This window comes from Lissotriton vulgaris, unplaced genomic scaffold, assembly GCF_964263255.1.
Source record: "Lissotriton vulgaris unplaced genomic scaffold, aLisVul1.2 SCAFFOLD_1883, whole genome shotgun sequence".
NCBI lineage: Eukaryota > Metazoa > Chordata > Amphibia > Caudata > Salamandridae > Lissotriton > Lissotriton vulgaris.
This window is the reverse complement of record NW_028249501.1, coordinates 333796-405884: the sequence shown is the minus strand read 5'-3', so window position 1 is coordinate 405884 and position 72089 is coordinate 333796.

Here is a 72089-nt window from a genome sequence, read left to right as displayed (position 1 = left end):
CCACGGCGTAGCTCCAAGGAACTCGGTAAGCAAAAAAAAAGTTTCGTTCGTATCTAGGCAATTCTGTAAAGCCAGTAATACACTTGAAAAGTATTGCTTGCTTTACAGAATTTAATTATTGAATTCAGCAGGCCATTTCAAAATAAATCACGAGAAAAAAAGTTAAACAAAATCAGATTTTTGGCAGATAATTGGTGCATGAATTATGTGTTAGTTAGCACGTCTGATAGAATTTTTGTTTCTGTCAAGTGGCCGAGCTTTATTTATTTGAAATGTCTGAGGTTGTGAAAGACGCCTTCAGACATTACCTGCTGCCGGGCATGAGGAAAATTATCCCAGGCATGGGTCGGAATGACTTGTGCAAGTGTACTCAAGTTGTTGCATACTTAAATAATGCAGCTAGGGACCCATACTTTGTCACACTGGGGTGGCATTAATTGCTTTGGCAGGGAAGCACCAAAATGCTGTTACACAGAAAGGTGAATTTTGAACACTTTGCGTGCTGGCTCTCTGTGGACTCCGGTGCAATGTATCTCTTTCTTTTCTTTTCACTGGCTGGTGGCTTTATGTTTGTGTCAGCCTGAAATTTAAAAATGCGGAGAACAGTGAAAACCGGCTGCATGTGCATATGTCTGGCCGTAAATCCGCTTGCAGAGCAGTTGTTGACCAATGACCAAGCAGCCTTTAGGCAGGATGCTTGAATGTAAAGATGCTAGTATTTTTCGACCATCTTGCTTCAGGAACCTGTCCTTAGCATTCTGTTGACTCCAGCCTACTCTTGATTTGTTTGTGTTATTCATGTATGCTTCTAGACCTTAATGGTGGGAAATAATTGTTCTGTGTGGCTTACAGTTTTAAATCACACAAAACAAACATTGGCTGTGAAAGCATAACAAAAATGGTGCCCCATAATTGATTGATTAGCCCTGCTCTTTGCTGGATATATAGATGAAACAATGAAAACTTCTATTCTTTCTGAATTTTAAAATTATGTAACTGTGTGTGGATGTCTTTTTTGTTTGTTTGTGTGAAGTAGGTCTTCTGTAATGAATTCCATAATTTGGCACAGTATTTCATTTGGTACGACAGGAAATTGTGACCAGCCTCCCAAAAAATGCTGTGTCCCTCTAAAGTGAACCCCAAAACCCCCTCTCTCACCCGCGCAGCCTCACCACTCTCAACTTTCACCACCCACCACTGCAAATAATCTCTTCTGTCATTTGCAGGACTGTCTTTAGAAAGTCCGGTTGTGGATAACAAAGTCTGTAGGTCAGAGTATGAAAAATTAAAGCCATGCTTGGCAAACCGGTGCCAGAAACATTTGCACTGACATTCCTAGTGACTGACCAGTGTGAAGCTGAGCTTTGCATACATCTCCGCTTTCAATATAAGTGTAAACTTGCCTGCCACTCTCATCTATTTACGTAAACTGACCCAGATGCCAGAGAGCTTTTATGCTCTAGTGTTAGCAGTTAGAAATATATTTTAAAGTGAACTAGATGATAATGCAACATAATGTGAGTGTGCATAATAGTGCTTAACAATTGAAATCAGGCGATGGGAAATCGTATTTTGGATTTCCTAGAATCACATTGTGAATTACCGTAACTCACAAAAGTTTAATATCAAACAATGTTAGATTTGAGCTCAGGGCCCATTGATGCCTTAATATATAACACAATGAGCAACCCAATATACCCTTGAGGGTTTGGGCAAGGAGATGAAAGGGTAGAGATACCTTCAAGGGATTTTGATTATAGAATTTGGAAATGTTTGATGATTTTAATCTAAGACCACATGAATGGCAGTCTGTAAATATATTCAACAGTTTTTGTTAAAAAATTAATTTGATATAGTCACACTATGTGATCCAAACATAAGAAAAGAAAAGAACACGGGTGTATGTAAAAAGTTGTATTTTATACGTATTGTGAATCATAAATAGGGTACTGAAAGTATATCAACAGGAATACAAGAACTGCATATATTAGACATCCAACAACTTCATTGTAACCGTTGTGAACGCTTTTCTTCTATATTACAGTTTGATATTTTAAATCCTGGAAGAAAGAGCGTAGGTCGACGTTTTGGTCTCTATAGATAATATATTGAGACCATCTTCAGGACAAAAAGGATATACAAGAAGACCCCTGTACAGTGTGGAGCGGTTGGTTGTCCAAAAAATGAGACAGATGTCCAACAGGTCCTTAAACGAATTTCCAGACCGGACTGTCGGATAATTTTATATGATTATCGTCCTCAATGGGTAAATCACGATGCAGAATTCTGAAATAAATTTTAGCGGAATCGTCTGATTTCTCCACTTCGTACCAAAAGCCTTAGACCTGCAGAGAGTTTAAGCGTATCCAGCAGGTTTCTTTAATTCAATCAGCACTCGTAACTCCTACTAAGTTAGAAGAACGGTGGTGGGCTCCGCCAGCTTCAATAAAGTAAGCTTACTTTATTGAAGCTTGCGGAGCCCACGACCTGATGTCTAATATATGCAGTTCTTGTATTCCTGTTGATATACTTTCAGTACCCTATTTATGATTTACAATACGTATAAAATACAACTTTTACATACACCCGTGTTCTTTCTTTTCTTATGATTGGATCACATAGTGTGACTATATCAAATTCATTTTTTAACAAAAACTGTTGAATTTATTTACAGACTGCCATTCATGTGGTTCTTAGATTAAAATCATCAAAAATATCCAAATTCTATCATCAAAATCCCTTGAAGGTATCTCTACCATTGATACCTTGTCAGCCTTCATCTCAAACTAACTCCTGAGGATTTAGGAGAAAAAACGTGAATTTGCCACCTATAATAATTTTTTTTAACTCTGCTTCTCCTCTTACTTATCTGGTTTACTGTCCTTCCGAATCTCATAATTTCCTGTTGTCTATCTTCTCTGGAGTAAGTACTTTTATGTGTTGCCTTTCAAGTGCTTGCCCACACTTATTTTCTTTTTATATTTTTCTGCGTTCACAAGGCTACCAATCATCGCATTTCTCCTGCAACCATCATGAGGCAGGTTGTTGCTGTGTGAGGTAGATTGTGTCTAGCTGGTGTTTGTTTAATGTTTCTCTATTTGCAGGATGTCTGCTGCATGTTCCCCTCGGGCTGCTGCTCCCTTTAAGTCCATTGCTGTAACAAGGGCAGGGTAGCTGGGGTGTTGACCCTTCACCGAGGGGACAATTCCTGTTCCTACCTCAAAGCTTCATGGTGGCTTTTGAGATTAGCAAATGAGCACTGATTGTTTGATGCTGAGGCAAAACAAGGACATTGGAACCATGGTGTTTTCTTTCTGATCCTCTGTTTTCTCATGGAGTTTGCCGGGGAGAAATGCTCCACAATGGAAGCATGCCAGGGAGCAGTCTCTATCAGGTTCAGAGTTAGATCAGTCTGCTCCATTGAGGCACTTCAGTGGGCTTTTGATGGAGCTAGGACTTGTACGTTGCACAAGCTTGCTGAGCCTGGGCCTCATCATAAGAAGACTTAATTTGGTATGGATGATGAAGAGGTAGAGGCTAGGGTACCTGATGAAAACATGTGCAAATCACTTAAGAGCATATTTATCAAAGGGTTGTGCTGATTATGCACCATGCAACAAGGCGCAAAAGATACGCAATCCTTAAGTTTGATTTATCTAACCATGGAAGACCTCCTTGCGTGGCCCTGAGTGGCTTTATAAATCCACAGTAATCATCACCTAATGCTGTGTGGGCATTACTCTGCCCTGAGAAGGTATTCAGTGGGTGGAGCGTGGGAAATATGGGTGGAGCGTGGGTGTTCTTGCACATCCACCCATGGATTCTGAAACATTCCCAGATTTACCTATACTGATATACCTGGGAATGCGTCAGAGAAGGATGCATAAAAAGGAGAGATATCTTTATTTTTCCCTGTTGCTTCCTCTTTCTGCGTGTACTGTATTTTGCAGCACACATAGAAAGAGGAAAATGCCGCCAGGGGATTGTTTTCATGCAGGAAAGTGTCTCTTCCTACACAAAACAATCCTGCCAACAATGCACCAGGGTTCAAGGGACACTGCATTGGTGCTAGGCAGCACATTGTGAGCCAGCACTGGGAAAATACAGGAAAACCCAGTATTATGTTAAATATGGTGCATTCATGCCCTTTCCATGTCACTCAGCAAAGTGCAGCGCAGGAAGGTGACTTGCTGCACTACACTGAGTGACTTTTTAGTAAATGTGTCCCTTAATCGTTGGAGTCTCAATTCAAGGAGAATATGGGAGTCCATGCGCCAGTGATATAGGGCCCGATTCACAGAATGAACTTAAGACTCAATCCTAAACTTACTACTGTTTTGGTATTCACAGATTGCACTTACTACTTTTGGTATTCACAGAATGAACTTACTACTTTTGGCATTCACAGAATGCACTTACTACTTTTGGTATTCACAGAATGAACTTACTCATGTCGGTATTCACAGAAGTTAGGACTCCTAACTTTAGGACTCCTAAATGCCTTCTGTGAATACCGAAAGTCTTAAAATTAGGATTTTTCTCAATTTAGTAGTAGTAAAGTTAGGACTCCTAACTTTAGGACTCCTAAATGCCTTCTGTGAATACCAAAAGTAGTAAGTTCATTCTGTGAATACCAAAAGTAGTAAATGCAATCTGTGAATACCAAAACAGTAGTACGTTTAGGATTGAGTCTTAAGTTCATTCTGTGAATCGGGCCCGAAGTTCTGGAGAACTTCTATAGCCACTTTTGTTCCAATTCTTTTATGTCGGAGTCCATCCCCCTGAACAGCCAACTTCTGCAGGAGCAAAGATGCTCAGCTTAATCCCCCCTTGGTCAACCCTCAACACACGAAAGACCAAACAGGTATTGGCAATTCACTTTTTAGAGGAAAGGGGTTGGGGAGAGAGGGAAGTTAGCAAAGGTGAGGTTTTTTTTATCTATCCCTTGGTTATTGTGATGGTGGGTTCCTTCTCAGGAAGGCTGTGATGCACTCTACTGGATGAATGGTCTTTCCTGTGAGATATCCTGGATGTCTATCTATTGTGCACACAAAGAGGTAACAGAGAGTAATCAGAAATGTACAGCCTTCTCTACCTTACAACTGCTCATACACTCTTCTAACTGCTCTTACAAACTGGTATTTCGAAATGGTAATCACACTCACCCTAAGTGTGTATCCTATTGGGACATAGAATGCTTCTGAATGTCTTACTGAAAGTCTGAGGGAAGATAATAGCCCATGTCACTATAAAGACTTGTGACTGTTCTTTTCTGAATTGCCTCTTTTCTTAACAATGATGTTGCCACCATAAAAGTCATGTAACTTTCGGGAAGACTTCGGGATTGAGGTGCAGTGCACTGACCTTGTGCACGGTGGCGATTCCCTTGTTTGTAATCTCGATTGTTCTTTGTCTTTCTTTCTTTCAGGGAAGATGTGTTGTGTTCACAGTCAAAGAGGAGGAGAAGTTCACCGGGACCAGGTTCGGAGATGCAGGTAAGAGTTCTGCTGAGGCAAAAAGATCGGCACAAGATGCGAGCAGGAACTGGACACAGGCCTCTCTCTGTGCAGAGCTGAAAGCCAAGCAACGATAAGGGTGTTGGGTGCGTTACTTATATACCTCACCCCAAGATGGCGGCCAAATCTCATGTGCTCGAGATCTTGCAAGATCACAAGTCTTGCTTAAAAAGATGTAGAGTGTCTACTAAAGGGCAGTAAGTCAGCCCATAAAAGAGTAATGAAAAAGGGATTTAGACTAGTGGGGAGAAGGGAGGGCATGATGGGGCATTGAGATTTGTGATTTAGGAGTTGAGGAAGGAGTGGTGGAACATGATGAAATGGGACCTCATGGATATGGACTTATGTCTGAAGATCTAGGGGTTGTTCTGCTAACCACTACAAAATAGCTGTCTCTAACACTCAAAGTCTCCATAACATCCTAGATACATAAGGCCTGATTCAGAAAGGTAAACTTACACTTTTGTGTAAGTATAAGATTGTTTGCTATGTATGGTTCTCAATTTGAGACTATCCTCAATGATTCTGTTGCGGATTGCAAGACACTTTTATTCTTCTGTTAGGGTAAACCCAGGGACTCTTTACTGTTTTCTAAAAGATTTATGGAACACAGTCGGAAACTATAATATCAACTGAGTTTTTGTGGCAGAACCCATGGCACTGGGTCAACAGATTTTGACCAATGCCTCCTCCATCAGCCTTTTTCGTGGACTGATGGTTGATACAAATCTCACTTACCTTCATGACCAGTGGAGGGCCTTCTTCTCTCATCAGTGAGCCCTTCTGATTTTGCAGCTGGGGTTCCGCATTGAGTTCCAATCCCTGTCAGGGATTTCTTCCATCTGATTCCCCTGTCTCAGTCTTTGGTGATGCAAACTGCTCTACTAGGGATGACCCAATCCTGTTTCATTTAGAGTGCCAACAGAAATGCATGATGGAAGGAAAAAGAAAACCTGTAGACTTGTAGAGCGCGATTGCTGCCCGGAGGCGTCCAAGCGCTAGGGTAACCAGAACCTACCGAAGAGCAGATGAGGAGGAAGCTAGGGATTAGTGGGGGGAATTAAACAGGAAAGTCTTTAATTGGTTACGAAACACAGTGAGGTTGGGATTGGCTCTGAGATGTAGTGGCAGAGTGTTCCAGGTTCTGGACGCATTGTAGGCGAACGTCCTTCCGCCTGACCTGGATCTTTTTATTCTTGGCGCCACTGCTCAAAAGGTCTGGCTGGAGCGAAGACTTCGGTTGGGAATGTAGTGAGTAACTAGGTGACGTGAAATACTGGGGCCTGTGTCCCAGAATGCTTGGTGGGCTATGCACCTAGCTTTAAAAAGGACTCTCTGCCGAATCGGTAGCCAGTGAAGGCTGACCAGACCGGCCCTCACTGGTTGTCTCCGAGGGATCTTGAGCAGTAAGCCCGCTGCGCAGTTCTGCACTATCTGCAGTCTGCGCAGAGTGTAATCTGAGGCGCCTAGATAGAGCACATTGTTGAAATCTAGGCGTGAGTGTATGAGGCCTTGTATGGCCACCTGTTTGGCTTCCAGGGGGAGGAGGGGGAAGATTTTATTTAGCATCCTCATGATGCCAAAACAAGTGGCTGATAGTTTTGTGGCTTGAGCGTTAAAGGACAGAGATCTGTCTAGCCACACTCCGAGGCTCTTAATATTGTTCTTGGGGGCTGGGGGGGGCCGAGACAAGGAGGCCACAAGGAGGGGGGAGGCCAAGATCTGGGGGGCCTAAGAGCATCTGCTCTGTTTTATCCCCAATTTCGATTTACAAAAGGGGGTGGTGATGAACAGAGTGTCTTAATTGAGCAGACCACTCTTACCCAGTCCAAAGATCAGGGCTTGATCCATCACCGTTATTTATCTCACTGCCCCATCCCAGCTCAGAACCTGGCTATATGCAAATCAGTCTGTCCCTGGCCCAGTGCATCATGGGAACAGGGCAGACTAAACTACAAAGCCAATTCTTTACCAGAAAGGAGACAAGCTACCGGGGACCGGTTTCTGGCATTTCAGCCTCTTCGGCCCGGCTTGCTTGAATCCTGATGGAGCCTGATGAAGACATCCAGGTCTTCACCTCCTCTAGGCATTCTCTACGCCCACCTGACGCAGGCCGGGTAGTCTCCTGCGCCAGTGAGACCACCAGCTGCGTGTCGTCCGCATAGGAGATGATCTTAACTCCGAATGGGTGGACGACATCAGCCAGTGGCCTCATATACAGGTTGAAGAGTGCGGGGCTCAGAGAGGAGCCCTGAGGAACTCCGCACTTTAGAGGTCTGCTAGAGGAGACGGACTCAACCTCAAAGACCCTGAAGGATCTGTTCTCCAGAAAGGATTTAAACCATGTCCAGGCTTTGTCCTTGATCCCGGCGCAGGACAAACGGTCCAGTAGGGTGTCATGACTGACCGTGTCAAATGCCGCGCTTAGATCAAGGAGGATCACTGCCACTGATCCTCCTTGATCCAGGATTTTTCTAGCTTCCTCAGTGACCATGAGGAGAGCAGTCTCGGTCCCGTGTTTCGGTCTGAAGCCCGTCTGGGTGGGATCTAGTACGTGATGATTTTCCAGGAAGTTCACTAGCTGTTGATTAATATATTTTTCTAAGACCTTACTTACCCATGGGAGCAGGGAGATGGGGCGATAGTTGGCCAAGTCAGACGGGTCTAAATTGGGTTTTTTAAGCAGCGACCTGACCATGGCCTGTTTCCAGACGGTCGGTACAGTGCTGGAGGTGATGGATGCGTTTAGTACCTCCCTAATAATAGGCAAGGTGATCTGAGAGGCAGCCATTATTTTTATTTTTATTTTTATTTTTTAATTTTTGAAAACCTTTATTGTGCATAGTAAGCGTACAAATACGGGCCCACAACCATACAGGCCGGCCTCGAAAGCAGTCAGTAGCACAAAAAGTAAGAATAGATCAACCCAGCAGTCCCAAAGAAAACCCATGCGATAAGTGTCCAAGACGTGACTCAAATAAAGCGGGACCGCTAGGCACAGGAGGAATTAGGTTAATTTTTTTAAGGTTTTGGAGATAAGAAGGATCAGATGCATTCAATCCACCGAAAGCAAATGGCAGGCAACGAACCAGCGAGTTAGCAGCAAAACGAGGGAGAAAAATTAAAAGCAGCAAAGGATAATAATCATCAGGATAGTTGCACAATAAAACAGTACATGTTGGCCATCGCCCGCCCCACGGACTCAGTACACCCAAATCCACGAAAGTGACAGTATCAACAGCGGAGAGAATAGGTATCACTACCCCGAAGCACCTGACTGACCCAAAGGAAAGAAAAAAGAAAAAGGAACCAAGAAAAGACGAGAGAAATAAGGCCCATAGAAACTGAAACTTAAACAAAATCCCTACCCCCAACCCCACACCCTGCACGTATGCGGAGGCTACGGCCTACCCCCCCCCTAGCAGCGTGCCTGTCGCCCACAAACCGAACCTGAAATTTAGAACAGAAAAGGGAAGAAGAGAAGAAAAAGAAAAAACGTAATACACATAAGACCGGAGGAGGGCCAGCGGATATTCCCAAAACTACCATCACGTATCACTCCGGCCGCCCGATCCCAGACCCCGCGACCAATACAATACCCATGGTCGATATACCCGGCAGTCCATCAGTGTCCCAGCAGTACAAGTGAGAACAGTCCTGACATGATGGGAGGCACACTCAACCCTGCCCCCTGCGATGCGAAGCAGCGACATAGTCCAGCCTCATGGTAGACATCTTGAAGGAGGCGAGCGAGCCAAGTATCCAGATCCGAGTGGGGGTACGATCAGTAAAGTCCATCCGATACACAGCCATGTAGATATCAGTGGCACAAGAAGGGACAGTGTACAACAAAGATCCTCCAGAATTGACAAGCCCAGTCAATAGGAGCCGCGCCAGGATGGGGAAGCAAGTCATGCCGGGGACCTCAGGAGGGGCAGCTAGACATGGCGCCCGGCTGCGTGGCTCCAGCCACATCGCATCTCCAGAAACTTTAGTTCGCCCCAAGGATAGTACAGCCGGCACCTCAAAAATAGTAGGATCTCGCACCCTCAGTGTGTCGATAGCAGCCTGAGAGGAGGAACAACAGAAAGCAGAAGCAGAGTGTGGCAGAGTGTCCTGCTCCCGGAGGCATCCATGATCAAGCAATGGTGCCGCAGGTGAAATCACATCTAGCCGGTCTCCCAATACACGGGCAGCAGTACGTAGAGCCGCTCTCAGAGTAACTAGGGCGCCCAAAACGTCACCGATCAGCACTGGTGCATCGGGGAGAGAGGATTCAGCAGTCCTCTGCACGCAAGGCGAACAAATGCAGCACTGTCCCATAAGCCGTCCACCATCACCATTCGCAGTCAGCTGGGCACCGCGCAGACACGAGCCATGGCACAACCAGGCTTGAGGCACAGGGGAAGCACACTCCATGTGCACAAAGTATCAGCGTGATGTGGGCAGACAGCAGTGTCTTCGGTAGCAGCCCAGGGTCCGCTGTCCCAGGAAAGGAGAGCAGGCTGTAAGATGGTGCCCAGCCCAGCTCGTTGAGAGACAAAGTATCCAGCAAAGTCGTCTCCGGGTGAAGGACACGATACAATGTGTTTCCCGCATCGGCGGCGCGCGAGCCCGTGAAGCGATGAAGCAGGTTGCAGGGAGCAGGACGAGCCTTACGCCGCCGTGTCCGATCCGCCGGTAATGATGGCTGTTATCATGAGCTGGGCCGGCCCCAGTCCGAGAACAAAGACCCGGCCACAGCCGCGCAGCGCCAGGAGGAGGCGGAGACGTTCCGGTATTCTCACTGCCGGGATCGAACAAGAAAACACACCAATAGATCCGGGGTCGCCTCCCGGTTCCGCCGACGTTACTCAATAGGAGGATAGGCAACAGGATAGAACGGAAAATGGGAGAAAGGCGAGAGGGTCGGCGGAGCCAAGGAATCAGGCGGCCATCATGGTTGCCGGTTAGGCTCCTCCTCCGAGGCAGCCATTATTATGTCTGGTGGAGCAGGATCATCCGGCGATCCGGACTTAAAACTGCGCGCTCGTGGTTCAAAGGTGGTAAGGTCTAGTAGGGGAAAGTGGGACATGGTGTGTTGAGACAGAGAGTTGGATTGGGTAGATGAGTTTATTTTTTGGGGGGGAAGGCTGAATAGATAGTGTTTACTTTCTGATAAAAGAATTCATCGACATCATTGCAATGAGTGACGGATTTCTCGACCTGCAATGCAGGAGGGGGGTTCGTTAACTTTTTAACGATCTGGAAGATCTCCTTAGGTTTGGACTTGGCCTGTAGAATTTTTTCGGCGAAATAGGTGGACTGGGCTGCTTTTATTTGAACTTTGTAGTCGCCGATAGATTCTCGGTAGCGAGTTTTATTGTCTGCTGAGTCATCTAAGCGCCAGCGTCTTTCCGACCTTCTACATAGGCGTTTCTTGTCCCTGAGAGCCTGCGTGTACCAAGGGGCAGTTATTTGGGAACGCTTCAGCAGAGTCTTGCTCATTGGGAGAGTAGCGTCAAGAGTTTGAGTGATCCAGTTGGCATAGGCTTGATTTGCTAGGACAGGGTCTTTCTGATCACTGGGTTGAGAGCTGGTGAGTTTGGTAGACTAGTTGTCAACCTCGAGGCGCGGCCAGGCTCGCCTGAGCCTTGAGGTAGGGGCGGGTGACGGTGGTTTGAACGAATTCCAGCTGATGGGGACCAGAAGGTGGTCTGTCCAGGGCAAAGGGATTGGTGAGCCGACTAAGAGGTCGGGGCAGTTGCTGAAGACAGGGTCCAGCAAGTGGCCTTTGGCGTGAGTGGGGGAGGTGACACGTTGGGTGAGTTGCAGGGCCGCTAGATCGTCTGTCAGGGTGGCGGCTGTGTGGTCAGAGAGGGAGTCGAAGTGGAAATTGAGATCACCTAGCAAGGTGAAGTTAGAGGTGGTACTGACTCTATTGGCCACACTGGATGGTAATATTTCATGGAACTGCTTGGGGGGGCTGGGGGGGCAGTAGATAAGAGTACCAGAGAAGCAACTGTTGGGTGAGAGTTCGATATTAAAGCCAAGACTCTCACAGTCCGGGATGGTTTCAAAGGTGATTCGGCAGTGATATTGTTCCTTGTAGATAATAGCCAGGCCTCCTCCTCTCCCTTTAGGTCGGTCTTGCTGTGTGATTTGGAAGCCAGACGGTAGAGCATCTACTACCGCGGGATCGGAGTCGGAGGTGAGCCAGGTTTCCGTCAGGAACAGTATATCAGGAGTGTATTCCTCTAACAAAAGTGCCATTTCAGCGCTGAGCTTAGGCAGGGAGCGGCAATTTAGTCGGAACATGCGAAAGTCGTGTGTGGGCTCGGGGCTAGGTTTGTGTTTGAGGGGGAGGCGGCAAGTGGGGCAGGTTTGCGGCAGATCCTCGGCAGGATAAATATGCCGGGTGCAGACACTGGCAGAGGGCCTTAGTCCATAGAGGGTTTCTATGTTGTATCATCTGTGCTGCAGTGGCTGAGATGCAGGGGGGATGGCCCAGGGCCCGGACTCAGCGCAGACGAGCGCAGATGAGCTTGCCTTGTGCACGCCTTCGGCGCGCATTCGTCGCGCCCGCTGCGCCCGTCCGCTGCGCTTCCGGAACATGCACATATTTGTAGGGAGGGAGCAATGCAAGAGGCGTGGCCTCGAAGTGGCCTCGTCCCAGTCAGGGAGAGGGGAATGAAGTTGGCGGGAAAAAGGCGATTTTGCCCTTACCAGTGCTCGTTTTTCAGCAGGAAAGGGTGCCTGCACACTGCAGTGATGTGACAGTGAAGGTAAATGATTTTAAAAGCAAATTGAAATTTTTCAGTTTTAAAACAAAGTTATGCTCAGTTTTCCTTGCTACTCCCGGCTGTGCCTCAGGAGGGTTCAAAAGTTATCTAAGGCGCTAGTAGTCAGTGCTTCTTTTATAACTTTGAAGAGGGGGGGTGTGGCCTCAAAGTGGGCGCGTCCCAGTCAGGGAGAGGGGAATGAAGTTGGCGGGAAAACTGTGATTTTGCCCTTACCAGTGCTCGTTTTTCAGCAGGAAAGGGTGCCTGCACACTGCAGTGATGTGACAGGGAAGGTGAGTGATTTTAAAAGCAAAGAGAATTTTTTCAGTTTTAAAACAAAGTTATGCTCAGTTTTCCTTGCTACTCCTGGCTGTGCCTCAGGAGGGTTCAAAAGTTATCTAAGGCGCTAGTAGTCAGTGCTTCTTTTATAACTTTGAAGAGGGGGGCGTGGCCTCAAAGTGGGCGCATCCCAGTCAGGGAGAGGGGAATGAAGTTGGTGGGAAAACGGCGATTTTGCCCTTACCAGTGCTCGTTTTTTAGCAGGAAAGGGTGCCTGCACACTGCAGTGATGTGACAGGGAAAGTGAGTGATTTTAAAAGCAAAGTGAAATTTTTCAGTTTTAAAACAAAGTTATGCTCAGTTTTCCTTGCTACTCCCGGCTGTGTCTCAGGAGGGTTCAAAAGTTATCTAAGGCGCTAGTAGTCAGTGCTTCTTTTATAACTTTGAAGATGGGGGGGCGTGGCCTCAAAGTGGGCGCGTCCCAGTCAGGGAGAGGGGAATGAAGTTGGCGGGAAAACGGTGATTTTGCCCTTACCAGTGCTCGTTTTTCAGCAGGAAAGGGTGCCTGCACACTGCAGTGATGTGACAGGGAAGGTGAGTGATTTTAAAAGCAAAGTGAAATTTTTCAGTTTTAAAACAAAGTTATGCTCAGTTTTCCTTGCTACTCCCGGCTGTGCCTCAGGAGGGTTCAAAAGTTATCAGGAAGGAAAGGACATGTATTCTACCTTCTTTCTGTTGGAAAGCCTAGTGGTGACTACTGTCCTTTCTTAGACTTCAAACCTGCCAAGAAATATTTGGTTCTTTGCCCCTTCCAGATGGCAACAGTACTGGACATTCTAAGGGATCAGAGCTTCTTAATCCATGGAGAAAAGTCCCAGCTCTGGTGTTGTAAGTCCAGACTATTATTGGGACTCAATTCCACACAGACAGGAGGAAGGTGTTTTTGGACCAGGTTGTCTTGCTCTACTTGCACCTGTCTTCTCTGTTATGCATTTTTCACTCCAATGTGGAAAAGGCTATAACTTGAGGGTTGCCTGGTGTGGAAACTGGCACTGCTCGCTGTTAGCATGAGCTGAAAGAATTTGGTTTGTGGCAGCCATTTTAGTTAGCCAGGTGCTCGCCACATACTTTTCCGTCCTCACTGTTGTCTGCCCTTCTATTTCGCTGGAGTCATCAAGTATAGATAACACTATCAGCACTGAGATAGAACCTTGTGCATGCTCAGAAAGACTTGTTGTTGGAATGCATCTGGTAGAAACTTAACTGTCATACTAATTTAGCTAATGTCAGCAGTTGTGTAGCTCCTCCAACTTTCTTGACTAAGCGATTCTCATGTGCCTTTTATGCACAAATGACTATGTGTGTGAACACTTTTACTGCCTCTTTCTGAACTCCCATGCTTGCTCTGCAAGTATTACGGTATAAAGGCACCATGGTTTTTGTACTCCATGTGCTGCCTTATACATTGCCTGTGGGTTGTGTATAGATGTAGTTCCACTCTTGAGGTTTAATAAACTATTTGTTTAATATTACAGCTTTCGTGCCAATTTCTATGTCATTAGTCTAAGAACCAGTGCGATAAGAAGGGCGAACCCCTACACCGGTGGGCTTGGTAAGGCCCACCCCACAAATTGTCTCCCGTCACGTGGGGCTCATCGGTGACTCGGATGCCCGAAGGAGTGATCTCGACGGAAGTTTGGAATCTCTCTAAGGATGTACACTGCATGAGGAGACCCTTGTCTTTGCAGGCTGAAGTGCTATTCCGATTTTCCCGATTTGACCCTCCAGGTGGTGCCGGTCTCCAACTGAGCTCCCTTTTGGCGTTCGTATTGCAGTGACCATTTAGTCCATTCAGAACTTGGCAGTTGGAGGCTGGAGACTTTTGTTTGGTAAGAACGATGGATGCAACGCTTTTTGATTTGTTTGGCAAAAGATTCTGGTTTGGTTTGGGTATATATAAATTGCAATTTATATAGGCAGAACTTGAGGAGATTTTTCCCTACATTTTGAAGTCTTGAACGGTACAAATTGTGCTAAGTACTACTTTGATATAATATTATATATATACTATAATATTTTTGCCATGCCTGTTTCAAGCACGCTCCGAAGGAGGTGTTGCTTTCTTGCAGGTAGCAATATGAATTTAGAGCAAAATCAGCCGGCTTCCCCTAGGGTACACCAAATAGGGATATGTACTTTAAACACTGTATTTCTTCCATAATGTATAGTGCACTATGGAATAAATATACTAGGAAGGATCCTGATTTACGGTGGCCAATAAATGGGTCATTCGATGTTAGAAAAATTCAGTATGTGGAACAGGTTATGTTTAAGCACAAAAGTAGAGAAGATATGTTTGACTGTGTACCAATGTGGGAGAAAGAAGCGCATGAGAGAGTGAAATGAGAACAAGCACTAGTAAAAAGAGAACAGCGCAAAAATATTTATGCGAAAGCTCTGGAAATTAAAAATAAAGAAATGAATGAACTAAAAAATAAAGAGGATAGGGAGCGTTGTTTACAGGTAAATGACCAATACCCTGTCCGGCACCCCCTTTATCCTCTACTTGATTGATCTCAGGATGATTCAATTCTATTAGATCGATCTCCGCCTCCATATCATTTTCCCTCTGCCCGAGGACGATTCTGATGATGACAAATCTTCCCCAGGTCAGAAAGAGACAGAATTAGGTTCTAAACGATACACTTGTTCGATTTTGCCTGCTGAGCAGGCAGCCACTCTTAGATCCGCTGCTCGTAAAGCAGCTCTTGGTAACGCTTCTGCTCAGGACATTATAGCAGATGTTCAGTAATGGTCGGATTCAGAGAAGTTATGTTTTAGAGAGACATTTACTGCAGAAATAATTGAGAAATGTAGGAAACATTCCGAAGAATTAGAACCTGCTGATATAAAGCGTGATCATAAACAAATGAGTGACGGTCTTTTTCTCCCTTCCCAGGTGGCCGATTTATTTAGACATGTGGTTAAACTACAAAATGAGGCGTTCTGTTTGCGAGTGGAGAAAAAGGCACCTGCTACACCTGAGAAATTTGTTGCGAACATGTTGGCAGGAATAGCTAGTCGTCTAAAGGTGAGCAAGAGTTCATGGACTACGTCTTCCCCAGTCTCTCTTTTGACTGTGGCTCAGTACTATGAACGTCAGGAATTGAAAGAAAAAGGCAAGGAGAATAAAAAAACTCAGGATTTAAAAAGAAAAGTTATGTTAGTTCAGGTTTATGGCCCATCTTATAGAGGTGGTAGAAGAGGTGGGTGTGCGATGTTTCGTCCTGGCGCACCATCTTTCCCTTGAGCTACTTTGTCTTCTGATCAATGTGCTTATTGTAAGGAGATTGGACATTGGTGTGTCCAATGTCAGCTGTTACATGGTCAGAATTATCAGCGTTGTAGGGGACAAATAAGAAGCCGCCCAAGGTACTCAGGGAATAGGGGAGGTATGGATAATTGTGCTAGGTTTGAAGCTGTAGAGCATGCTCAAAATTCTTCTAATACTTTTGATAGACAAAATCAGTATCAGATGTCTGATCATTTGCCGATGATTTGAAGGATTCTAATTATGCATAGGAATGCCTAGGATGGGGTAAGGAATCAATTGAAATCCCAGTAGATCAGAAGGGTCCCTATGTCAATGCAAATATTTTGGGTTCTACTGATCGGTTTTTGGTTGATACGGGGACTACTCGTAGTGCCCTGTCTAAACAATTGGTTCCTAGGGCTCCCCTGTCTGGCTTAATCACATCGATAGGATTCGATGGGACACCTATCGTTAGCCCACTGTCACAACCGCTTGCATTTCATCTTGATAAGTTTTTTGCTGCATGTCCATTTTTGCTTTCTCCGAACACACCGGATAATATTGTGGGCCTCGATATGCTCAAACATTTTGTGCCACGATATGCTGTTGCCCAGTAGGAGTGCGTGTTATTTTAAATGACAACTATCCTATGGCTGAGAGGTCTTGTCTTCTTAAAGAAAATACTGCTTTAGCATCATTACCTAGTACTTTGTGGGCTACGTCAGACACTGATGTGGGACAAATGGTTATTCCCCCAGTTCATATTCAAGTGAAGGAGGGCACTTCATTGCCTCGACTGGCTCAATATAAAATATCTCAAGAAGGAGAGGAGGCACTGATATGCACAGTTCAAGATTTGATTGCAGTAGGAGTTGTGGAAGAAGTCCCTTACAATGTTTGTAACAGTCCTATCCTTCCCATCTTGAAGAAAGATACTGATACTAGAATATACAGGTTAATCATTCATTTGCGAGAGGTTAATAAGATCGTAGTGCCCCCAATATCCAGTAGTCTCTGACATCATGACACTTCTTACTATGGTTCCACCCACTGCCATTTAACTTTAGTGTGATTAACTTGAAAAACGCATTCTTTTCTATACCAATTCATCCTGACAGCCGTTATTTGTTCAGCTTCACATTGAATAATCGATCATTGAGATTTTGTAGAGCTCCACAGGGGTTAACAGAGAGTCCTAGCATTTATAGCTAGGCATTGAAAAGACAGCTTGATTCTTTCTTTGTACTAAAAGGGGTAGCTCTCATGCAATATGTTGATGATATCTTGTTGGCAGCGGATAACACTGCAAACTAAACACAAGGGGTACCTCTAGAGGGACCTATATTTCTTTTACAAGGAATGAATCCTAACAACGTTCACAATAAAAGGATGCTAAAGAGGGAAGCCAGAACTTTAAAGTATTATCAAAACATATTTTTATTTATTTTTTAGATATTGGTTTGAAAATATTTGTGCATTTATACATTTCATCATTGACAAAAGTTCATCCACATTTGTAATACAGTTTGTATAGTGAGATAAAGTGCAAGTTAAGAAAATAAGAGGAAAGAAAAAAGCTCCTAACAGTCTAATATATTCCTACCATACATACAAACATTCTTACATACCAGTCATACCTTTACAATAGTTTAAAAACATACCTAACAACATAGATACAGAAACTAAACACAATGAGACAAAAACCCAAAGGTGTACTTGATGGTTTACAGTTAGAACCTAGATCAAACACTTCTGCCAATTGATGCTTGGTCTGTGTGTCATTGACCAATGTATATCCAGGTTGTGGATGTACGGCCGACGTACGTTTCGGTGATGATGTCACCTTCCTCAGGGCCAGGAAAAGACATATAGCAGACTAACATATATACAAAATCTGTACACGTGTTAAAAGAAGAGGGGCATTGCAAAATGTTATTCTTTTTCTATTTGAGATTCTTTTAGATACACATAGATTGGAATTATGTAGAAAAACAGCATGGGATACTGCTTCTAGCTGCTGACTGCAGTGAGATTTCTGTACTGCACATAGTGCATTACATGACAAGATCCACAGGAAGATAGCAGAAAGATTGCTCCGGTATATGTTGATAAGAATGAGGCGCTTGTATATGGATAAAATATATCATCTAGTAAATCTGGTTCTTTGACTTTATAGTTCCTGAAGTGTGAGATTTCATGAGAGGCAGCCACTGCATCTTCTTGGGAGAAAGCTGACGCCGTAGCATGGGGTTCCTGGGTCTGTCCGCAAAAAGGGATAACCCTGAACAGTGTGAAGAAGGAACACTGTCTTTGCTTTCTTTTCTTGCATCTCACAATCACAAGGTTTCTCGGAAGAAGTTGCGATATTCTAGACAACAGGTTACCTATTTAGGTCACCTACTGACTAAGGAGGGATGTGCACTCACACCAGATCGCATTCAAGCTATTTTAGAATCGCCTGTGCCATGCACTTAGAAGGAGGTTCGTGCGTTGATTGGTCTTACTTCTTTCTGTAGGCAGTGGATTCTTAGTTTTTCACATATTGTAAATCCTTTGTTGGCCCTTTTGACTAAAGGCACTCAAATGCCCCTTCCATGGACAACTGAATGCCAGAATGCTTTCCAGCAGTTAAGTGAAGCTTTATGTTCTGCACCAGTGTTAGGCACTCCAGACTACACTTAGGGCTTCACACTCTATGTACACCAATGGGATGGTTGTGCTCTCTCGGTTTTAGTACAGACACGCGGTGATTAGCAACATCCTTGTGCATATTTTTCAGCTGTCCTTGATCCAGTCACTTGTGCGTTGCCTGAGTGTTTTCGCTCTGTGGCAGTGGCAGCTGTGTCCATACGCCAGAGTGAGGGCATTGTCTGGTCACATAGATTGCTTGTGTTAGTACCCCATGTAGTTGATGCCCTTTTGAATCAAACGAAAATGCAGCATTTAACTTGTCCCCGCTTGACAGGATATAAATTGACACTTTTGGCCACTCATATTACTTTGAAAAGATGTTTGACTCTTAATCCAGCTACTTTATTGCCATTCCCAGCTACTCAGTCTTAGTCACTGGAGTCTCATGATTGTATATTCCTTACTGAGGAACAGACAAAGGGTCGTATTGACCTGCAAGATATGCCCCTTGCAAGCGTGGAAGGGGAATTATGGTTTGATGGGTCCTGTTTGAAGTTGCCAGATGGCACAACATTATCTGCATATGCCATCACAATACTTCAGACGGTAGTTGAGACAGTTCGCATCCCACAGAAGTCAGCTCAGGCAGCTGAGTTGATAGCATTAACAAGGGCGTGTGAGCTTAGTACTGACTTGTGTGTTAACATCTATACCGAAAGCGGATATGCCTTCGGAGTGGCACATGATTCTGGACTACTCTCGGAGGAAAGAGGCTTCCCTACATCTCATGGGACACAAACAGTGCATGGAGAATTTGTGCATAATCTCCTTACCGCCATGAAATATCCCAAGAAAATAGCGATTGTTAAATGTAGTGCACACAAGAAAGTGACTGATAAGATGGGACAAGGCAATGCCTTCGCAGATTACACAACTCGTGAAACAGCGATGCAGTGGAGCACTACATCTATGTATGTGGTGAAGTCACAGGCTGAGCCGTTGGCATGATGCCAGACAAGAAGTGCTGGACATACAGCGATCTGCTTCTGCAGAGGAACTATAACAATGGGCGAAGGAGGGAACATTGGATGATGAGGGCTGTTGGAGAAATAAAACCATGACTAAATGGAAATTACCTGCAGCCTATTTACAACCTATGATTCATATGGCACATGAGCTGGCACATGTTGAAGCATCCTCAATAGCGAAGTTACCTACGCAAGTTTGGGATCATCCTGAAATTGCCCGCACAGCTAAAAACATAGTCAAATCCTGTATGATTTGTCTCCAATATAATCCTGGAAAAGGAACACGAACTCCAACAGGAGGGTTTGCTACACCAACCGCATCTTTGAGGTTCTGTAAATGGATTACATCCAGCTTGAATGCTGTAATACCTTAAAGTATGTCCTAGTTGTGGTTTGTGCCTTCAGTAAATAGATAGAAGCATACCCTACGAAAGATAATATAGCTCTTACGACAGCAAAGGTGCTTCTGAAGGAAACTTTCCCTCGATTTGGTGTTTACTGGCTGATGTGGAGTGACAACGGACCCCATTTTATTGAGCAAGTTGTTGAGTATGTTTTGAAAGAATTAGGGATTAGAAATACCAGAGCGGAGGGATTAGCGGATTGTTTGGGAGTTGAATAGACAGAGCGTACAGTATGTTTAGGTGTGCCCGTTTGCTAAGACCCTCCCCTGCCCATCTCAGAACTTGCACTGTATCGATTTTGCCATGGGGCGTTTATCTGGGTGGATCAGTGCTGTGGACACTGGGAGAGGTGCTGCCCTATCTATTTCAATTGCAACATGTGACTGAAAAGGTGTGGGGTGCACCCAGAAGTGCAAGAATTGTGCCTGTGCACTATATGCGTAGAGGATAATGTACGGGCCGTCATTCCAGCATGCGCTTGTGGAAGTGTCACTACCTCCCAGTATGTCCTGTACTGGACGCCGGCCCACACCAGTTCAATCATAAGGTAAGTAAATTAAAAATGTGTACAGTGAGAGGCATAGGAATGTTTACGAAGAGATATCAGAGTTTTGGCAGTAGAATCATCTTGACCACTGCTATACGGCAGGCCAGAGAAAGGGGAAGAGGTTTTCATCTTTTTACCCTCTCTTCGATCTAGGCCACTACCCTACCATAATTTGCCATCCATATGTCCTGCAGATTACCACTAAACCATATGCCCAGGTATCGAATCGGGCCGGATGCCCAGACTAAAGCCTGGGTTCCCGGTGTAAGCAAGAGAATTACTAACTTGCTCCAATTTATGTTTTCATAGCATACAGCCTCACACGTCATAGGTGACAAGTTATCTTTAGGGTTAACTATATATAGAGTGATATCGTCCACATACATTGACACGGTGAGTGCCCTGGTTGTAAACCCAATCCCCCTTGCCTGTGCGGTGCTGCCGCAGGTGAGCTGGCAATGCTTCTGTCACAATCGCGAATATTAACGGGGCAACCTTGTCTGGTGCACCGTGTGATGTCTATTGCTCCGAGATCAATCTATTGACCCTAAGCCGCGCAGTGGATTGTGTGTAAAGCAGTTGAATTTGCCGGATGAAAAGTGGGCTCAGGCCTAATTTACTGAGAAACGGGAACAAGAATCCCCATTCCAAAAAATCAAACACCTTAGTGGCGTCTAAAAGAGCTGCAATAGCGGATACATGTGGGGCGAGGTAGTGCAGCAGCCCAAATAGAGTTTTAAGGTTGTGGGAGGTTTATCTGCCTGGCACAAAACCAGATTGATCCGGCCTTACTATGAATGGTAACAAGGGCTGGTAACAAGGGCTGAAGCCTTTTGGCCAAAAGTTTATCTAAGATCTTGGCGTCTAGATTTATTAATGAATGTGGCCGATATGAGTCACATTGTTGGGGGTCCTTTTCAGGTTTTAAAAGAGTGATTATAATAGCTTCACGCATCGAGCCCGGAAGGATTCCTTCCTGCAGTGCCTCCTGGTATACCGCCAGGAGATAAGGGGCCAGTAACTCTGAATATTCTTTGTAGAACTTTGCGGTGAGGCCATCCACACCCGGCTCCATCCGCACATCCTCCATAGTGAATGGTATGTTGAGGTACTCACAATGCACTCTACTAAACCATAGAAGCTATAGAAGCTCTATGGAATCAAAATAGTCTACAAGGACCTAATTTGGTGGAGTTGTTTGAGAGGTATATAGTTGTGCATAGATATCCCGCACAGTGGAGAGATATCCGGTGGTGAGTGCACCACACCATCAGCAGGGGTATTAAGCACTGTGATGAAGGTGGAGACCCTGGGTGGGCGCAGCAAATTCGCAAGTGTCGTGCCTGGCCTGTCTCCCTCTCCATATCTACGCGTGGTAGCGTGTTTGTGTAGGAATCGTACCTCCCTATCTGCCTCGTCTTGATATTCTGTGAGTTTTCTATGGATCTGCCCTATAGTTGTGGCTTAAGGTGTTTTGAAATACTGTGCTTCCAGTGTGCCCAGCTCCAAATCAAGCCTGCTCAGGCTGCCGCAAATATCGTGGAGTACCCTGGTCTGCCCCGCTATGCAGTGCCCCTGGATGACCACCTTGAATGCCTCCCACAGCACACCAGCGGTTTCCACGGAGGTCACGTTATGTTCAAAGTAGCCTGTAATCTGCGTAGTAGCTTTTCCCGAAAATCTGCATCAAGAAGAGCGTTAGGTGGTAGGCGTCACGTAAATGGCTGTATGTAGGGTTTGAGCACCTGCAGAGGCAGCGTGACCTGTGAGTGGTCCGACAGGGTCTGAACATGATGGGTCATCTGCGTCACCCAGGAGTGGAGGTCTTGAAATGTGAGCCTTATCTTATCTTATCTTAACCGAGATTTATAAAGCGCGCTGACATCATAAGTTTCCTGGCGCTAAAAGAAAGAGTGCAGAGTTTGCAGGGGGCGGACTAACTAGTTTGGGTGAAAAGCCGAGTTTTCAAAAGTTTCCTAAAATTCAGTAGGGAGGAGCTGGACTTGACTGACAAGGGGAAAGGATTCCATAATTTAGGGGCCAGGTGGGCAAACCTGCGCCCGTCAAACTTTTTGAGTTTTACTGTATGGGCGACCAGCAGGTGAAGGTGAGCCGAACGGACGTTGCGCACCGGGCAGTGATCAGTGATCAATGTTATTAGGAAATCAGGACTAGTACAGTGGAGAACCTTGAAAGCCAGGCAGCCGATCTTAAAGGCCGCCCTTTGCTCAACTGGCAGCCGGTGCAGTTTGCGCAATAGTGGTTTCGCCGATTGCCACTTTGGAGTTTTATAAATAAGTCTGGCAGCCTGATTTTGTACAATTTGGAGACGGCGGAGCAGTGACTGTGGGAGTCCATGGTATAGGGAGTTTGAGAATTCAAGGCAGGATAATACCAAGGAGATCACGACCTGGACCAATGCCGCGTGCGGTAGTAGATGGGCTATTTTGCGGATTTTACACAGTTGGAACATACTGGAGGAGATCACAGCCCCTACTTGGGCCTTGAGAGATAGCTCCACATCAATAACCACCCCCAAGCTCTTCACCGAGCTTGCCGGGGCAGGGGGGGACGCCAACTCCTTGGGCCAGAACTGGGGACCCCAGTATGCTGGGCTATTACCAGAAAGGATAAGCTCAGTTTTCCCTGGATTTAATTTTAATTGGTTGTGGTTCTTCCACAACTGAATGTGGGTCATCACTGCTTGAAAATTTTTTGCGGCATCAAGGGAGTCAAGAGGGAAGATGATCTGCAAATCATCAGCATAGTTGAACACTGTGATGTCCCACCTCTTGAGGGAATGAATCAGTGGCCAGAGGTATAAGTTGAAAGGAAGGGGGGAAAGAGAGGAGCCCTGAGGGACTCCACAGGTCGTGGGTACCCTGGCTGCCGTGTAAGGGCCCAGTCAAATGGCTTGTGCTCTGCCAGCGAGAAAAGACTCGATCAAATTGAGGACAGGGCCCTGGATGCCGGCCCGTCTGACACAGTGGAGAAGGATGTTATGGTCCACCGTGTCGAAAGCAGCCGACAAATCCAGTAGCACGAGGGCCTGAGGTGACCCTTTGTCAGCATTCCCTCTCAGAGCGTCCAATACTGCCAAGATGACGGCCTCGGTGGAATGGCCCGGTCTGAAGCCGGCTTGGTTAGGTTCGAGATAGCAGGAGCTCTTGATGAAATTTGAGAGGCATCGGGTAACATGAGCCTCGTGGAGATTGGACAGGTAAGGCAGGAGGAAGATGGGACGATAATTGGAGGGATCGACAGGATCCGCACCTGGTTTCTTCAACAGGGGCACTAGAATGGCCTCCTTGAAGCAGCTGGGGACCGTGCCGGTGTTGAGGGAAGCATTTAACAAGGGCAGTATGCAATACGGTAAAGTGTCATCCGTGGTGAGCTCGTTCATGATTGTGAAAATTTCTTTAGGTTTATTATGGGCAGAAAGAATTCTGTCAGAGATGTGTGTGGATTTGGCCAAGGAGATTGTGCCTTTATAGTCTTTGCGGGCTGCCACAAAGAGCAGTCGGAGTAATTGCGTCTCCAGATTCATTCTAGCTGACGCACCTTCAATTTCTGTTTTTTGAGGGCGCTAGAGAACCATCTATGTGAATTACAATGTCTAGTGCGTGGAAATTTAGTGAGAGGGGCAAACTGATCGCTGGCCATCTTAAGCCAGTTGCAGATGTCACCAGGGGAGAGCGGTAGATGCGTAGCTTGTAGCTGTCTGAGGGTGTTTGCTGAATAAGAGAGGAGTCAACCAGCGTCACTGGCCCCTAGGCCCGGCCTGGAATGGACTGGTGCAGACGGGCTTGCCTTTGGCGCGCCCGCTGAGCTCCCTGTGAGGGGGGGACCATTTTATAGTTGCTGGGGCAGGAACACCCACTTACACATACACAGAATTAAAAAAAACTTTTAATGATCCTTTTGGCTAAGAGGTAAATATGCATAAATTGGATCTATCCAAACCAAACAATCGAGAAGTAGCTGATGTCAATTTGCTGTACATATAAAGTCGATATCAGATTTTCCACTAATAAAAAAATAAGTAATCTATGTTCTAGGCATTGTATATGCAAAAGAACAAATGATGGACAGAATGCTGAACAATGCAAACTTTCACCCCCAGTCACAAAGATTGGGGTTTAATCCATTGTTATTTTGTTATCATTTCTCCTGCTGTCCAAGGCTGTTTCCTTGACTTGCTAATGAATAAGGGATTCTGTCATCACATAACTAGCTGAATGTGTAACTTCTGACCCCACCTTGGGAGATGATGAAACCCAGCACCATGGCCTTGTATTCAGATAACATTTTGCCATCTGGCACATGTTAGCTCATCTCTCTGTGCTCCATTGTTCATGTTCAGCCCAGGCCAGTAACTTTCCACAGTGGGCGTGGTTAGAGATGGCTCTGAAGTCCTTTTTACATACAGTAACCTGTTGGGGAGCCAGTTCCCTCAGCTCCATCTTCGGGTGCAGGTCTGACTGGGACTCTCTCTACAGAGAACTACAAATAAAGCCTGTTTATATTCTCTACTGACTGACCGACTCTTCACTTGTGAAGGCATAGCAGGTGGTTGTATATATAGAGGGCCACGTTCTTCACCACGCCACCCCATTTTGGATGGATTAAGGCCCAGATCTCTGTACTGGGGTGAATGTTTGATGATGTTCAGCATTCTGTCCATCAATTGCTCATTTTGCATTTGTGGGATGGTGTGAGAAGTTGGACTGGTATATGATGTCCACTAATTAAAGTCCACCAGTCCAAAAGACCCTTATGATGTATGAGGTCAAAGATAACCGTTAGAAAGCTATCCTAGTGGTAGCTGTGGAGACCAGCCTTCACCCTTGATCTTTAAGGAATGTAAAGTATCTTATTTTACCGGAATATTACCTCCTGAATTAATTAAATGAAAGGAGAACCACACAGTAGTTATATAAAAATATGTATTTCTTAATATAACACTCTCCAATATCCTCTACAAGAGGATAGAACAAGGAGCACACAATACAAGATCAATGGAACAGTTATAAGTAGCACAATACACAGTGGGCTCCAGGGGGAGACCAAACCATTTACTAAAATAGTGGTATAACAACCATGACTCGGGTCAAGACAAGGTCTGGAGCACATAGAATCGCTGGTGCACCAAAGAACCACCCAAGGTGAGTAGATAGGGAAACACAAAGGAAATTCTCAGCATATGTCTGTGGTGTATCTAAACATTTCTCTGCAAATTGTATATATAAATATTAACACAGTATTTTGAGTTTCTTGTTTTTCTTTCTTTATTCTTATAGTTCCTCTTCAGTGGACACGTGTTTCGTCGCATACACTGGGAAATCGTCCCACGACTTTCTCAAGGCTCTACAATCTTTGGTGTTTTCTCTTCTTATGTGGTGATAATTACAACCCACAAAGGGTAAAATATCTGTCTTCTGCTTTAAAATCGGTTCTTCATTCAGGAAAGGTCTCCTTCTGACCAATCCACGAGCTCGTACGGACAGCTCTGTCATCAACGTAGTCCAAAAACTGTGACTCTCGAGTACTCTCTAGTATCCTCTTCACAAGGATGGAACACAAAGCACACAACACAAGATCAATAGAACAGTTGTAAGTAGCACTATACACAGTGGGCTCCAGGGAGAAACCAAATGATATACTAAAATAGTGGTATAACAACCATGATTTGGGTCAAGACAAAGTCTGGAGCATGCAGAATCTCTGGTACCCCAAAGAACTACCCACGGTGAGTAGATAGGGAACCTACGGAGGACGGGTGCAGTGTGGTTCACAGGCTAAATGACCAGGAGTCGCAAGGGGACCTTGAGCAAGAATGCAAAGTATCAGCCCATGAAGCACTCGGTACGAGGAGGTCAGAGTACTTTGGTGCAAAGACTGCTCAGGGTCAGGACTACATCGAGTCTAATGCACAAGCTCGGGAATTACCAACAAGATATGCAACTGCAAATAGACGCGGTGCACATGGGATCTGGATATGTAGTCCCCACGAGGGATACTGGCCTCAAATCTTGCTGATAGGGCAGACCAACCTCAGGGACCTTCATAACCCACCTCCTGTGTTGCTGAAATCTTCAGAGTCCTCAGGAGCTCGTGGAGCAGCAAACCAGTCAATTGCATTGAGATGCCTGCGAATGCTTGGGAGTTACTCCTTCACCCCAATGGAGATTCTTTAGTTGTCCTTAGTTCACCACAGGTCCTGCACGGAGTCTGTATGGAGCAAGGGCACAGACAAAGCTTTGGACGGAGAGGGGGACGAAGTTGGGCCCAGTCGAAGTCCTACGAAGTACAGAGTGTCCTGATGTTGAAGGTCAGTGGTTTCTTCTTGCAGAATCTTGTCCACGTAAAATCAAGAAGGCCCTCCAAAACTACTTTGCATAGCAAGAAATTTCGACACGATCTAAACTAGCAAAGTGAAGACAAGATGAAGATGATGACCATAAATGTTTATAAGCTGTCTAGCCCTTGAGAAATTCTGGGAGACTGTGAGGAGTATAATAATATCAGAAGTATTTCAATGCTGAAATCAAGCTAAGCTAATAAATGATATTCTACGAAGTCCAGAGTATCCAGATGTTGAAGGTCAGTGGTTTCTTCTTGTAGAATCTTGTCCACGTAAAATCTAAAGAGCTACAGTCAGGTAGGCCCTTGTGTACTTACAGGAGAGCGTTGGACAGATTCAGGGGACCCTCCTAGGGGAGAGGCAAGACAGAGGGGAGGTTGCTCCCATGTCCCTTGTCCAGTTTTGTGCCAGAGCAGGAACCAATGGCTCCCATAACTGGTTTGAGCTGGACTATGCACATGGTCACCAAATGTACCCCAGGTGCAGATTTTCAGGCATTCTCAGAGCGCACCAACCCAGCCCCAATACATTGAATATTGTCTGGCAGGTGGTCACACCTCCCTGTGACAGGATGCCTATTGAGCTGATTTCCACTGCTCGAGCATGGCTCAGTAGCAGGAGGGCAGAAATGTGTCTGGTTGACAGCATCCATCTTGTGCTGCCCAGGTCGAGAAGGCTGGCACCGGATAGACCAGTGTTCCCAGGAAGCTCGCTTTAGAATGGTGGAACCATACCTTCCACACCGGTTATCAGTGTGGAAGTATGATTCCAAGGTGTTTGATACCAAACACAATATGTTTCTATGCAGCCGTTTTCGAGATAACATTTACTGCAAGGTTATAATGCACCTCTAGCTATATGTCAGGCTGAGTCACAGACAACCTGGGAGAATGGTTTCCGAAAGCTGCAGAGAGGCTCTGCTCAAGCAGGGGCACCCTCTCACTTAAAACCCAGCACCCTGCCTTCAGGATTGACAAGGCCTGCTCTCAGGCAAAAAGTGGGGGTAACCATGCAGTCAGATCCTATCTTCCTACATAACTCCCCTTCCCAAACAAAATGAGATAAGGCTAACCTTGCCCAGTTGAGACTTTATTTCCTAAGTGGCCATATGAGGAAGGTCCTGCACTAGCATGAATACTCCCTGTCTTATGGACCACTAAGGAGTCCCTACCCTGAAAGGTTTTGGATTCTTTCCAAAATTGGGGATAATTAACTTTAGCTTGATTTGACAAAGAAATAGGTTGGCGGTGTGCCTGAGTATGGAAGTGAGGCACCTAACAGGGTTGGTCTCAGCTTCCTCAGAAGGGTGGATCATACCTCCCACACCAGTTACTGGTGTGGAGGTATGATTCCAAGGTGTTTGATACCAAACACAATAGATTCCTATGCAGCCGTTTTCGAGATAGCATTTACTGCGAAGTTATAATGCACCACTACCTATATGTCCGGCTGAGTCACAGAAAACCCAGGAGAATGGTCTCCGAAGGCTACAGAGAGGCTCTGCTCATGCAGGGGCATCTTCCCACTTAAAACCCAGCACCCTGCCTTCAGGATTGATAAGGCCTGCTATACGGGTGACGTATATGTTTTAAGTGTAGTGACCTTTAGATATAGTAAACCTATATCTAAAGTAAGTGATGCAAGCACCAGCTTACACAGGTTGCTTTAGCAGACCTGTAGTTCCATTTTGCATGGCCTCTCAGGGGTCGCATAATACATGCTTCAGCCCATGGGAGACCTCTGGGGTACCTATGCCCTGAATAAATGGGTTCCATATACTAGGCGTTCATATACTAGGAGTAAAGAAAGATTTATAGGACTAGGTCGCCCTCCACTCATACAGTAAAAAAAACACAATCACCTAGTCCCAGAGGCAATAGTTTTTATGTAAATCTGTGGGTATATATGGATATGTCAAGGGATCATTCCAATCACACCTCTGAATCTAGCAATAGGTGTCCGACTCCAGATACTTGCCAAAGAATAAAAGTAGCCAATCTCTGATACGTCTAACATTAGACAACACAGGACAAACATTCAATAGAGAGACGACATCTGAAAAAATGTGTGATTAGCTAGAAGACACCTCACGGGCGCACCACCATTGGGGCCCCTGGTTGGTACTCACCAGGGTGGCCCTGTTCTCATCATTGGTGTCAACTAGCTTAACGTAAACGTGTCCGACTCCCAAAAGTAAAAGACAGTGAATGGTGCAGTGTACACAAACTTATATGTGACAAGGACTAACAACGTTCAACATATAACACAACAAATACTGAGCACACAAGAATAGGAACCTTTTTATTTGTATTCTCTTGTCTGCCAACAGTAAACACATATATAAAACAAAGAGAGAAGCGAATACTACCTATCAATTCGCTTTCAACTCGCTGCCAACAGCGAGTTGAAAGCGAATCGATAGGTAGTATTCGCTTCTCTCTTTGTTTTATATATGTGTTTACTGTTGGCAGACAAGAGAATACAAATAAAAAGGTTCCTATTCTTGTGTGCTCAGTATTTGTTGTGTTATATGTTGAACGTTGTTAGTCCTTGTCACATATAAGTTTGTGTACACTGCACCATTCACTGTCTTTTACTTTTGGGAGTCGGACACGTTTACGTTAAGCTAGTTGACACCAATGATGAGAACAGGGCCACCCTGGTGAGTACCAAACTCTCATTTATCTAAATCTTCCTCATCAAAACACGCATATTCTAGCAAATGATCAAAAACATTTTACCCTTCTACTCCTAAATAGTTATACAATCAATTTATTTTTCTCTTTGGTTTAAATGTCATGCCATCTATAGCATCAAGATATGCATTGAATTATCTGTAACATAGATGCCATCTTAAAGCCAGTTCTCTTGGTTTTTGAAGAAATGTAGTGGGTGGTGTGACTGTTTGCATATTGTATTGATATAACCCACAAAACCTGTAAGCAAAAATTCTTTATCAATACCCAAACACACTGTAAAAATATTCAGCAAACTACACTATTAAAATAGCATGTACACAGTTGTAGGAAATTCCTCTGAACACAGCGTACCATTTGCTGTTGACACTTCCAGAGACACTTGAAGAATGAGACAATTTCAAAGTGTGTCAATCTCTGTTGTAGTTGACACAGAAAAAGATATGTTATAGAGAAACTGCATCAAATGAATTGTGCCAATCACTTTTGACACGTTTTACTAAAACCCATGTAAGCAAAACAATGGTATAATGCAGGAACAAATTATTGCAACAATAGTTTATAGAGTGAGTACTTAAATTAATCACTGGTGATATATTACATTTTGTAAAACTAAATTTATTTAAATTTTATCATATATATCTACAAACATTCAATCCTGGAGAAGGTACCTAGGGTGTATAGAGGTGTCAAACTCATTAAAGATATATACATGGATAAAGGAAATGAAAAAACCTATGAAGAGGACAATATTTACTACCGCCCAATATCCAACATCCCCACTCTGGCCAAACTTTTAGACAAATGTGTCCACACACAATTAGCAAACATATAGATTAATTCAACCTGCTCAACCAGTACCAACCCGGCTTCTATGCACTTTACAGCACTGAACCAGCCATGATCCACATAATAGATGACACATTAAAAATCCTTGACAAAAATTAAGCCTGTCTACTAATCTTGCTTGACCTATCCTTGGTCTTTGACACTGTTAAACACGACAACTTGATTTATTCTTTTGAAATACAAAATGGGATTATCTGGATCTTTTCTAAATTGGTTCACCTCCTTCCTACAGAATAGATCACAAAGATTCAAGGTTAATCAATCCTTATCCAAGCCCATCCCAGTCACTTTGGGAGTACCGCAGGGTTCATCCCTTTCACCCACACTTTTCAACCTATTCATGGAACTACTCACCGATCTTCTTAGCTCATTGAAGGTCCATTATCACATGTACGCAGACGACACACAATTCTACCTAAAGATCCACTAACTTGCTGACATTAAAGCCCTCACTTTAACGCTGGCTAGCGGAAAACCATCTGAAACTAAACACCCTCAAAACCAAATTCCTCCTAATTGCTCCCCAACCAATCAACCACCATCCTTGATTGGATGAGACACCTTACACCACTCAATGGTCAACACCTCTTAGTCGACTCAGCGAAATCATTGGTAGTGACTCTGGACAGAAATCTAAATATGCAGAAACACATTAGCACCCCCACAAAAGGAGCACATTTTCAAATGAAAAATTTAAGAAGACTGAAACCCTTCCTGCCTGCAAATGACTTCAAACAGGCAGTTCAAGCTCTAGTTATCCCTAGAGTGGAATATGGGAGTGTCACGTTATGCGGCCTTCCCAGATCAACAACAGCCCCTCTTCGAGCCTCAATCAACGCAGCTGCTAGACTCATCCTAGGCTCTAAAAAAAATTGTCACATCTCCCTGACTTTTGATCCCTCAACTGGCTACCTTTCGAGGTGAGAATTCAGCTGAAAATTGCTTGTATGGCGCACAAAGCATTACATCACAAAACCCGAGTTATCTAGCTCAAAAACTGGTGCTTTCTTGTGGCAACAGATCCAACAGGAGCTCTAATGATCTTCTACTGAAACCACAATGATTTGTCAAGAAGAAAACAGACAACCGCACCTTTTCAGGAATGGCTCCCAGGATTTGGAATGCTTTACCCCAGAAACAAGACAGAATCCTTCTACCGCATTCCTCAAAAAAGAAGTGAAGGTTACACTCATGGCCAAATTTATCAGAACTAACCATACACCATAGTATTATTTTTCAAGTATGTAGTATTAGTGACTGTCTTGTATTATGCTCACCTTTTTCTCTTTATGTGTGTTTTTCTATTACTGACATCTGTACTGTAAAGCAATATGATACCCGTAAGGGTCTTGTTCGCAATATACAAAACCTTCAAAATAAAAAAATAAAAAATAAATAAAAATATGATGGCACTCAGAAAGCATTCCGATCAACTCCTTGTCGGAATGGTTTCTGACCGCCTTAGGTACGGGGAGTCTGACCGACTGATTTTGATTGTTCCAAACACCTTTCGGTCGGACTTGCATTGACTCCAATGGGAGCCTGTATTCCGACTGACAACACAGGCTCCCATTGAAAAAAGGGGTGGTTTCGGAAAACCTTGCACCCTGTGGCAGGCACCCCATAGTGCCTACCACGCTGCACATGGTTGGAAAGAGGGATCCCATTGGCACCCCCACGGGCCCAACTGGAGGTCTCAGGTTGAAGGAGGCCTGCTACCGGCCCCAAAGTCGGTTTCCGAGAGCCGATCCATGTTAGACAGAACGTGTTTTAATGGCTGTCAGATTCCGACATTGTAATCAGTCAGTCAGAAACGCTTCGCGTAGAGCTGTACGATTCGGCTCCGACCAACTTGGACTTTCTGAATGCCGGTTGGAACTTATTCAGAATGATCGACCGACTGCCTTGTATCGTAAATGGTCGGTAGGAAATGTTTCTGAGTCAGTCGGAAACATGGCTTCTGACACAGATTCGTTCAAACCTAATGCCATTCGGAGCCCTTCGGACCGACATCGTAATGAGGCCCCAAGTTGAGCATACATAAACAATGTGTGAGATGACAATGAATGTGCTAACTATAAATTTTCCTGCAGTCTTTCAGTTGTTAAACCAGATAAGGCCGTGTTCTTTGTTTCTTACACAGGCCGTATAGGAGATAGTCTGTAGAATGTACACAAGTGAGGGACAGTTTTGCCCTCTGCATCCTTGGTGTGTATTGGACAATGTCTTTCAGAAAAAAATCAAGGTTTAGATAGACTCCTTCTAATAGAAATGCCTGTTCACTCCGACCAAGGTGCTTCTTTATTTTGATACACAGAAGTTCTGGGTCAATCACCATTAGCTTTTGATTTTACCGTTACAAACTATGAAAATTCTGGAACCCCTATGCATGTTCGTACATACATTTGTGCTATTGGCAATTGGAAATTCATAGTTATTGCAAATTGATCCAGTTTTTATCATTGGTTGTATTTTTTATATATCTCCACAGTGATACTAGATGCTGTTGGATTGGTGAAGATGAAGGCTTGAGTAAATAACATTGATAAAAATTCACAGTTATCATTATTTATATATGCTGGTGAATGTTTCAAAATAATGATGAGATTGGTTATAAGAATGCCAAATGATCCAGACAACCAAATACACCACTCTGGCAGACCGCATTGATGCCAGCACCAACAGAAGGAAATAAATAATTTCCATTGTCCATTTCCATTGGAGTCCCTCAATCCGCGTCAATCGACGCCCATTTTTTGTTCAACAGTGGAGAATGTTCCTACTAAACTGTAGGTCTTTTAATAAACACCACATCGAATTACGTCTACTGATTGAGGAGCTCAATCCCCACGCCCTTTTCCTAACAGAAACCTGGCTTCAGGCAGACAACGACCCGGCCGTTGTCGGAGCCATCCCACCAGGATTTACTCTCAAGAGATTGGACCGCCAAATTGGGAGAGGCGGTGGACTGGCTATGGTTTATCGGAACAATTATAAGTGCCGAATCACCCCATTTACCTCATCGACCTGCGAAAGTCTTCAATTTTCGCTAGAACTCTCCCCCACTACCACCTTCTCTGGCATTCTAATCTACCGCCCTCCCGGCGCCCTTAAAGATTTCATTACTAACATTACTGAGTTGGCTGCCAGTGTTGTCTTATCTTCACCTAATTTCACTCTGTTGGGGGAACTCAACTTGCACCTTGATGATCCTCTTGATACTGCTGCTAACTCGCTTCGTGCTAATCTTCAAGCATTGGACCTCTATCAAAAGGGATTCCATGTAACGCATAATAGAGGCCATCTTCTTGACCCTGTCTTTAGTAATATCAACGACATTACAGTGGAGCCCCCCATTCCTTTACCTTGGACGGATCATTTTGTGATACCTTTCATCTGGCGCACAAATACCCTCCTCTCTGCCCTCTGTCCCGCCAAACACCAAGCTAGGAAATGGTCCTCTCTCTCCCTCCCTGCATGGGAAGATGCTTTGGCTAGAGACCCCCCCGGGAAGGTGATGCATGCCAGCATAGCAGCCAACAATTTTGACGGCTGGATCACCTCTACACTTGATATGGTTCTTCCTGTTCAAAACAATATTCTTACAAAAAAACCTAAAGCTGCTCCATGGTATACCCCCGCACTTAAGAGTATGAAATTAGCCTGTCGTAAGCAGGAAAGAGCCTGGAGACAGGACTATTCTCAAACTAAGAAGGATGAATATAGAGCCAATATTAGGCTCTACAAACAGGAGATAAAACTAGCACAAACCTCCTTCTACGACAGTAGAATTCAAGCAGCCGCCAATGCCCCTAGGGAAATTTTTAAAATTGTGAAATCCCTCGTTTCCCCCCCAGCCGAATGCCCCGATTCTGAGGGTGCTCAAAACCGCTGCAACAATTTGGCTAACTTTTTCTCTCAAAAGATTCTTACAATCTACTCCTCATTTGAGGACACAAATAACGAGCTGGAACCCTACACCCTCCCAACCTTTGATGCCTTAGCTTCTTGTAGGCTAGACACAATCCCACCCTTGGATGCTTCGGCATTAGATAAACTGACTGCTAAAGTCACCTCTGGATCTCCCAATGATCCAGCACCCCCACACACTCTCAAACTGGCGATGGATATGATCCGCCCCATCATACTGGATGTTCTTAACGCCTCCATCTCCTCCAAATCTGTTCCCCCGTCATGGAAGTGCGCAATGGTAAGAGCGCTGCTGAAAAAGCCCAATCTTGACCAAAGTAACATGGCAAACTATCGCCCCATTTCCCTGCTCCCCTGGTTGAGCAAACTGCTTGAGAGGCACGTAAACAACACCCTAACAAACTATCTGGAGTCAAACAGTCTCCTGCGTGCCTCTCAGACAGGGTTTCGTCCGCGACATGGGACAGAAACTGCTCTTCTAGCAGTCACGGAAGAAGCAAGAGCTGTGTTGGATCAGGGTGGGAAAGTCGCCATTATCCTATTGGACCTAAGTGCCGCGTTCGACACGGTTAACCATGTCACGTTGTTGCAACGACTGACGGACATGGGCGTGTCGGGCGCGGCCCTGGAATGGCTGACGTCCTTCTTGACCGACCGGTTTTTCCAGGTCTTTGAGGGTGAGGCAGTGTCCCCCAAACATCCTCTCAGGTGTGGGGTTCCTCAGGGCTCCTCCCTGAGCCCCACCCTGTTTAATGTTTATATGGAGCCTCTAGACAGAATAGTCCAACCCTTCGGTGTGCGTATCGTCACCTACGCGGACGATACCCAACTGGTGGTCTCTTTAGACCACGCGGAGGGTTCGTCCCACACCTTAGGTCCCTGTCTGGAGGCGGTCGCCAGATGGATGCATTCCTCCTGCTTAAAACTCAATGGGGAGAAAACGGATGTCATCTTGCTGGGGAATTCTTCCCCCTCCGCTTTTACATCCATCTGGCCACCATGTCTAGGTTAGCCCCCCACTCCCAAGCCCCAGATAAAGAGCCTAGGGATCTGGTTCGACCCAGCCTTGAACTTTTCAGTACAAGCCACTAAGACTGCGGCCACCTGTTTTGGGCTGATGAGGATGCTGCGGAAGGTGCTCCCCTTGCTTCCTTTTCAGGCTAGGAGGATCCTGGTCCAGGCCCTGATACTTTCGCGCCTGGACTATGGGAATGCTCTTTTCATGGGAGCCCCTTCCTTTGTCATCCAAAAGCTCCAAGTCGCCCAAAACAGTGCGGCTCGCCTTCTCTACAATCTTCCTCGCCGGCAGTCAGCCAGGAATGCCTTAAGAGAACTCCATTGGCTTCCTATTGCGGCGAGAGTGCAGTTCAAGGCTATGTGTATTTTACACAGGGCCTTCCATCACACAGGTCCCGCAATTCTGCAGTCCTTGGTCACCCCCTACGTTCCTGTGCGTTCCCTCCGCTCTGGCTCCCTTCAGCTGGCCACCTCCGTCAGAGTCAAGAAGGCTCGATGGGGTGGTCGCTCCTTTTCACATACCGCGGCCAGGCTCTGGAACGCCCTCCCCGTATCTCTTCGGGAAACCACTAACCATCTTTCCTTCAGGAAAACCCTTAAAACACACTTGTATGCAAAAGTACGCTGATCTGCCCTGATCCCGTGCCAATAAAGTGTCAGTCATGAGCGCTACGAGGCCTCCGGGTAGATAGCGCTATACAAGTGTAATTTAATAATAATAATAATAATAATAATAATAATAATAATAATAATAATAATAATTGTGAAAGATTTCACCTCACTGTCAGCCGCCTCCAACTCAATCAGCCCCTCGCAGGAAAGATGAAAAAAGCCATTTACAGCACCTTCAGCTTGTTATTGGACCTGACAGACCTTGCGAAGTGCTGCCTAATATTATTCAAAGAGCCAATGCTTACCACATAACCCATCATCACCCATGAAGTCCATCCACCTAAGTGCCCTATCGGACCCCTGCCCCCACCATGCCTACTCCAGAGGACTGCAAACCATCAGCACTATGCTCACATACATTCTGAATGCCTCCACCTTTTTAGCAACCTTCCCAGATGCCTGGAAACACTCAACTGTCCTTCCGTTGCTGACAGAACCCTTTGCGGACCCCTCAATGCTAGCCAACTACAGACCGATCTGCCCGTTATGAATCCTGGTAATGCTCTTAGAGAAAATCATCAACAGACACATCACTGAATACCGCAAAGACCACCAACTCCTGGACACCACTAAGTCTGGTTTCAGACCCAACCACAGCATGGAAACTGCCCTCATCGCCGACACAAATGACATCCACATGACTGGATAGGGGAGACGCACCGGTTCTCATCCTCCTGGACCTCTCCACAGCATTGATCCACCCCATCCTCATTGAATGACTACACAATATTTGAATCCAAGGACACAGGCTCCGATGGATCTGCTCCTTCGTGATTGGAAGGACCCAGTCAGTCAGCCTAGCACCATACACCTCAGACAACCGCAACCACATTTGCAGAGTTCTGCAAGGATCCTCCCTGTGCCTGACCCTCTTCAATGCATGCAGGATCTTTCTAGCCAGCATCATTCTCTCTCACAATATCAATGTCCTCTCCTGCGCCGATGAAATGCAATCATTTTTTACCTCACAGTCAAGACACATATTACCCAGACAAATTTCAATGCCTGCATATCTGATATCACCCACTTGATGAAGACCAACTGTCTAAAGCTGAATAACAACAAGAGTGAAATTGTGATCTCTGGGAACACCGCATTGATCAGTTTTGTGTGATTGTTGATTAAATAAAAGAGCTAAACAAATGTACAGATTAATAATAAAAATATTTGGTATTTATCATTAATTAACCTTGGTATAAATCTATATTTAGTACCTATAAACATCATTACTGGTGCCTTTGGCTTTAGGTATAACATTGCATTCGATTTTACAGAGTACCTGTATACAGCACAGGGTCTTCTTAGCAGTTGAATTGGTAGATGTGTTTTTGTTGAACAACAGTGCTACTCAGGTTATCAATTCAGAACCATGACATTTGGAGTTACTGGACCTCTGAACTATTTGTCTGGCTTATGGACATTATTACCTGCTATTTCAGCATCTATTCCCTGTCAAAAATGTCCTCACTCACTCGCTCAGTCACTCAGTAACTCACATCATTGGACTCAGATTCCTCTCAAAGAGTTAAAGTGAGTCCACAATCCGCGGTAGCCAAAGCATACCTTAAGCAACCGGGGATATTGCTTGTTTGTTCCATAAATCCGAAAGGTGCAACACTCTTAGGTATTTGGGCTGGGTTATTTCATTGTACTCAGACGAGAGCTGTGTTAGGAAAGGTCGTAAAACTTTCTGAAAGGAATCTGTGGTGTTGTGTAGAGTGGCTGAAATTTGTTCCATCCCCAAAATATACCAGAGCATCTGCAACCGCCCTACGTGTGTGGGGAGAGCAGAGGATCCCCAGTGTGACAGTATATTTTACAACGCTGCCCCAAATGCTAACCTCATCTGGCGGCCTCTTATACTTTAAAGTGGGAATTTAATTGGGTTAGGAAGGCCTAGGATAACATAAACTGGAAGCCTTGGGATCTGCGTATCGAACAGCTCGTCTATGACATCCAAGATTTTAGACAGCAACGTGCAGTCCCACAATATGTGCAACAATGTGCCCTTGTTATCGCAACCTTGCCAGCATGTGGTGCTCCTTTAGAGGTTACCTCTGTGTAACAGGGCTGGCGTGAGATACTAATAGGCAACTATTTTCGTGGCAGTTTGCATGCTGGCCACATTACGTGTGCTTTTCCCTGTAATACATCCCTTCCCAGTTTTTCTGCGTAAGTTCCTGTTAGAAATGGGGGTCTCTAGTTGGCAGAGGTAGTAGGTACCACTGTCCAAATAGGGACCCTTGCTTCTAGTCAGGGTAAGGAGGAAACCCTCTGGGATAACCCCTGCTCACCCTCTAGGTAGCAGGGGTGGCACGAGCAGACAAGGCTAATCAGAAGGCAATGTGTAAAGTATTTGTACCAACATTCACAGTAACACAGTGAAAACACCACAAACTGACTCCACAACAGTTTAGAAAAATAAAGGTATTTAATCTAAACTACACAAGACCAAAACAACAAAAATCCAACATACACAGTTCAAGAATATGGTTTCAAAAGAGTTCTTAAGGTTGCGATAAAAGTTCTTTAGGTTGCGATAAAATAATCCACAGTTGCGTGAAAAGTTCACAGTTGCGTCACGTTTCAGACACAGTACCTTTAGTTGCGACAAAGTTCCAAAAGCAGAAGCTGGTGCGGTGGAAACAAGCGATGCCTTGCTCCTGAGACCCTGGGGAGGCAATGCGACAGCCCCGCTGCAGCAGCAGGCGTGTTGCGACGAATCCGGTCTGCATGGGGAGGAAGGCCACTTGTATGGATTCCGGTGCGTAGGTTCCGTAGGAAGTTTGTTCTCGCAAAGGCACGATGCGTCGATCTCGTAGGGGATGCGACGATCTCCGGGGCGACGATGCGCGATCCAGCGGCGATCTCTCTCTCGCAGCTCTTTGATGCGATGATCTGCGACGATGTCCGTAGCGATATGATGCGGTCCGCAAGCAAGCGGTGTGGCGTTCTCACCCAGCGACGGCAGGCTCTGCGACGACACTTGCAGAGATGTTAGTCTTCCCGCACCAGTCTGGTGCGTCCCGCAAACAAAGAATACGACGGCTCTGGCAGCAGCAACAGGCGCTGAGATGATCTCGACCTTCGTAGCGGCGGGAATTTTCTCGTACTGTCGGGGATGCGCTCCACAGCGAGCGATGCAATAAATTTTCTTTAGCAAAGTCACTCAAGCTTAGTTTCCAGCTTCCCAACACAGGTACAACTTCCAGAGGCACCACATATGGGCCACGCACTCCAGGAAGGACACAACTCTCTCAGTAGAGCTCAGGGGAAGCTGGGGGGGGAGTCCTTTTGTTCCTGGGACTTCAGAACAGGGAGCCAGCTCTTCTCAGGCCCTTGGAGATTCCTTCAAGCAAGGGAACACAGCACAGCAAAGTCCTTCCCCTCTCCTTGGCAGCAAAGCAACAGCAGGGCAATCCAGCAGAGCAACAGCTGGACAATCTTCCTTCTTCAGTTTCAGCTTTCTCCTTGGCAGAGGTTCCTTCTTGATTCCAGGATGATCTAATTTTCTGTTGTCAGGGGTCCTGTTCTTATACCCCTAAAAGTCTTTGTTCTCTTTGTGCAAGTGGGCCCTGAGCCCGGTCTGAACCAGTTCTGGGTGTTTCTTGAGCACTTTGTTTTCCTGGCTTCTCCTTTCCTTTCAAAGTAAGTGGCAGGGTCGTCAGCCGACCAGCAGGAGGTGGAGCCAACATTGTGGAAGGCAGGCACAGCACTATTCAGGCTCAGGTGCTATCTCCTCCCACCACTCAAGTTGCAAATGCAGTCATTCAGCCTAGGGCTGACTCAGCCAGCCTCCTGGGGAATCTCCAGCCCCTGTCACTCTCAAACCAGACAGTCAATACACAAACAGTCCAAGGCACACAGAAGGGTCAGACAAGAGAACAGCAACGTTCTAAAAGTGCTGTTCTCAAACACAGGATTTTAAAACAACCTTTCCTAAAAGATGTGTTATTGAATTCTGATTTCAGGGATACTAGACTCTTATGTCCTATTTTGTTCCTGTGGGAAGAAAGGCTGGTAGCCACTGTAGCCAGCATCCACCATGTTAACCTATGGAGCAAGATAGCCTTACAATAGTGAAAAACGAAAATTGCTGTAATTCACTACCAGAGCATGCCACCTGCACCAGTACATGCTCTACCTTTCACATACACTGCACCATGCCCAGGGGGGTACCTTGGGCCTTCCATAGGGGTAACCAATGTGCACAAAAAGGGAAGGGTTAGGCCTGGTCAGTGGGGACACTGACCAGGATGACATGGCAGTTCACAGACTGCACACAGGCTCTGCTGTAGCAGACCTGAGGCACCATTTTAGGGCTACTCATGTCGGTGGCACAATCGGTGCTGCAGGCCCACTAGTAGCATTTGTCATCACCAGCCATGGCACACCCAGTGCACTTTACTTGGGACTTCATGGTGATACAAATATGCCAATCATGTACATCCAATCATAATAACAATTTACACAGAGAGCGTATGCACTTAAGCACTGATCAGCAGTGGTAAAGTGCTCGGAGTCCTATTGCCAACCGCCACGGGTCAGGAAAAATAAGTGAGGAAGAAGCAAAAAGTTTGGGGATGACCCTGCAAAAAGGGCCAGTTCCAACAGTTTCCCACCCTGCTCTCTCTCCCCCCTCATCTGACTCGGTGTGGCCTGCGATTGCGGGCAATGTCGAATAATGTTGTACATTTCTGTTATCAGTCATTTGTCTGAGGTTTTGGTAATCAGCCATTTTTCGTATTTGGTCAATCAGCTTGACCCCTGTTCTTTGATCCCTTTTTGGAGTACCCAATGCCTGAGTTGTAAATATCTCAGTCTTTCGGCTTCAGGAATCCCGTAGTCAAGTTTCATTTGAGTAAAAGGAATTATGCCCTTTAAGTCAAATAGATGGCCCACAGAGCGATAGGGAGTGTCTCTCCACGCTGAAAAGGTCTTATCAGGCATCCCGGTTGAGAATTTGGTGTTTCCAAAGAGAGGTGTCAGGGGAGATGGCAATGTAGTCAGCTTCTTTGCTGTTCCACTCCATCCCAGACTGACATCACTGATTTAGTAATTGGTGACCCCTTCAGGCCCCTAGGTCGTTGGGCTTTCTTTAAAAAAGGGGCCTTCCATAGAGGGATCCCTGCAAGTGCCCTGTCCTGAAAGAGATATCTTTTTTCTGATTCTGGCCTTCAGTTGCACAGCTTTGAAATAACTAAGGAGATCCGAGATTCCTAGCCCACCTGCTTTGGGCCACATATATCCCAGTGCCTTACTCATCCTAGGTCTCTTTCTGGCCCAGACGTACTGATTAATATCTTGTTGAAGCAAAGTGATCACTCCTGGGGGGGTCAGCACTGTCAAGGTATGGAACAGGCATAGTGCCTTAGGTAAAAGGGACATTTTAACCGCCACTATTCTCCCCAGCAGAGAGAGGTGGTGTTTGCTCCAGGTGCCGAGATCTTTTTTCGCTTGCTGCGTCAGCCTGGCATCGTTGAGGTGAGTCGTTTGGTGCACTGACGCTGCTAAATCCAGGACCAAGTAGGGGATAGAATCCACCATCCGGATTCCAGAGAGCCATCCCTCTCCAGGGTCGGGGGCTTGGAATGATGGATTCAGGTTCAGTATCAATGATTTCCCAACGTTGACCCGGTAACCTGACACACAACCAAATGCATTCAGTACCTCTAAAAAGGCAGGGAGGGAATTTTTAGGTTCAGTCATTACATTGTCTGCATAGAGGCTAATTGGGTGCATCTCACCTCCAAATGGAATCTCCTTTATGTTGGGATTGTTACTGACCCTCTGTGCCAAAGGCTCAATGGAGAGGGTGAAGAGCAGGGGGGAAAGCGGACAACCCTGCCTGGTGCCCCTCTGAAGGGTGAATGGGCATGAGGAAACACCATTCACTCGTATAGAAGCCATAGGGCGGGTGTGGGAACAACTCACCAACTCTCTGAATTCCTCACCCAAGCCTACCTTGTACATTGTGTGACTAAGGAACCCCCAATCCACTCGGTCGAACACCTTTTCAGAGTCAGCCACCAATAGGAGTGCATCCATGTGTGTTTGGTGAGCCTTGTCTATTAGGTGGAGTCTTGGTGTTGTCCACGCTCTGACGGGATTGAATAAATCCCACCGGGTCTGGATCTATCAGGTTTAGCATGCAAGGGCCTAGTTGAGCGGCAAGGATTCCAGTAAAAAGTTTAAAATCGATGTTAAGTAAAGATATGGGGCAATACGAACCGCAGTATTGGCTATCTTTACCTGGCTTGGGCAGCACCACTATTGCCGCCGCTAACATTGAGGTGGGAATCAGGTTTGTACTCCCAAAGGAGTTGAACAGCCTTGTTAGGCCCGGGGCTAAGATGTGGCAGAATTTCTTATAGAAAAGCAGAGAAAACCCATCTGGGCCCGGGGACTTGAGCATCTGTGGGCCCTATCAATTTTTATTGAGAATGCCTGCTGTTCCTGCAATACGTGGCGGAAAAGGCCCTGAAGGTATGTGGTAATGTCTGTACCTTCTTCTTTAGAGGGAACGCCTTTCACGCAGATATTATTACGATGGGAACTATTTTCCAAATATTCCGCATGAGCTTGGATGTCTATTTGCTGGGCTTGAAGGCGGATCACCTCTTGCTTCAAATGCTCCACTTCCTCCTCCCTCAAATCTTTACAGTCCTCTATTGTGGCCACTCTCTCTCCGATTGCGTCTATATCTCGTCTCACTTCCTTAATCTCATTAGAGAATTCCTTTCTGAGATCTTGGAAATCGTCTCGCAGGGTTGCAAATAATTGGGCTAGGAATGCTTGTGTGACTGGTTCCTCCATGGATTCTGGTGCACACCCTCCCGCCACAGGTGGGGAAGTGCTGTTGTCTCCTCCGCTTATTTCTGAGATCTTGGAAAACAAGTCTTTCACGTTCCTATCTTTCTTGGCGCATGTCTGGGACATATCCGATTTGCAGCCTGTCATGGGAAACAGTGCCGTGAGGGTATGCCCCAGGGTCATGGCCGGCGAGTTGGGCTGTAGGTATCGTGGCGGTTACTCCGTATTAGACAGTGGTACGTCGGCAGGGGTCTCTGTAGTCCTGTCCTCTATGACCGTTGCAGCCCCTCTTTAGGACGCCTCGATGGCGAGCCTTCCAATCCCGTCCGGGTGGCCGCGTGCAGGCATATAGCGCTCCGTAAATGAGAAAGCACAGTGGAATGGCTGCCCCACCCGCTCCTCCACTCAAGCGGTGCCTTTAATTCACCCACCTTTCGGTCTAGACCTCGACAGTGTAGCAAAACTGCTCACTTGGCTCCAAAACACCTAGTCCTCCGTCAGTTATGCCCCTTGCAGACCTCCTTAGAGTCTCAGGTACACCCCTAAACTGCTGGTTCACCGGCCATCAGTAGTAATAATCATAGCGTAGGGCCGGTCCCGGGGCACAGCTCTGCACATGGCATGACCGTGGGCACCAGGACCCCAATGCCCCTCCAGTCGATGTCACCGCCGCTGGATTCACTGCCGCAGACACTGTGGAGGGGGCACGTTAATTCAAGGTAGGGGGCTCATCAGTGTCACCAGTTGCTTCCGGGCCCACCAGCTTAGTTTCACAGCTTCACCCAGTGCCAGGGACTCTGCCCCTATAGGCTGTATTGGGTAGCGTGCAAAGTTTGATTAGCCTGGCTGTGTGGCGCTTCCCACACAGGCCAATCTGATCTTGACGGGCCTCAGTCTTGCTCCATGACCACCAGCGAATCCACTATCAGGGGCAGCCCGATGCCTCTGCTGCAGCTCGTGCTCTCAATTCCCAGGAGCGACGTCACTGGGCCCCCTTTGGTCCAATTGGGGCTGCTGACCTGGATCCAAGGCTTGCCGCCCGGCAGACCTCTCGAGCCAATGGGGGAAAGCTCTTCCGCACCGCTCACCTTCTGGGCCCAAGGACCCGCTGGCCGCCATTAGCGATGGTGTCAGGAGCGTGGAAATTGGCTCAGGCACCCCGCCTGCCAGGCTCCGCTTGGGCCTCCATCCTCCTGCGCTCTGCTGTCACCATGCCCTCCGTCACCCACACACTCTTGGGGGCAGGAACTGCACTGCTTCTGTGTGTCTCAAAGGCCTGCTGCGGAAAGCCCCCTGGAGCCCAATGCCACGGCTCGGTGCGGAGGTCTGCTACTCCACCTAGGTCACCATCTTGATTCGCCGGAGCTGAGCCGCTGGGTAGTGCTTCTGAAGACGTTCACTCATTGGTGTGCAACCCTTGAGGTTCTTGCTTGGCTGTGGTGCACAAACAGGGGTCCGCGCTCTGCAACAGTGCCGGGAAGATAATGGGCAGCCAACTGGAACAGGGAGACCAGCGAGTCATGTCTTACCCGCTTGCCATCTTGGCCACGCCCCCCATATTGATCCAGCTTAGAGCTTATTTTGAAGACAACACAGACAGTATTTGTGAGCAAGGTTTGCCTCTTTCAATTTTTGGAGCTCTGCTGTCCTAAATCATGCAATAGTTCTGAGAAATATTGTGTCAAAGTAATGCACTTCAGCCAGTGCAAGCACATAAAAACAACCACTGGACTCTCAGGTGACCCAGCTTAGTTGTTAATGATAAGGTGTTACTACAACGGCTTCTGAACCCCAACATTACCTGCACTCGTCCTGCATCCTATACCAGTCTCTTGTCACCAGGCTTCGAGGGGGCACTGGACACTGCCATTGTTGCTCCACGCTGGGGTGGGACTTGGTCCCCCAGCAAGACTTGCGGAGGCACGGGAGGTGATGTCACCCTCCTGACGCCTCTTTACCGGCCGCTCTCTCCCGCAGCACTGTTTTTTACAATGGGCTTCTGAGCCCCAAAGTTACTTGCACCTCATCCTGCATCCTGCACCTGGCTGTCACCAGGCTTCAAGGGGGCACTAATGGGCTGTTTGAGGCCCCAGACACTGCCATTGTTGCTCCCTGCTGGAGTAGGAATCGGTCCCCCAGAAAGACTTGCGGAGGGAGGTGACGTCACCCTCCCTACGCCTCATTACTGGCCGCTCTCTCCAACTGCGCGGGACGCTTGCGGGCAATTCCGTGCCATGCCTGGGCCAAGAGCGAGCCCACTCGTGCCCGTCTGAGACTAGAGGAGGCAGGGCCACCCCCCTGAAATTTGTAGCCCAAGGACTATGGACCGTTCTTCATATCAAGATATTGCAATCAAATTTGACTTTTATAAAAAGCTATAATCAGGCCTCTCATTATTACCTCATTTGCAACTGTTCCTTCACTGTATTGAACCTTTGCACAAATATGGGAAAAAGTGACTGAGGGAGGGCTGGGAGGTGCTCTGAGGAAAAAAACTAAGAAACAAATTCAGGATCCAAGTCCTGCAACAGGGAGAGATGGGGAGTGCTGGGAGAGTGTGTTGGATCAAATAGACAATATATTATCTAATTGCGAGGGCCTGCTTACGACACCTGTACTATCTGCTGACACACATGCTCCCACCTCCAAGACCCCTCAAACACACACCACCACAGTGTCCACTAACTTAGGTCCTGGGAGTATTCCAAACTTATTCAAAAGGCAGCTAGCAGGAAACAGTCATCGAAAGTGACCGAAGTTATTAAAGAGCCCCTCATTAGCCTATCTAGTAATTACAGTGAGACCCAACTTGTGACACCAGCAGATCACCCACTGAGTAATAGATGTGCACTCCTCGCAGAACAACTAGCAACATCTGGCACTCCTATTTACAAAGAGGGTCCGGGAGCTATGCGCATAGCAACTAGTAGGATAGATATGATTCCCCAACCTGATGGCAGTAGGGTGACAGGTATCGAAACACCACCCTCTAATTTAGATCTCTAGAGGGGAATTCAAGCCATAAAAGAAACAATAGGGGCCCTGACTTCCCTTATTTCTAAACGGTACCTCAGATTAAAAGAACTTAGCAGCCTTGATCCACTATTACCTATGTGTCCTCCAAGTAATGCTATGAATTTGAGCTCAAATCATCCAACTCCCCACAGCACACACATAAAACGCAATACCCAAAACACCAATCTTGCACCCCTAACTGGTACTTTAGGCTATCGCGATAGGGTCCTTCACAACACGCCACCCATGCATGACAAGTATCAAGAGGGCCCCAGGGGAAAAACTAGGGGAACAATAGGGCCAATGATGGCTACAGAGATAGAACTACCATGTCAGAGCACAGACCGCAGCGAGGTGTGTCCACTCCTTAGGCCTCGTCCAATTCCTCATAACGTTTCCCAGTGCACCATCTTTATGGTCAATGTACCTAAGGCTGACAGTAATATCAAACTTGGGAATGGTGAGGCCCTAAAAAACAGTGCCATATTCTGTATCAGGCACATAAAGGGATGTAGATCCGTGATAAAGGAGGACATCTTGAGGGCAAGAAGATACGTCCTGATCAACAATACTGTTGATGCGGTATAACTCACCCTCACAAGCGAAAGCCTAGTGCATAACTTAGTTGCCCTAGAAACTAGAACCTGACCTCCATCCATCACAAACATTCAATTGAAGTTGAATATCCTTAGTTTTGCAGCACCATCCAAGACCGCTATGATGCCTGTAAGGGACCCTCCACTCTCGTCCCTATCCCTGAACGACTGACTATCCTCAGAGACTTCACAGGAACATGTATACTTTTACTATGCTGCATATAGGCCTAGAGGGCCAACTATGAGCCAATGACCTCTAGTTCTCATTTTGTTTCACAAATACAAATTGCCCTGAAAACGGGAGAAGATCCCCAGGCCGGAGACACTATCATATGTATCCATCTGGCTACCTACATGGCCGAATCTGTTGCTTTATCCCTCCCCATAACCCCCACAGCTCACAGCTACAAGGAAGTTTAAAATAGCCTTGTGGAATGTGGTGGGCATGGGGGGAAAATTATGTGTCCCGCACTGGCTTTAGTTCATCAATTAGCACAATATCTGCACCTTGCAGGAAACCTTGAGATTGACTCCTATTTTTATCCGGGGGTTTGTGACATTCTACAAACCGGCAAATCCTTCCAAACATGTCCATCCCTCAAGAGGGTTGCTCATCTTCATTAACATCACACTAAATTGTGACACTAAGGATCTTCCTACCAACAACCCAGATATTCTTGGGGTGAGGCTTAAAGGCACCACAGGCAAGAGCATAGACATTTTCAATGTTTATGCAAGGAGCTCCAGAGGAGGCAGATCATCATCCCTACAGGCTTCAGAAAAGATACTGGATGCAAAGCAAGCTGCCCACCCCCTAATCGCAGGTGGCGACTTCAATGTCACTTTTGAGCCCCTCAGTTGGGAAGATATCCAAGAGACCAATGAGGAGGACAAAATGTGGTCAGTTCCATTGTTGGAGCTTCCTCCAATAAAGAAGGTGTCTCAAGCAGCCCTGAAGTTGAATGTCATAACCCTAAAACATAGGCAACAGGCAGCAAATGGAAGAACCTGTTCTGCCAAAGGTGGGGGGATGACCTACAGTGGGCCAAATGGGACTAGCTGGATAGACTATATGCTCATGGACCTTATTTTATGGCCATTAGTACCAGATATGTCTATAACCCAGACCTGTGAGAGTGACCATATCTCCTTAGCCTGATAATTGAGCATCCATGGGGTGAAAAGGTGAGGACAGACCCTGTTAAACTTGCCACTAAGGCAGTGACTCCCTCAAAAGACAAACAACAACTTAAATGGCCAACTATTATGGCAGATGAACTCAAGCTGAATATTTTAAAAAGCTATCTTGAGATCCGTTTGGGGGTGTTGCTATGCCTGTCAAATGAGCTGGGCACACCGGCAATCTGTAGTGCCTTACATTTGTGTTTTTTGAACATCTGGCTAGAAACGTCATTATTTATTCACATAAGGTCAGGCCAAACCAGAAAAGACCAGTGAAAATGAACCCTTGGTTTTCAAAGAAATGTAGATCACTAAAAATGCAGCTTTACATAGCCATAAGACAAAGGGACATCCCATCAACACGTGAACTAAGGAGGCAATACAACCTGGCATAAATAAAGGCAAAGAGAGACTGATGAAAGGAGATGGGAAGAACTTGGGTAGTCCATCTTACATCCAGACTCCAGGGTGTTTTGGACACTTGTGGCCAAGGGCAATTCTGAAAGGTTACCCCACCTGGCTAATAGCATTCCAGCTAACGCGTGGCAAGAACACTTCGACTCCAACCATCATTTGGGTTCTCTTTCACCAGAGAGGAAATCCTGGCCTCTCTGGAGGCAATTGGACCTGCTAAAGCCCCTGGTCTAGATGGCATCCCAGGAGACCTTTTTAGCTCTGATAGAGAAAACTGGGCAACTTACAAATTTACGCTATCTAATGACATTGCTGGCGGGAGGAGGTTTCCAGAATCATGGAAGGGGCCCGAAGTGATTCCTATCTTCAAACAGGGTGATAGGACCAATCCTTCCAACTATCGGCCAATTAGCCTGATTGATTGTGTCTTCTGCCACTCGCTTTTAGCTAAGGTCCAGGATTGGATTGATGAGAATCATATCCTCTCTACCCTCCAAGCGGGTTTTCCACGGAAGACCGGCACAATCGATCAGGTCTTCCGCTGCCTCATGCTGTACGGTAGGGTGGTTCTGGTGGGCAACGGGAGTCTACACATAGCATTCATAGACTTAAAATCAGCGTTTGATCTTGTTCCCAGGGAAAAACTATTGTGGGGGCTTAGTGTGAATCTGGCATTTTTAATTAGGCTACACGAAGAGAACTTTGCCAGGGTAAGATGGAGTAGCCAGGGACAAATCACCAATCCCATCAAAATTCAGCAGGGGGTTCAACAGGGTTGCGTCCTGGCTCCAACCTTGTTCTCACTTTTAACCATGTTGTCGAACCTTTATCTGCCATCCCAAGGGATGCTTTCTCTTTAACAAACTAAAAAAATTCCACTCTCCTATTCGCAGACGATACCCTTCCTATCTCGAAGACTCTAATGGGTTTACAAAAATTATTAAATCAATGCAAGCTCTTCTGCGATTGGAGGGGCCTTGAAATAAACACCTCCAAAACAAAGCTAATGCTGCTGAAACCCCATAAGTATTTTAGGGGAAATCTGCTCTTAGACAACATTCCCCTAGAGAAAGTGAGATCCTTTGATTACCTGGGAATCAAACTGTTGGAGGGTATGGCCTGGAAACACCATCCCAATAAGGCCTACCTCAAATGTTCCCAGTTTACCGGGACTCTGAGGAAGGAACATTGTCTCTCTCATACTAAGCCAATAGCAACGCTGCTGAAACTATACATCTACAACGCTGTAAGCGGTGCCCTTTATGGGGCTGAGCTGTGGGGCATGGCAAGGTTAAGTGACCTCACAGTCTTGAAGAACAAGTTCCTCAAAAATCTAGTCTCCCTCCCGCAAAGTAAATGTAAATGTAATATACTTGTAAAGCGCACAGCTGCCCCAGCAACGGGGCTTCCCGGTGCTGTATAACGCTGTGGAACCCTTCCTGGCTCTCCCTGTGAGATGCCCCTCCTGGGCACCCTCAAGGTGAAGCCAGGCATCCCAGTCTTGTTGGGCCGTCGTGGAGATTAAGCAAGCTATTGCCCAGAGTTGCAGCGTGAGACCCATGATTAGAGTAGGCGTTGAAGCGAGAATTATCGAGTCCGCGGACATTGAGCTCAAGACCCTGCCGCGTCAGGACTTGAACCCTGGTCTCAGGCCTGATCTCTGCTTCAGAGTCTGCCGCTCTAACCAGTGAGCCACACTTCTCCACTCCTCTCTGCCCATTAAAGCGAATATGGGTATTAAGCCTATTAGTGACCTAGGGAAGCTTCGCCCCCTGCTATCTTGGCAACTGATGGTCACCACGCAAGAATTGACACCCTATGCCTCAGCTCTTAATGAAGTCTGTGTCCTACACACCATAAACAAATAGGCTGGATTCAATATGTTAAAAGACTTATGTCTAGCACTGGACTACCAGGTCATAATATTGTTTGTCCACCAAGCCATACCAGAAGACAGATCAAACTACCATACTGGGAATGGGCTGAGCAAAATGAATACTCCAATAGCAATCAGGGCAGCCTAACTGAAGAATTTAGAGACTTCAAAGTCAGCCGCTCCTTAGAAAGCTACCTTGATATAATCAAGGGGCTGGCTGACAGGAAGCTCTACATTCAATTGAGGCATGGTAGTCTGCCAATTAATACATTTACAACCTCTTGGTAGACCAACAAAGCCCAGCCATAGGGTGGCCCCTGCTGCCCCTGCCCGCACGAATCAATAGGCCATGTTCTCTTTGCTTGCACTCAATAGGCAAAGGCTAGTGGCAAATGGCTAACCCCAGTTTGCAGACAACTTGGACCCTGATACTCTAGAATGTCCCTGCACAAACTAAAATCAGATGCAAGACCCTTATTTGTGTGTACAACTGAGAACGTTTTGGGCCACTCCTGGGCGATTAGAAGGAGGACACTGGTAACCCTATTTACCCACTCCTGAGAGTTGTAGTAATAGACACAGCGGTAAAGGCTTTGGAGGCTCTGTGTGCACAAGTTCAATGTTTCTGACTCTATCAAATCACTAAGAATGCTCAATTCTTAGCAGTCCACCGCTGTAGGAACACAGTTAAACAATATATATATATATATATATATATTATGGCGGGCATGCTGAGCAAAATTGAGCTTAAATAAATACGCACTTTGTTTGGCACCATTCTTGGGTTCCTCTCTTCGTCTTTTCGAGACTGTGTGCTATCTGGCAGTGTTGGAGTTCTTGGGACGAGTTTTACTTATATATATATCTATATATATCTATATATATATATATATATATATATATATATATATATATATATATATATATATATATATGGCCCGCCTCGAAAACGAAATGACTGAACTTTTTCCTGCAGCTAGGATGTGCAGAGGGATTGACCGAAGCACGGCGTACTGAAGGCAGGAGCATTGAAAGATTTTAAGCTGCCCAGGTGGTAGTGAAATAATTACCGGCGCACCATGACTGGGATATGGAAAATTCCTTTTAAAAGCATGAATTGCACCCAGATCAAGATGCACTAAGTGAAGTTTCACCGCGATCCACATTGGAAACCAGCAATGAATTTGGAGCAGTTGTGGAGCATTGTGGGTATTGAAGTCCCAGCATTGAAAATCGAACATTAACCTGAACTAAGTGGCAAAGTAACCAGTAAGTCAACCACTATGGGATTGATGAATTCATTAAGAATTGGTACTAAAGACTTTGCCATTAGGTTTGAAAAAACAAGTTGCAATGAAATAAAGAAAAACTTGAAAATTAACTGCTCCTTTAAGATCTGGAAAGTAATGGACTTGGTCCCTTTTCAATGTCTAAAGAGTCCCGTTATTTAAATCTAACGAACCCACCTTCGTGCAGCAAGTGGCATTTGATAAAGAGTCCTGTACTCGAAACGCGTCATGCCCAGAAAACCTTTTTTTAATAAAGAACATTTCTTACGGTATTGCTGGTGTGGCCTGGATTACGTGACAGAAGTTGCACGTGTTTTTGAAGATTTAACTGAAGTGTCTGACACACTTCGAGACCCGGCCCGATCCGCTTGGGAGAGGCACCCCTTTGTCAGGTACATGGGACGGAAGCGAGAAGCTTGTGAAAGGGAGCCCCCGGCTGCGAAAGGCACAGGAATGGAGTGCATGATGGAAGAGGCTACTACGGATGGCCCGCCTCGAAAACGAAATGACTGAACTTTTTCCAGCAGCTAGGATGTGCAGAGGGATTGACCGAAGCACGGCGTACTGAAGGCAGGAGCCTTGAAAGATTTTAAGCTGCCCAGGTGGTAGTGAAATAATTACCGGCGCACCATGACTGGGATATGGAAAATTCCTTTTAAAAGCATGAATTGCACCCAGATCAAGATGCACTAAGTGAAGTTTCACCGCGATCAACATTGGAAACCAGCAATGAATTTGGAGCAGTTGTGGAGCATTGTGGGTATTGAAGTCCCAGCATTGAAAATCGAACATTAACCTGAACTAAGTAGCAAAGTAACCAGTAAGTCAACCACTATGGGATTGATGAATTCATTAAGAATTGGTACTAAAGACTTTGCCATTAGGTTTGAAAAAACAAGTTGCAATGAAATAAAGAAAAACTTGAAAATTAACTGCTCCTTTAAGATCTGGAAAGTAATGGACTTGGTCCCTTTTCAATGTCTAAAGAGTCCCGTTATTTAAATCTAACGAACCCACCTTCGTGCAGCAAGTGGCATTTGATAAAGAGTCCTGTACTCGAAACGCGTCATGCCCAGAAAACCTTTTTTAATAAAGAACATTTCTTACGGTATTGCTGGTGTGGCCTGGATTACGTGACAGAAGTTGCACGTGTTTTTGAAGGTATATATATATATATATATATATATATATATATATATATTCACTGAAAAAACTATAGGTTATAGACCATATATACTTAGGGATTAGCATTTACAAAACCTTATTTTACTCACACAAAACCATTGAAATTCGCATATATAGTTAGTTGCACTAACTATATATCGCGCACCCGCAATTCACTGATGATGATGTCACATATTACATCATTCATGACATGGTCAGTGACATCACTGATGACATCACTGATGAAATCATCCAGTGACTGTATGTTTCTGTAAAGTTAAAATATGTCTTACATATTGAAGAATGAGTGGATGTATAAGTGTCTGGATGAAGGATTTAGTAGATGCATGACTGACTGTATGAGAGAGTGATTAAATGTGTCTCACTGAGTGCATGGGTTAGTGACTAAACTGTCTTAATTTGTGCATCTTTATATCTGTTGTTCTGTAAACTGCTGCATGTGTTGATCAGTAGCTATATGAGTAATTATATGGATTATTGATTGGTTGCCCAAGTATTTGTATGGGAGAGTGAGTGTGTGTGTGTGGGTGGCAGGGAGGTGTGTGACTCTGTTCATAGATGTGTGAACAGTTGATTCACTAGATGTATGGGTTCAAAACTGCATGTGGAAACAGCTGTATGGGTGGTTGACTGTGTGCATGAGTGTATTGGTGAGTGAATGGATATCTCAGTGCTACATGTCAAAGTAAGTACATTTGTAAAACACAGTACATGTGAGAGTTGACATATATAAATTACTGTGTATAAGAGCCAGTGAATGTGTGAGTGGCTGCATTGATCATTGAAAACTTGTATCAGTGATTGTATAAGAGAGTAAATATGTGTTAGAATATGTTTGAATAAATAAGGTGTGTATAACAGTATAGTTGAGGAAATGGAGGTGTGATTGATTCTTTGCATGACTGACTAGGTGTATGAGTAACTCCATGGATGAGTGACAATCTGTGAGTGTCTGTTTACACTGATTGTATCTAAGGTTATATTAGAATCTGAAGAGGTTCATCGTATTATCACATGAATGATATCATCAGTGATGTGATGAGTAATGTCAAATGAGATGTCATCAGTGATGTCATTTGAGATGTCATCAGTGATGTCATCAGTGATGTCATTTGAGATGTCATCAGTGATGTCACTGACCATGTCATGAGTGATGTAATATGTGACATAATCAGCAGTGGATTGCGGGTGCGCGATAAATAGTAAGTGCAACTAACTATATATGCGAATTTCAATGGTTTTGTGTGAGTAAAATAAGGTTTTGTAAATGCTAATTCCTAACTATATATGGTCTATAACCTATGGTTATTTCAGTGAATTACAATGTTTTTTTATTGCAAATATTAAAAACTGTTAAATGTATTATTCTTTTAAATGAAAAATATATTTTATATGTTTGTAATATAATTTTTTTATGCATCTGCCAAACCCTAACCTCTTAATAGTGCACTGTGGTGGAATTGATTTTGGGACTATGACTGGGGTTGGTCTGGAAATGCTTTTAAAGGACACCTTTCATCAATTGATAACACTTTTTCCCCAAACTGCCTTGGTATATTCCAATATATGCCAATGACAGAAATGGAAGTGGTCCAACCAATTTTTTCCACAATTTGAGAAAGCACGGAAACATGTGAATAAATCTGTTTCTGCTTACATGAGAGAATTTACAATGAGTACAATATACAACAATAACTTGCGTTACAACATGCAAGACATCTACAGAGGAGATGGTGTGCACTTCTCTGATGAGGGCAATAGAATATTCCTCCTGAATTTAAAACTGTGCATTGGAACCTACTTGTGAGTACCTTAATTAGCCACAGAACCCAATAGCTCTTTTCATTGCTTCCCTACCTCTGATCATTCAAAACGTTTATCTTTTTCTAACTTTTTTTTTTTCACCAAAGTACGCTCCCCGGTTCGCTTACCGGAGCGCGTACCGGGCGCTTCCCACGCGATTTTTTTTTTGCCTATATCAGCGCCCTAAGCCCCCCTCAGAAAACCTAGAGGGTCACAAAGTGTCTACTGTGCCCCCTTCTACCCATTCTGAACATTGTTTGTCCTCCATCTTGTGTCTCAATTCTACCGATACACAAAATGGAGGACTCCCGTAACGCTACCGGTTCGCGTACCAGGGCGCGCACCGGTGAGCGCTCGCTAAAAAAAGGTGGGAAAATAATTTACAGAATAACCACTACAGACACTTTCATCAAATATAGACTAGGCCCTACTACATAGTAGTCCCTACCATTTACCCAAATTTGATGGAATTCCATTGAGAAAATTATGCTGTAGGCCTGACTAAATATCCTGAGGTAAATTACCTAACAAAAACACTTATGAAGTGTTAGAATTGACAACCTATTAAAATGCTACTTTCATTATCTTCTATTATTTCATGACATTTGATTGGTTATGTACCTGAATATATATAAAGAAAGAGAGAGAAACACAGCCATTTTGACTACTACTTCCTGAAGTACATTTCAAGTGCATTTCAACTGAGAACTTAAACTTCTTTTTGAAAGGTAAGATGTTATTTTAAAAACTGAAGTATGTTGTGCACTTTAAGTTAATTAGGAAAACATTTTCTGATAGTTATATACTATCCCTCTGTAATAGTTATAGAATAAGATAGACTTCTCTGTTATAGTTATAGATGGAGTTAGGCTTGTCTTGTATAATTATGAATTTACTTAGGCTTTATCATTATATTTATATTATAATATATATTATTATATTTTTACTTCCACTCTGATACCATACACTGCCCAAAGATAAAATCACTGTTAAAAAAACCAAACTACATGTCTGAACTTAAACCCAACTGTGCCCTATCTCTACTGATATATTTTTTTAAATTCAAATTACAGCACAAAAATGGAAGGAGAGCAAAAAAATACCATCAAAATTGTTCTGGAAAGCAACAAAGATACAGATATTGAACCCAATGACTCTGAATTCTTTGATGAATCACGGGACTATGAACTTCTTCAATGTGTAGAATCAGTAGATTTCCTGATTGAAAATGAGGACATTTCTGACAATCAAATATTAGAAGTTCTTTTAAATTTTGAAAACGAATCTGAGAAATAAATTTATACTTAATAATTCAAAGATTTTTGAGACATTATTCATTTTTATATGTATTTTTTAAACTAGTACCAAATTGATTATAATGTAAAGTCAGACTTTAAATATACTGTGCAACTTTCTCCCACTATTTTATCTCCAATGTGTATTTAACATCTCTTTTTCATCTCCTGCCTCCATATTCTTTCTGCTTTCCTCACATACTATGCTATGAATTCCATATACCACAATAACTTCTGAAACAACATGCAAGATATCTACAAAGGAAACGGTGTATTTTTATTTTTAGACTCTGCATTGGCACCTACATGTTGGTACTTAAATATAAAAATTTTAAAAAAATACAACAAAACGAACAATCGATATACATACATTATTTGAACAATCTTTCATTCTATTTTCCCTATATTACGCTCCCCGGACCGCTTCCCGGTGCGCGTACCAAGCGCTCGCCCCGCAAAAAAACGATAATAAATTTTTTTTTTTTTGCCCCGCGGGGCCCTTTTAAAGCCCCCTCATCAAACCTAGGGGGTCAGGGAGGATGTACTCTGCCCCCTTATGCTCATTTCCCCTTTTGTTTTTGCCACCTCTTGTGTCTCGATCCTACCGAGACACAAGATGGCGGCTGCTCCGGACTGTTTAGAATGTTCACAGTCACCGGGGAGCCAATCCGCTTCTCCTCAAAAAGTTCCGTTACGCGTCAGGTACACGAACCGGGGCGCAAACCGGGACGCTGTCACAGATATATCTGTTTTTTAAAATGTTAATTTCTCAAATTCCACTGCAGCACATATTTTAAGACATAGCAAAGGCACGTCGGGCAAACCATATCTAAAATTTTGCCAAGTTTCGTGTAAATCCATTTAGCTGTTCGAGCTAAAAGTGATTCCAACCGCCCTATGAAAAATGAATGGGAAAAATGCATTTTGGGACCCCCCTTTTTTCTCGGCCCCCCCTTGACGTAACCCCCCCCCAATTTTCAGGGGCTGCTCGGAAACAAAATTTGCCATTTTCCTGAAAATTTCAGCCAATTCCGTCTACAAACGCTAAAGTTATTTGACATAGAATTTTCAGAAGTCCCATAGGAAAAAAATCCTAACTATATATACCTACTGGCGACCCCCAGTAGGTATGTCATACTCTCATAACTTGAAATAATACATTAATGAGTGTTTGCATGATTTGTTAAAATTAAACCAATTTATAATAAGATTCCACATCATTATACAGGACTAATGTGCTTTATGTTGCATTTGCAAGTCTGTTTTGTAACACATAACTAATATTGTTTTGTATGTTATGTCTGTCCTATTGTCTTTGTCACCATTAATATGCGGCTGATCATTCATGGCATGTGCTTTTTATATGTGCTTACATGTTTGTCTTATGTTGTGTTTGTCTGTCTGTGTATCATTTAATCATCTTTTTACTCTTTCAGAAACTTAAAGCTGGATCACATGAAGAATGGTAGATATTAAATGTGCTGCTTATCTGTGTGCTTCTGCTAGGTGACTTATATTAATGGGTTAACATTAGCTATGTAGGTTGGAAACAGAATGACTTCATTACCTGAATTAATTATTCTTTTGTGTTTGTTTAAATATTAGTTTTCTGAAAAAGTGACGCAAGCTGAAAGTGGCGCAGTGACGCAAGCAAAAAGTGGCGCAGAAAATTGACGCCTTCTAAAAGAGGCCTGCTGATGCTAAGCCACAGGAGAAAGTTTATTTTGAAAAAAAATGACAAGCCTATAAACTTTTATTGTGAAAGCTTTAAAAAGGGAACTGCTAAAGACGACTCTGTGGAGTGGTTCTGTTTGTGCCACGGAAAGCTCAGAACGGACAGGCTCAAGGTTGAAAGGAAGAGACATGACAGATTTTGTATTGCTTGAACATCTTTGCTACAAAATGTAGCAGACTAAGGAACTGTCGCCAGGACTCTATGCATGAACAATGGCTCTGTGTAAAAGCCTGATCTCGTGGTGGAAGATGTCACAGTTTACTGTGGCGTGAGGTGGTGTAGCCAATGGAGAGCCGGAATTCAGCTAATGGAATGTGAAAAAATAGTTAGCTCAGCTTCATTTAGGGTATAAGAATAGGCTTTAGCTGCAGATTTTTTGGCTTACGCTTCTTGATTCCAGAGGGACGTTCTGCTGTCCGATGAATACACGTTAGGAAAGGTAACTTTTAAAGACTTTGTTTCCAGGCGATGAGGGTAGAGACAGAGAGTTAGTTAGGTTTTGGAAATGCTCTTTTTCACTTATTTCTGCTAATGAATAATGTTTTCTTGAATTAAGCTCTCTGAATAAAACTTTCTTATGACTTTTTCTAATGCTTGCTTAATAAAGTTCCAAACCTAAGTTTTCTTGAATATGTTTTAATAAACTTTTAAAATGACAAGCTGGTCTTGTGTATTGTGAATGTCTTAAACAAACATATTTGATCTATTCGCCTCATGATTCAGCTACTCTATTTTTTCTTATGGGCCTGGTATTGATTGGTAAGTATGGTGGTAGATAGTGACATCATTTATAAAGAATTTTAGTTGAAGCGCTGGATCAATTTGGTAGCTTCAGACGGTTATATGTTGTTTTTGACATGTATGTTACATATATGTTGGTATATACATAGGATTAATGTTTAACATATGTTGAGTTTTTGAGTTTTTGATTTTGTCAGATTGTTATATATGTAGTATGTAATCTCTAAGGGTTTTTCCAGTAGTGTGAAAAATTCCTGGTCTGCCATGGCAAGAGTAGTGTGACTAGAAGACTTACACAGTGCATTTGTCTGTTTCAAAATTGTGGCATAGAATATATCACGTGTTGTGGACGTACAACACAAGTTTAGGGACCTTAGATGTGCATGGTTGAATGTATAGTGAGGATTGCCTATGAAAATGTAGCATTAAGCAGAGGGACCTGGTGAGCCTGTTTTAAAACTTTCTGTGAAAAGAGTAGTAGGATTTATCCAAGCTTGAGAGAAGGGTGAGATAGCGTAGCGTCGTCTATTCTTATCAACGCCTGACGTTTTCTGTGGTTGGTTCAAGTCCTGCCAAGAATTCGTGTGTGTATGATCAGGGTTTTCTTATTTGAAAGTGTGTGAATGGTTGGTAACCTGAAGGGTAGGGTAAGAATTACTCTATTGGCAATTGAAACTATTCTGTGAGAATAGCGTCGTCTATTCCACGCTGAGAATACTTGAATGAATGTGTAAAACTATCTCTTTGTTTAGAGAAGCAGACAAATGGTTTCCTTTATGTAGTTATTAATTGCGTTTTACAAGGATTATTGGAAAGCGTTTTTGAGCCCTTTTGGGAAAGAATACGCTATTTTTAGAGTATTGCAAAGTGTTTTGCGCTATTTAAATACATTTTAAGGCATTGCGCGCTATTTAAATTCATTAAAAAGTGCCCCGATCGAAAATTGTGAGGGAGGGGTTGATTTAGGAGTCAGAGCGTGTGAGAAGAGCCTGCAGCTGCAGCCTGCTGCATACGTCAGAGCGTGCCGCGCTCTGATTGGCTGATGTTTCAGGAGTGTTAGAGCAAAACAGTGCTCTCATTGGTTAAGGCGATCAATGCTTGAAATACGTTTATTGTCTTTCTCTTGCAAATTGCGCTATTTTAGAAAATACTGATCTGATTAGTGAAGCATAGTTTTGTGGGCTTGACCCCATCCTCAGATTCCCTGTTGGTTGCCACACTGCTGTGTGTGCTTTCCTTCCATTTAGCTCACACGCTTGCGCGCTCCCTCTTATGATAATTTCTTTAAGTTTCTTGACAACCCGCCTATCTACACGCGCTCTTCTCGAGCCTATCTTATGTATTGCTCGTTTTGTTTTGCTCGTTATATGTTTAGCCGGTAGATTACTACGTTCCTTTGTGCCGAGCATTTTTTCTTGTGAAGGAGGAGGGGGGCTGCTAGGAGCGAGTGGGAGAGAGAGGAGAGCTATCAGCTGCAGCGGCTGTTTACGTCAGCCGCCGTGCCATTGGTGAAGACATCGACGTGTCAGAGGCTCTGTGAGCAGCGCTCTGATTGGGTGAGACTCTCCCATTGTATTACATGGTCTCAAGTGTCACGGAGGAGCCGCGCATCGGTTGGCCGTGACGTCTGCTGTCACGAGAGAGGAGCTGCGACCTGATTGGTCAGAGCTCCGTGTAGTTAGTTAGACTTCCTTTTCTTCTATCATAGGGAGTGCTGGTGAGCGCTGATAGCGAAATCGCGCTACACTTTGTAGAGTTTAGGCTGGCTGGTTTGAGGATTGATTTATTATTCCTCAAGTATAGTAAGCTGTGTCCTGATTGGCTGATGATGCCGCAGCGTCATAGAAGGGCCGCGACCGGATTGGTTGAGGCTTGGGTGAACATTGTGGTTGGCTGAGCGCTGTGCAGCTACACGCTGATTGGCTGAAACACTCGTGCTGATGCACATTGTTTACTTTTTGTCGAGGGTTTAATTTACTACGCTGATATTGCCCAGAGCTTGTTTTTAAATATTTAATCGTTTTTTATATTTACCACAGTATTGGGAAGCGGAATTTTCTATAAATTAAGTGGATAACATAGCAGGTACCCAGCAGCAAAGGTGATTTGAGCAAGAACATTGGTAATATTAAATATTACAAAATTAAGTAAAAATAATTGCCATTAGGGTTGCAAATAAAATTATAGCATTAACAGCACTGTACATTAGAAAAGCAAGAACATTTAGGCTTACTTTTCACAGGTATATGTTGCAGAAGGTGTGTAAGTGAAAAATAAGTACATTTGAAACACATGTGATTATATGTTGGTATTTATTGTTGTAAATAAATATTTTGCGTTGCTATTGTTTTTGCAAATTTATGTTTTTCTTTCCAGGTTTATTAAAATTAGTGATGCAGGTAAATTAGGAGTTATATTAAATTGATCAGGTTACAAAGTTTTACTTCACCTGACCTTGTTAAATTAATTAATTAATTGATTAGCAAAATATTGGAAGGTCAATTAAGTGAACGCATTTACTTATTGTAATTATTTTGACTATTTTAAATCATGGATAATTATTATCCAAAGAAGAAGAAAACGTTTTTCTGCCATCAGAAAATGAAAAATGAATTTAAAAAGTTTAAAAAGGTTGTTGCTACATGTGAGAGCAAATTAATGAATAAACAGGTGAGTAATGAAGTAACTAGTAAGCATAATAAAAATACAGATGCTAAAGATGCAGTTTTAAACGATACATATTCTGAAAGAATATCACCTCCCCAAAAGAAATCATTTTTAATGAAAATTCGATTCCCAAATTAGCGAATGTAAGTAATAAACCTGTCAGAGAAGAATTAATTGATCATTATAAAAATTATGTTGTAAATACTGATAAGGACAGAAATAAAAGCAGATCCCCAGAACAGATTAATGTGACGCCAAGAAAGCAGATTAATGTAAAGCCAAGAGTCCTAGTTCAGATTAATGGAGTCCCAGTCCAGACCCTTTCTCAAGGTGTCACAACAGGTAGGTATAATGAGATGCCTAGTACTTTTGGAATTATTATTCCTGATCATGTAAGTTCTACAAATGATTTAATGGAGCAGTTAAAGTCAGACATGGAAGCAGTGACAGTTCCTGTGGTAATTGGACCTGTTCCCCCAGTGCTTGGAAAAGATGAAACTAGTCCCACAGCTTTAACGGTCCCAATTCAAAAGTTTGCTGAAAAACTTTATTCTAATGTACCTGAAAATAAGTTAGTATTGATTCCGACTCAGCAAGAGAGAGTGATGACTCTAGCTTTACCTAGTGAAAACTGTGACGTTGACCTGATTGACCTGACACAGCCTGGTGAGTACAAATTACTGGATAATACAATCAGTACAGACAGATTAAAAAGATTACAGGATAATGAGAACATTGAAGGCTTGAACAATACAGGTAGGTTTGCCTCTGCCCATATAAAAGATTTATTTTGGGCTTTGAGAAAAAGGGGTAGTCTGAATAAATGGAAAACAAAATGGACGAAGAAAAAAGAGAAGGAAAAAGCGAATTTAGCTGTTGTAAGAGAGTGTAAAAATCCACAGATGCAGAATGAGATAAATGAGCAGCAACAGTTACTGAATGAACAGCTACAAATTCAGCGACAGGTGGTGATTGAGCAGAATGAGATATCTCCGCCGCCATTTCCAAATTATGTTAATGAGCAGAAATACAATACAGATACAGGATTCAGTGGAGACAAGGAAAACAGACCTGATCCAGTTAAAATTGCAAACAAGCAGGGAAATTCATTTCCTAATGTTCCACACTACAAGATGAAGTCAGAAACAATTCCTGTTATTGAAACATTCATTAAGCAGGGTGTCCTAAAAGAGATTGAGAACAGTCTTTGTGACACACCAGATATGGGAATTAGAAAGCCAGATGAAAGGTACAAAATAGTACAGGACCCGAGAAAGGTTAATGAGATAGTTATCCCTTGTTGCCCTATTGTGCCCAAACTAGTAGAGATCCTTTGTCAGATACCACATGATACTGAGTGGTATTGGGTCCCAATGCACCCAGAGAACCAAATAATTTTTGCATTTAGGTTCCAAGAGAAAATTCTCAGTCAGGTAATTATTGAGAGAATTAAAATGATTCAGGCAATGGAATGCCCAAAGACACAAAAACAGGTAAGAATGCTCCTAGGCATGGTTGGTTACTGTTGCCAATGGATTAGTGCTTTCTCAGTATTTGCAAAACTATTGCAGAGACCGACAAAAGCAGATATAAAAGACCAAATTGTCCTGACAGAAATTAAACTTGAGGCCTTTGAGCAATTTAAAAAGAGTTTGTGTGAAACTCCTATTCAGGGCATGCCAGACTTCAACAAAGGAATTGAGCTTCTTGACAAAATAGCAGTGATAAAATGTGCTGCAAATGGAGAGAAAAATGATCATGTCTCAAAAGACAATGAGCACGCAGGTACCATTGTTAAGTTCTGTGCTCAGGAGTGGGTTGCAATCAATGGGGAAAAATTCAATGAACATGTTTCATGCATCCTCATACCAATCTTTGCAATTCAGACATGGCAAAAATCAAAACAATTACAAGATGAGGCACATGATGAGGAGAAAAACACATGGTTCAAAGAAGTTTACAAAGATGGCGGACCTGTTATGCCCAATTGCTTAATTACTGACATGGCACGGATGTACCATGGTCCAACTGAGAGTTTGGGAACCATAGGCCGGGAGGGTGGTTCATTTGCAAAAATTCAAACAGATCTTTTTGAAATGCCCCAACATAACAAACTGAGATATGTCCTGGTCATCATTTGTTTATTTTCAAAATGGTTAGAAGCTTTTCCAACAAGAAAGAATGATACAGTTTCTGTATTCCATCAGTTGGGAACAGATATGGAAAAGGAGCAGGCTCATGATCTATTGCCAAGAGACTTGGTCAGAACAAAGGTTCATCGGAGGAGAAACTGTCTAGTACCCAGGTGGCAGAAAGCAAGTCAGGTGACAACAGATACTGGTTGGATGCATAACAGTAATACCCTTTGTGTACCTGCACCTGATAACACTGATGAAGTTAGTGAAAACACTATAAATGATTCAGACTCAGAACAAGAACAGGAAAATCCAGATCTTGAAGATCGACAAGGTGGTCGACATCTGGATGATGATGTCAAAAATCCAGATATTGAAGATCGACAAGGTGGTCGACATCTGGATGATGATGTCAATGTGAATGTAACATTGAATGAAGAAAATCTAGAGATTGTGATTCTAGATTCAGAAAATGATGAAAATTTGATAGAAAAAGAATGTCAAGGAAAAGAAGAAGATTCAGAAGCAGAAAATTCTGAGCAAGACAAAAATCTAATCCAGGGGATTGAAAGGCAAAGGAGTAGCTCTGTGTGCAGGAACAAGAATCCTGAAACTGGGAAGCTGAAGGTGATCCCTGAAGAAGAGGAGGAATTACCAAGTACCAGCTGTAAGGATGATGTTCCTAATGGAGTGAAGCTGCAGAGTAAAGAAGTTCTTAGGTACGGATTTGAAGTCTCAGAAACAAATACAGATGGGAGTAATGAAGAGTCTGAGATAAGAAAATTCGGAAAAAGGGCTTGGAAAGCTGAATGTAAAGAAAGCAAGCCTAAGAAGAAACTCTTGAGAAAAGGTGATGTCTGGCCTAAAGATTTAAAATTCAAATATGAAGTAACAAATCAGTAGAGTGATTCAGACAAAAAAGAGCAAGCTGAAGAGAAAATTGAAATGATTGCCACGAAAAGCAAAAGACCATCGAGACCAAATGTAAAATACAAGTCTTCAGAATGGGCCTACATAACTATCCCTCCAATAGTTGAGGAGCGCAGTAGCAGTCAGGTGGTCTTGAGAGAAAATGGTGACAATGACTAGGTTTAGTTTTCTTTAAGTTGAGATTTATTTTTGGCATAAGGCTGAAGAAATTTTGTTAGGGTGACACAAGGTCGAAGAAATTGTGTTAGCTGGAAACACTTTTTTGTGAGACGCAAGGTCGAAGAAAACATGTTTTAGAATGAAAAAAAAAAGAGGGGGTATATACTATGTACTAATTTTTCAAAAAATTACTTTTTGTTTTTTGTTTTGTTTTATACTACTCAGATTGATATTTGTTTTGTTGGTGCAATTCAAAATGTAGTTATGCAATTTAAAACTTAGGGGCATATTATCAAGGGGGTTTATCTCCGCTTTTTTGGCTTTAAAAGCCAAGAAAGCGGAGATAAAATTATCTCCCTATTACCAAGCTGTCGCTAACACCAGTTAGTGACAGCTAATAGGAGATAGCGACCATCTTGGGCCCCGCTTTGCATGTCAGTGATATTTATCACTAATGACATGCAAAGTGGGCGTGCCAAGATGTTAGCGACTGGAAACAGTCCCTAACATCGCTATCTCCTATTATCAACTTTTGGAGATATTCGCGCTAAGCGCGAATATCTCCAAAAGCTAACACCTGCCCTGAGCAGTTCTTAGCCATGTTATCCAATGGGAGATGGATAACATGGCTAAGAGCATTTGCTCGATAATGCATGAATATCGCTGACTTTTCAGCGATATTCATGCATTGCGGCCGTTTTTTATCGCATTTGCGATAAACCTTGCTAATAGCAAGGTTTATCTGCGATAAAAATCGCCGATGTGCGGCGATAATTTTTGTCTCTAAACAATTTAGAGACAAAAATGATCGCTAGTTGTTGGTAATATGCCCCTTAGTTACCTAAAATCATTGGGGGTTGGGGATTTAAAGGTGGAAAGGATCCAATTTAGCTGAATAAAGAAAGGGTAAAGGATACAGAATTAGTAAGATGTAAGACTCAATACTAATTATGAGATAGATGAAATTAAAGCTTAAATACTAATCCAGAGTAAGCCTGAAACATGTTCAATAGATAACATTTTTAATTAAAATGTTTGGGTGTTGTTTGGTGATTTTGAAATCACCAGATGATGGAGTTGATGGAGCGAGCTTTAGAAAATATTTTATTCTAGCTCGTGATGTCATACTCTCATAACTTGAAATAATATATTAATGAGTGTTTGCATGATTTGTTAAAATTAAACCAATTTAGACTAAGATTCCACATCATTATACAGGACTAATGTGCTTTATGTTGCATTTGCAAGTCTGTTTTGTAACACATAACTAATATTGTTTTGTATGTTATGTCTGTCCTATTGTCTTTGTCACTATTAATATGCGGCTGATCATTCATGGCATGTGCTTTTTATATGTGCTTACATGTTTGTCTTATGTTGTGTTTGTCTGTCTGTGTATCATTTAATCATCTTTTTACTCTTTCAGAAACTTAAAGCTGGATCACATGAAGAATGGTAGATATTAAATGTGCTGTTTGTCTGTGTGCTTCTGCTAGGTGACTTATATTAATGGGTTAACATTAGCTATGTAGGTTGGAAACAGAATGACTTCTTTACCTGAATTAATTATTCTTTTGTGTTTGTTTAAATAATAGTTTTCTGAAAAAGTGACGCAAGCTGAAGGTGGCGCAGTGACGCAAGCAAAAAGTGGTGCAGAAAATTGACGCCTTCTAAAAGAGGCCTGCTGATGCTAAGCCACAGGATGAAAGCTTTAAAAAAGGAACTGCTAAAGACAACTCTGTGGAGTGGTTCTGTTTGTGCCACGGAAAGCTCAGAACGGACAGGCTCAAGGTTGAAAGGAAGAGACGTGACAGATTTTGTATTGCTTGAACATCTTTGCTACAAAATGTAGCAGACTAAGGAACTGTCGCCAGGACTCTATGCATGAACAATGGCTCTGTGTAAAAGCCTGATCTCGTGGTGGAAGATGTCACAGTTTACTGTGGCGTGAGGTGGTTTAGCCAATGGAGAGCCGGAATTCAGCTAATGGAATGTGAAAAAATAGTTAGCTCAGCTTCATTTAGGGTATAAGAATAGGCTCTAGCTGCAGATTTTTTGGCTTACGCTTCTTGATTCCAGAGGGACGTTCTGCTGTCCGATGAATACACGTTAGGAAAGGTAAGTTTTAAAGACTTTGTTTCCAGGTGATGAGGGTAGAGACAGGGAGTTAGTTAGGTTTTGGAAATGCTCTTTTTCACTTATTTCTGCTAATGAATAATGTTTTCTTGAATTAAGCTCTCTGAATAAAACTTTCTTATGACTTTTTCTAATGCTTGCTTAATAAAGTTCCAAAGTTTTCTTGAATATGTTTTAATAAATTTTTAAAATGACAAGCTGGTCTTGTTTATTGTGAATGTCTTAAACAAACATATTTGATCTATTCGCCTCATGATTCAGCTACTTTATTGTTTCTTATGGGCCTGGTATTGATTGGTAAGTATGGTGGTAGATAGTGACATCATTTATAAAGAATTTTAGTTGAAGCGCTGGATCAGTGTCCTCATGATTATTTCACTGAGCAATTCTGAATTCAATAAAAAGAGTTCATTAAATAATATCTTGTTTCTGCCTATTGCTTAGTGCTTTGAAGGGACCAATGCATTGCTGATAAATGCTATCACGATCAGTACCACGATGATGTCTTGACAATGAAGACATCTAAAAGAAGAAACACATGATAAAATTAAAGAGAGATGTTATGTGTGTGTATAGAATATCTTGCATAGCCACATCTTCATCCTGTGCAAATTTTGCACTTAAATACAACTCCTATTCACAGAAAGTTGTTCTCAGATCTGCACTTATTATGAATCACCTTACATACAGCAGTACTGATGGAAAACAAGGATGACATTGGGGAAGTCGACGCAGAACCCATAATCCAGTGCTCATGAAATGCATAAGTAGTGTCACTTATTTAAACCCCATTCCGAATATAGGAATGTAAATATATGCATTTGCATGTCTGGGTCCAGTAAGGACTGTACATGTCAATACTGTTCCAATAAGTGACAGTGGTGGGTGCCTGCTAACATCATGTTAGCCTCCTTCACCATACCCATGTGGCTAATGGGAGCCAATGTATAAAGAGCAGAGAGCACATGCCAGTGGCTTGTTTTTTTTAAGGAAGGCCAGGCAAAATGCCTTTCCCAATACATACAAGTCATGAATGCTCAATAGTTTTAATAGCCAGTCCCTGCAGATATTTTTTTCCAGTAGTAAAGTCCTATTTAGCATCCACCTCTCCTTCCTAACATACAGGGAAATTCCAAACACATAGCCGCAACTGAATGATCTGACAGTAGTGCTGGAAGATGGCCAAATGACTCTACCAAATATTTTATAGCTCAGTCTAAAAGAAAGTAATCAATTCAGGAATGATTCCCATGTTTCTTACTGTAAAAGATACATTCTGTCTGTGCCCTGGACTTTCTACCCCAGATATCTACTAAATTTAGATCCCTCATCATATCCTTTTAATTGTGGCCCATTTCAGGAGAATGTATATATTTAAATGTTGAAGTCCTGTCTCCTTTTATATACAAGATAATATTGAAATCCCCTCCAATTAATAATTCCCCTCCACTAATTAATTTTGGACTCTTATAAGCTGTATTCCAGCATGTGTAAATATACAGGTAATCACAATTGGGGCCGTAATAAATGGTACATGACAATCTTGGATCACCGATTCTTAGAGTAGCTACAAGCCACCTCCATGTGTCATCAACATTATGATTTATTAACCTGACTCCTGCATGTTTCTAATAACTGTGAATACTCCTTTCATGCTATCCTGTTGCTCTGAACAAACAATATCTTGTACCCAATAACATTTACTAAAAAGAGCCCTGTAATCTGATCTCTCCAAATGGATTTCTTCTAACATTTCAACCTGGGCCCCATTATTCCTTAAATATTCTAAGATGATATTCTTTTTTCATTGATCTCAGACTGTTTATATTCCAGGTAATTACAGTAATCTTGGCTCCCCTGGTGTTCGACTCTGGCCTCTTACTGTCACTCCCCCTATTTCTCCCGCCATGGGCCTAGATCCCCTCCCGTTTTGGCTGAAACTTATTTGCAAGCTAGTCCTAAGTGTGCGTCCTGAGGATTTTCTCTTTTTTTGTGTGTTTTGTTCCTCTATGCTCTCCACATTACAGTGTCCCTCCTGTATCACTCCCTTCGTTGCCTTGGGCCATTCCTGCCATTTGCGACCCTCAAATAGTGTATGCCATACTTATATGTATGTATACACATCAAAGCCTGCCACATTGCTGTCATCCTTATATCAGATGTGAATATTCCTGCCCTTTAAGAGTTCTTTACTATTTTCTTGATTAATTCATCTATCTGTGATGCCTCTTTCAGATTAAAACATTTTATTTTCCACATTATTTGTAATATGGCAGGGATCTCATTCTGACTTTTGTGCCTAACCCTTGCGGTTCTTCCATTTTACACCCTAAATCCCATTGTCTTTGAGCCCTCATTCTGTCGATGTCTGACCTGATCTGATAGGAAAAGCTTTCATATGTCAAAGTTTTATTTCTTAGTACATGAGCTAAAATGTGTTCTTTCACAGTATAGATCAGATAATTAACCAGAATCAGTCTTAGGGGCTTTTTGTTTAGGATTCTGCTTAAAGGGGTCCCTATGGACTCTTTGGATTTTTCTTTCAAGCTTGTTCCCAGGTTTGTCCTGCAGCACTCCACTCCTCCATAGTTTAATTACAAATCCTGTTAGATCAGTGGCTTCTGTGCCTTCCAGAATCTTCACTAGTCTTAGGCTATTCTGTATCAAGCGATTTTCTCCGCTCATCGAAAGCCTTTCTAACTGTTGTCCCACAGATACGAAGAGCCAGAGCAGGAGGTCGCTGCTTTTCCTATAACGCATCCAAGTTATGGAACTCTCTCCCCCTCCATCTAAGATCCAACCCCAACCTGCTCAACTTTCTCAAACAACTGAAAACATTCCTCTTCAACCAAAAAAATATCTAAATAAAATCACCTCACCAGCGATCCACCCCAGCAGAAGTTTCCTCTACCTACCAGCGCCTGGATGCCTCAGGGTAACTGTTCGCGCTTTATAAAACTCCTTTTCATTTCATTTCATTCATTTCATTTTCTTGTTTCCGCTGTATTTTGCTGCAGGTTGAGGTTAGCTCAATCCCTACTCTCTTTTAGACTCTATGAGCGCCCGACCAGCTCATCCAGTTTAGACTCTAAAGTATGAAATGACACTTTTTTTTTAAAAACAAATATTGAAATTCTTAAGTGCAATGCTTAATCATGATACAGAAAACAAAAATCATATTATAGTTTTCACAATATAGACTATACAATCCTGTCTAAAATTTTTATCAAAATTGTTCCCCCATATTTTATAAAATGTTCTCATCCCCCGATTCTTAATGCGTACATTTGCTCGCTTTTGTTGACTCTTTTCATTTTCTGCAGCCATTCCTGAATACAAAACCAAAGATCTGGCAACCGCCGTTACAATATACATTAATTTGACCAACTGATCAGAAAGCGCAAGATCCAAATCAATACCATAAAGCATTAATTTAACATTCAGAGGAGTTGCAATCTTCAAATAAATTTGACAATATGAAAATATATCGTCCCAGAATGGCTTAATTTTGGAACAATAGACAATAATGTGAGACCAATTGGCCGGGGCATAATGCAAACATCTGAAACAATTAGCAGCGGTAATAGGATACATTTTAAATATTGGTGCAGGAGTACGGTATAATAGCGATTTTCCAAAATATAACATTCTGCGCCAATTGGCTCCTTTTAATACACTAAAGTTAAGTTTATTTATAGTCCTCCATGTGCTCAAGGTTAACACATGATTCTCTTGGTGTAGCCATTTATCAATCGCTTTTTTATTAGTGCCCGTTTCCCGGCTCTGCGCTATGCATTTCTTCCACGCCCCAGGTTTCCTAGGCTGTTCGTCAAAGATGATGTTGTTGGTCAATTGGGTAGGGAAGCTAATTTGTTCGAGACCTAATTGCTCTAAAATTATATAAATTATAATCTATGACCCAACCAATAAAAAATTTCCAGGAATCCGCACCATCATCTCTGACGAAGATATCCATATACCGTTATATACGAAATCCATTATTGTAGTAAATCCTACCCTAGCCCAATTGGCAACTATCTCAGGTCCTATTTTAATCCCTAAAAGCGGAAGTGCACTTGTTAGGTGCGTTGTTAAATTAAATAGAGAAAGATCATTTTAATGAAACCAAACCAACATCTTATAGCGAGCATATTTTGGGAGTTTGAAAACTTGCAGGGGGGAAGGTATCTGAAATTCCGACCAAATTAAATCATAAAAGAAGTTGATAAACAATCCTTGACTATTACTATAATTTTTAAATCTTGATATATATTGCGCAAAATATGCATTATAGTAGTCCCTTAAGTTGGGCAGAGAAAGGCCTCCTTGATCTAACTCCTCATAAAGAATATCGATTGCAATCCGGGGTGTCTTTTTAGCCCAGACAAAGGCCGAGAACAAAGATTCCACCTTAGAAAAAAAAGTGCCTGGCAAAAAACAGGGAATGGTGGAGAGTAGAAAATTACATAAAGGAAGGGTGGACATTTTAATTAGAGCGACTTGCCCAAGGATGGACAATGGGAGCGAATTCCACCGTGTAAGCATTGTGCGTATTTTCTGAAGAAGGGGATCAAAATTGAGTCTATACAAATCATTCACTGAAGATGAAAAAAAAAAGAAGGTATCTTTTAGATTTATTATTAATGCAAGAGGTGAGATCAGAGTGTAGATCTGGGATTATTCCCCCGCACACCAGAATTTCGGTCTTCTTTTTATTAATTCTGTATCCCCCTAGAGCCTCGAATTCTTCGAAGATCTGAAGAGCATGCATTTGCGATTGTACATTAGGCTTGATTATCAAAATAATGTCATCCGCATAAAGCTTAAATTTCGCCATGGATGGAATAGGAGGAGAGATATACATGCAATTCCTAATTGCTACTGCTAGCGGTTCGATAAAGAATGCAAACGAGGCAGGTGACAATGGACAGCCTTGCCTCGTGCGCCGCTTGACTGCCACTGTACCGACCATGGCGGTGTTGATAATAATATTGGCTTTTGCATCAGAGTATAAGTTGCGAATTAGATTTATAATTCTCTGAGGGATCCCAAAATTGTGTAAAATAATAAAAAAGAGTCTCCCATACTACCAAATCAAAAGCTTTTGCCGCATCTAAAACTAAAACCAATGCTAGAACCCCACGTGTTTCAAAATAATCTAAAGCCTCAATTAAATAGTGTGTATTAGTAATCAGTTGTCCTCCTGCAATAAAGCCATTTTGATCTGGATGTATCAAAGTTGTTGCAATGTTATTGAAACAAATTGAGAGTAATTTTGTAATGGTTTTATAGTCGGAATTTAATAGTGTGATAGGCCGATAAGAATTGGGGTCTTTAGCTACCTTCCCCTTCTTCAAAAAACTCACCACGTGCCCTCTCAGAATGACTCCGGAATTGAACCCCCCTCCAACATAGAATTAACCAATTGCAAAAAAAGAGCAGAAAAAACACTAAAGAAAGCTTTAAAAAACTCAGCTGGAAGCCCATCTGGGCCACAGACCTCCCCATTCGGGAGGTTTTTCACTACGAGCTCCACTTCTTCCATCGAGAACAGGGTAATCATCGCCAAATAATCTGTATGGGGAAGCGTAGGCAAAGCATTTTTTCCCATAAATTCGGATAATTTAGAGTGATCAATCTTGTGTTGCTGACTATAAATATTATTATAGTGGGCAAACATTAATTTCCCTATGTCCACCGAATCTGAAATATCAGCCTGAGTCACAGGGCATTGTAGCACCCGAATCCAATTTGACGCAGCTTGTTCTCTAGCTTGCCAGGCAAGGAAATGACACTTGTATTTATTTTTGATTGATGTCTGATATCTCACATTTTCATGTGATTTTAGACTTGAGATCCATAAGAATGCTCTCTTAGAAAGACTATGCCCTGCCCCTTTCATCGATCTTGTCTGTCTCTGTCTGGCCATCTGCTTTATTCCATGCATCATCCATGTGTACCTGTAGGTCATGGCTGACATCTTTTGTTTCTGGGAGTACATCATATCTGTTTATTGTGGGTCTGAATAGGCCTAATGGTCAATCTAGAGTCTCACTCATAAGTGGGGTGCTGGCCTGGTCTAGTCTAGTTGTCCCTGCCCTATCCTGAGAT